A 60,025-nucleotide genomic window follows, 5' to 3' on the forward strand; every position below is an offset into this window, starting at 1 on the left:
CATTGAAAGATGTCCTCCTCTACTTTGACCCTATCCCCGGTTGCATCACGTCCTGTGTACGATCACATAGAAGTGAAGAGTTACAGCATTTGACCCGGCGATTTGAGCAGACACAACCTACTCTACATTTTTCACATCATTTTACACTAAAAAGAGGTCATTTTCATTCAGTCGCACTTTGTGGTTGGGACCATGTGTGTGTGTGTGTGTGTGTGTGTGTGTGTGTGTTTGTGTGTGTGTGTGTCGGAGAGAGACAGACAAAGACCACCACTATTGCCAACCCACACCATGAAGTTGCATCTTCTTGCATCTTTCACAATCATGCCGGTACTTTTGCAACCTGACCGCTCTCCTTTCCTCGACTCATTCGGAGAAGAGCTGTCTCTTACCGTAAGAGGCACATGCCTTATACTGGATATGCACAAAACATCATATATACAGTAAATAACATATATTATTCAAACTACAAACAGATGCGTTTACACACACATAGAAATGTTTGGTTGATACAAATGTACGTATTCAGGGACAATACAAGGAATCTATTTTGTGTAATATTTTAATGTGTTTAAATAAAATGTAAGTTAACAAAGTATAATACAATGTGCCTCTCTTTTTTCCTGTTTGATTAACAGAATGTATAGTACATGTGTACATTCAACATACTGTGAGTACAAAGAAAAAAACTCCAATAATTTCATCTTAGTAATGTGGATTTAATAAAATAATATTCTTATTTACATAATACTTATTAATACTAATATTATTTATCCAGGATAGTGCCATCCTGTATCTGTAATGATGCTGGTATAACCCCCAGAAACTTCTGTGACTGTATAACTCACCTTATTATCACATTATTTATCACCATTCATTTAATAAAAGTTGTACTGACTCAATCATTATCATATAAACATGATACAAAATCCCCCCCATTAAACAACATCGACTGTACCTCCCCAAAAAAAAAAGAAACAGGTACACGCGTTTCGGACGCGTGACGTCACATTGTGGGCGTTTCACGCGAATGGCGGAAGAGCAGGTGCAACATCCAAACCGAGCAGCAATTGTCACAAACAACCGTTATCAACGCGCAGAGAGAGGGGAACGCGAGCGAGGCTGCAGACGAGGCCCGGAGACACGTTTGCCCGGCAGAGGGACACGACCGTTCGTTTTTTTGCTGTCGGAGAGTCCGGAGGCCGGTCGACATGACTCTGAACCAGAACCAGTCGGAGTCCGGCGGAGTCATCATCAACAACAGTGAAAGGTAGCGGCGGCGGCGGGCTAGCTAGCGGTTACCGTTAACTAGACGGACAAGTTTCACGCTCTCTCCGGGGGGCACACACGTCCTACTCCTTTACAACGAACGCTGCTAACTTACATTGAACCGGGTGCTTTAACGTTATAACGTGACGTCAGCCAGCAGCTCGCGAGCTCGACATGTTAGTTAACACGCAGTGACGTCGAAACGACAGCTAATAGGCTCACTTCACTTCACCGACATGGCAACTTTTAGCTTCGGTTAGCTCGTGTTTCACACGCAACCTCGTAGGATTCAGTCATCACGTTGTGTTCCGACAGCGAAGTGCTTAGCAAAGTGCTTTACGGTGTACAGCACTTACACCGACACCGAACACACGCGTTGTATGCGACGTGAATGGTCAGAGCGCCTTGTTTTTGTTGATGTATTATTCGGGTTGCGGTTTACGGAACCGGGGTCTCGGACTCGGAGCCCGAACCGTGGCCTTCAACCTGTTCTGTCCTCAACGCGGTGAACCGTGGAGGGCTCCGCACCATCACGTGCATGTTTGCTTGTTTTAAACGTTAATTTAGACACACACGTCGAGGGCACGAGGGCATGTAATCGTTCTGTAACCGTGAGGCAGCGTTCATCGCGATGCACGCCCGTCACCTGTCATGCTCTACTATAAAACGTTTGTTTTTGTTTTGCACGAATTAACATCAGTGACAGGTTCTTCTCGAACATACTGGGGCGCACTGATGAGCCTATTACAGCTCTAGAACCAGTAGTAAGCCTAATCCTGTTACTGTAGTTCTGTTTACTGAAACCAACCGGTGGACCATGTTTAGGAACATGACAGTTGCACAATAACCACGTGATCTCATTTTTGTTTTTAAAAAAGCTATTTAGAGTGAAATATTATGGTAGTGGGGTTTGAGTCATACTGTTTATCAAGTAAAACCCCTTATAAATAATGTAGTTATATATCTTTTTTAATCAATATATCTATCAAATCGTTCTGTCATGTGATCGTCTGTTTGTGTCCATTTCTGTCACCAGTGTGTTGATGAACTATGATAACGTGGAGCTTGTCTTCTGCGATGCTGACAGTCTGCCTGAAGCCTTCAGAAAGAGCAAGAAGGGCAGCATCTACCTAACTCCGTACAGGGTGAGAGACATGACCCAGATGTCTTATTTGTTATTCAGCCTCGCCAGCGAGTGCACAACAATCTGTAGAACTCTGATGTCTCATACAGAAGTAGGGATCGTGATTTCATCCCAGTGCTCAGGAGATGTTAGCTGCTGTGGTTTTGTCCCAGGTGATCTTTCTGGCTAAAGGGCGGGACGCACTGCAGTCCTTCATGATGCCCTTCTACCTAATAAAGGGCTGTGAGATCAAGCAACCTGTATTGGGAGCCAATTACATCAAGGGTACCGTCAACTCAGAGCCCGGAGGTAGGTGTATGTATGTGTATGTATGTGTGTGTGTGGGTGTGTGCGTTTCACTTTGCTTACACATGGTTGCAGGGTATTCTGTGGCTGTTAGTTTGTTGGGCTCACAGTAACTTCGGGGATTCCTCCTTGTGTTGTTGCTTCCAGGTGGCTGGGAGGGCAGTGCTATGTTCAAGCTCATCTTTGCTGCTGGAGGAGCTATAGAGTTCGGCCAGTACATGCTGCAGGTCGCGGCTCAGGGTATGGTGACAAAGACACATGACCAGCATTGTAGAGTTCTTGCTATAGCGCCGGCGTTTTAACAGCTGATTGGCTCCCATTGTTTCTTCATCGCTTGCACTCTCTTTCTGCTTTGTGTCCTGCAGCCTCAAGAGGTCAACCAGTGACTGCTGGATTTGGTGGATGCCCTTACATGGCCAACGGGGCCTATGCTTACCCTCCTCCCCCTGCTAACGGGATGTACCCTGCTGGACCTCCACCCGGCTACTCCTACCCCAACCCTCCTCCATCAGGTAGGGGGGCGGGGCTATAATCACATCCCGATTATCACCTGGATTTAAAAATCTCCCTCAACTCTTGTGAGAGTTGTCCAGCGTACAACTGGTCTGACCTGCAGCTCTGTGCGTCTGCTATCCAGGTGTATTCTACCCCAACCCTCCAGCGTTTGATGCGTCTGCGACCTACATACCTCCGCCTCCTTATTCTGCTCCCCTAGGCCAGCAGCCCCCACATGACCCTGACCTCCCCTCCTCGGCAGCAGGTGAGGCTCTCTGGCAAACAATCTCTGACTGAGTTGTTGCTCGGTGGTGACAGCTCCAATTCACTCAAGGTGTTAATGCATTATTCAGCCAATGATCTATGAAAAGAAAGCGATGGCTCTGAGGCCGACGTTGGGAATGGATTACCTTTGACTTGTTAAGTGAGTTTTATGTTAAGTATATCAGTGGAACACAGTTAGTTGCATTGAACATATATGATATCTTGATAATATGTCAGTATTAATTCAGTGTGACACTTTATTCTTGAACCTGAAAACAGTCAAATAAAAAACAAAACTGTCAACACATCTCTTATGGTCTTCATCAGTGTATTGAGTATCAGTTGTGGAAACCCCCATAAACAGTGTAGACCTCCGTTTTGGCTTGTTTGCACATTTAAAGAACTTCAGAAGGAAATGCACCTCACATCGTAACAGGTTTATTAGCTCAATGTGTACATCCCCCACCCTTACATTATACCACCAGGCTTAGTCAGCTCATACATCCCAGGTATTAATGGCAAACCCCTCCTATCTCTCTCTCTCTCTCTCTTTCCCAGCGGAGGCCAAAGCAGCCGAGGCAGCAGCAAGCGCCAGCGGTGCCACACTGCCTCCTACACACGTGTACCTGCCACAGGTAGGTGCCCCTCCATCACTCTGCTACACGTCTGATGTTGCATTGTAGCATTTATCTACCAGAGGAGGAAAGAGTACAGATGCAGGAAGCAGGGGCAAGAACCCAGGACCCAGGACCAGCTTCAGACACAGTCCGGTCCAATGGACCCTATGAGACGTGAAGTCACAAAGACTCCGGGGAAGAAGCAGAGTTAATAAGGTGCAATGGAGAGATGTAAATTCATCCATAAGTAGAGAGAGAAGGGGAGATAGGTGCTCAGTGTACCCTAAAACGTCCACCAGCAGCCTGTAAGCTATTTGTTTAGTTATTTAGGTTTTCCTTGAATTTGTTAACTGGCTGCATGTAGCGATTGTTCAATATTAGAGAAGAGCAGGGATTTGTATTAACTTTTTGTTTCCAAGTCTTAAATGTTTTTTTGCATTTTATTTGAAAATATTTCTCTGAATTTGAGCTGAAACAGTTCGTCAAATCATTGAATAACTACTTAGATATACAATTAATCCTATATTGTTTCAAGCAAACAATGTTCTGTTTCCAGTGGGTTTATGCTTTTCTTTTCTTTTATATGAAACTGTAAACTGAATAACTTTGGGGTTTTGTACTTTTGTATGGGGTCAAATAAGTCTCAATAATTCCAAATGCACACAGAGAGACTTACAAATGCAAACACAAAGATTTACAAATGCGCACAGAACAATTTACAAATATGTTTGATTTACAAATGCACACAGAAGGATTTACAAATAAATTAGACTCACAAATGCACGCATTTGCAATTATTGAGACTGATCTGACCCCATACTTTTGGGCAGCTAAAACAATGCATTTGAGCCAGCTCCGCCTGCCAGACCGGACAATGCAGTGGTAACAACCTGTAGCCAGGTAGCCACACCCTGAAGCAGACGTTATGGTCTATTTTACTCTGAACGGGACCATAACTTGCAAAATGAACATCAGGCTGTATGTTGGACTCGACACTAGCGATTGAGACCATAAACTCATGTTTATTAAGGGAATAAATCAAGAGAGAAGTAGAGTAATTTTCTCCCAGAATTTTATACAGTTGAACTTCTTTTTGCAACCAAAGCAGTCGCCCTCTGCTGGCTTATTGGAAAGAATGCAAGTTTAAGGCACTTTAGCATTAGCTTTACTTTTAATGACCCAGTTTCCGCCTGATTAAGAAGAAAGCTACATACTAATATGGATGAGTTGATATCTATTGTAGTGGAGTGATGCAAGGATATTATGGAGCTTTTTTTCTTGTCTTTATTCAAGAGGGTGGTCTTTCAATTTGAGAGTAGGACTCATTAATTTCATGTCCTCACACACAAATAGCTCCCTGCTTCTGCTCAAACCGTATGCACTCAAAGATATCGTTTCTTGCATCGATCTCCTGCGCTCCAGCTTCCGCCCTTCTCCTCACACTATATTATATTAATTCAATTATATATTAAATTATGCAATGCCTGTTAAGAATTTGGTCTATATTTAAAGTCTCTTGTTCTCTTGCTTTCTCCATGCTTCACCGCATTGTTGTAGCATATTAATGAGAAGGAAAAACACATACGAGCGTATGTCTGACAATGTGCGTAATTAATAGGGCTGGATGTAGTTTTTTTTTTACATTCAAAGCTTTGGTTGATGTTTTGGAATGAAGTTATCACCCTAAAAATGGGGGAAATATGATTGTGTTTATTATTTTGGTTGTGTATGTATGTACTGTATATGTATTGAATTCAATTCAGGTTATTTTGTATAGCCCAATATTACAAATTTACCTCAAAGGGATTTACAATCTGTACACATACAACATCCCTGACCTTTGACCTCATATCTGATCAGAACCAGAGGAACCCTCCTCTGTTGTATGCATATATATGTGTGTATGTATGTATGTATGTATGTATGTATGTATGTATGTATGTATGTATGCATGAGGACAGAGTTTTTGAGGGAAACCAGTGCAACATTTGAATGTAAAATTAACGAGTCATGCTCTCAAATTGAAAAGTCAAATGAATGGATTCTCAAGTCGTGGAGCTTTGTATTGGCGTTCTCTGTTTACTGAAGGCTTGTTGAATGAAGGCTGGGGCACGTTCTCAAGCTAAAAGGATGGCGTCCGCTCGACCCAACAGACCTTTTTGGTATATTTGAGCGTCTAGCGGTCGATATACAATCGAAGTGTTTCAAATAGACAGCATTTGTAAAAGGTCTTCTATTAAAGAGCTTTCCAGTAATCGCAGTGTGCGCCAGCTAGTGAACCTTTTTACGAGCACGTGTTGTGCCCCGATGATACGATGCGTGACACGTCCTCTCTTGGCCTTCCTTGGTTTACCGACGCTGCCGTCTGCATGATGAGGTTGATACAATCTTGTAGTGAACTAACATGGGGGACCGGTCTTAAATTTGATTTGCAGTAGATGTAAATACTTTTGATGGATTACTGGACTGTACCTCTCCTCTCTCCACAGGACAAGCCTCCTCCCTACTCTCCTCCAGAAGACAAGAAGAACCAGTAGACCTGCTCCATCTCACCCTCATGGCTCTCTGTCTCTTGTTATCTCTATCCTACTGGATCACCTTGTTTTTCATTCCATTAGCGGACATCAGGAAGGCCAACATGTTCCTTTTCAACATAGATCTCATCTTCCTAATCCCTTCCCACTGATTCCTTGTGGTTTCACCTCGTCATTCCGTTGCCTTCCCACTTCGGCCTAAACCTTTCACATTCCTTTTAATTATTCCTATATTGTAATGGGTTTCATTCTCTTCAGAAGCCCCTTTACTTGATGGAAATAAGAAGTATTGGTCGCTATCTTTAAAGGAAAAACGAGAAGATTGTTCAAGCCAAAGTTATCTGGATTGGTCGACAACAACTTTGTAACCTGACTAGCTATTTTAGCTATTTTAGCGTACAATTGCCTTGCAGGTGTCCCAAGAATCATACCGCCTCCCCCCAAACTTCAGATTCAGCCGAGTTTTGACCCTCACTTATAATTTTTTTTAGGAATCTAATAATGTTAATCACTTTGCTAGTCTATTCAGATGCAAGCTGAATGCACTGTTTTATTTTTCTATTATTTGAGTGTGTACAGGCTTTTAATATGTAGACTTTTAAAAATGAGATATTTTCTCAAAAGCACTAACCTAGAGAAAACAAACTTTTTGTAAAGGCAGCGGACTGCAGTGTGGCCTGGTCTGCTTTGGCGTGTTTTAGTGGACGAGAGGACCACAGAGATTAGAGCAGCGCCGAGCCCCCGCAGTGAGACCCTGATCCTGGATTAGAGCAGAGAGTGAGGGCGAACCAGGGCCTGTAGGGACGGGCTGCCAGAAGGGATTATCTTTACAATGGGCGAGAGCAGAGCAGTTACCCAATGATGTCACTTCCTGTTTTGTCATGCCGCTGAACATTCGAGAAAACAAATGGTTGGACTCGCCGCCAGCCTGCTTCACCTTTCATTCTCCTTATGTGCTTCTCCCCCCCTGACATCGTAGAAACCAACAAGACCATTAGATGATTGTCCTCACCGTTTCTACTTTCTGTTGTGACCTTGACTCTCCAGTTTGAGGTCGGTCTTTGAATCTGATCTGAGCACCTCGGTATGTGAGTCTCTCCTCGTCCTTCCTCTCTAGTCACTTATCTATATACTGTATCTGTGGCACATCCGTGGCTGATATTTTGCACTCTCAGAAGGCCATGCATCGGGCTCCTGTTCGCTCTGTCATGGCTGTGTGTATTATAATAATTATAATAATAATAAAGCTCTGTATTTATTTCAAACTAATTTATTGAATAATTCATGTACAATGGCTCAAGTAAGGAAAACAAAGCATGATCTCAACTGATGCATGTATGCATTGGATTGGATTTTATTAAATGGATCTTGATTCATGAACAAAAACAACTTTCTTTGCCTTTTTATTTCCACACCGAGCATCGCTCGATCACAAATTGATGGGTATTCAATCACTTAAACACAGCATGGTGCATGAGCGTACGTAACGTACACCTATTCTAGAGGTTATGCTTCATGTCATGAGGCTCAAACAGCCCTGGAAATGTGCTTTTCCCTTTCTTAGAAGTTTGTGTTCTTGGACAACTTGTGCAAATCCACAGCAGCTTTCCCAAATACTGATGCATGATGTCCTGAGCCTGGAGTGTCTCAAGGTCACAGCTATTCTCTCAAGTGCTCATCATTTTTTTTCTTCTTTTTTTTTTAAAAAGGCCAAAAGCCCATTTAAAAAAAAATATTTGTACAGTACAGCAGATTCCATCACAACAGTCAGCATTAAAAGGTTGAAAACTGTACAGGCCAATTGCATGTGCATTCATGCTAAAATCCCAAGATGAGAAAAACAGTTATTCCATTTTTCAGTTCTGTAGTCTCAGTAGTAATGTCCAGCCCACGGTTTGGTGGCACCTACGGTGCTCACGGTACAAGGGAGGGGGGGGCAGTGCAGTGCCTAATAAAATGAATTATATTCACTACATCCAGCAGTGACTTATCGTCCCGTACGCACAACATGATCAACTGGCTCATATCCTTCCGTGGGTGAATTCTGCCCAGGAACAAAAGCTGTGGGAGAAAGAAAGAAGAAGAAAAAAAGGCTGTGAAAGGTTTGTGCACCCTTGATCATCTTTAACATTTTAAAAATTCAAGTATAACCAGAATTTCCAGACAGCAAGGGCGATGTATTAAGTTATTATTTGTTATCAACAAATGGCTTCTAACAGCAATGCAAAAAAGGTCTCTGGCTTTTTCTTAGACTGCTCTGACTGTGTGTCTGCCCAGTATAAATGTACAGCTAACCTTAGCTTCAAGACTGGAAACAGCCTTGCTTTGTCCAAACAGGTAACAAGTCACCAACCAGCACCGATTTGAATCCATGGGGTAAAAAAAAACTATGTTTTATGGAATGCTGGGGACTATTTATTTGACTTCCTTTGGTCCCCACTGGTTGCCAGGTAACACGTTAATTAGTGGGCTTTACAGGTGCTGGTATGCAGATTTCATTCCCTTGAGCAGAGCCAGCGTAGCCGTTTTCAGTCTTCATGCTAAGCTAGGCTAACCGGCTGTAGCTTCTTATCGACCTGGTCTTGATCTTCTCGTCCAACTCTCTTTCGAGGTGACCAGTCAGGCACAGTAAAACAGTCAAGTGCAACAAGTCACCCGGTCACCAAATATCCCTCAGGAGTCCAGCAGTCTAAAAGCAACACAAAGGAAGAACTGATTCCACTGTAGGAGACGCCTGTAATAAATGTGTACTGCCTTGCAATACAACCTCAGTTTAGTGTAGTGGAAGTAGTAACAGTCTGACACACTGAGTTGAGGAGTTTGGGCTTTTCCTCCGGGAAAAGCAGACGTCTATCCAAAGATGAGGGTTATTTCATCTTCACTATGAAGTATTGCCATCCTTAAAAAATAACTAATGGTGCGTTCACACCAAAAGCCAAGCGACTTTTCCACTATTTGTGGTTATTCGCGGCCTTCGCGCTAGACACGCCGGAGAGGAGGAGTAGCTTATCTCCATAGAAACAGTTAGCATTTCTGCCATCCACCATGGAAGAAATAACCACGAGTTCTGCTTTGTACACGCCGTGGAAGTCCCACAAAACGTCGGAACATCAAACGCCCTCGTGTTTGGGTTCATAATATTAATATTGCCTTTGTATGTAATCTACTCGCAGCATTAGGCTCTTTAGGACCAGTTCCTTTGCTGTAATTGTGTAACAGGTCGAAGCCAGGTGGACAGTTTGAGGACACGGCCGATTATAATCAGTTCTTCTGCTTCAAACATTATCGGAAGGCAGTCATTGTAAAGAGAAGAAAAAGGAAAAGAAAATAATATAAAACCTAAATGTTTCAGGGGGATCCTCTATGCCGAGTCAGCTAGTGCCTTTGTTTGATAGTGCGTATTATTACCGAGCTCCCTTCTTCCTCTTCTTCTTCACGTTCCCTTTTGTGAGTCCGCTCATGTGGAGCAGAGGGTGACGCTGACCCCCTCGCCGATCCAGCAGGCGGGGAACAGCTCCCGGCTGAAGGCACAGTGGAACGCGTGCAGCCTGGTCTGCCCGTCTCCGTAGTAGGTGAGGGTGCCCGCCTCGTAGTCCAGCAGCATGCCGATGCGGCCGTGCTGCGAGGCTCCGGCCAGAGTCTCCCGCCGGCCGTTGTGCCAGGCGCTGAGCTGATGCTCGTCCAGCTGCAGGCTCCAGGACAGCTCGTTCATACCCACCATGCACCTCTTGCCCTTCTCCTTCCTGGGGATGGTCTCGTAGGTCACCTGATGAGAAGCACAGGGGGAAAGGTGTAAAGGAAGCAGACCCCGGAGGAAAAGTCAGAGGATCACCAAAGTTATTTCTCTGTAATAATGTAATGTTTAATAATGTAATGTGACTTGCTGAAAGAAGAATGCAGCTGTTTCTCAGGCTGTTAGCATGTTGCTTTCTCCACTCCTTGGCACGTTTTAACCCTGTTATTTATTTATTTTCCTCTCCTTTCCCTCAAGAGGTGTTCGCCTCTTGTCAGGCCACAGTTGAAAATAAGAATTTGTTCTTAATCTGTTTCGCCTGGCTAAATAAAGGTTAAATAAAATAAAAAAATAAAATGACCATCAGCAAGTCAAATCTAAACTGTTGGCTCTAGAAAAAGGAGCGACGTCCGCAAACTCAAACATTTTCTATGTCAACTATATGCATGTAGGGATTTTTTTTCACGTTCATACTCGGTGCTCTTCATGTAAACATTCACGGCAGTCCACCTCGGCCGAGCTGTAACTTAAGGATGCACACTTCCTTCAGCACAGCGAAAGAAAATAGGTCCTGCGTGAAACAACGAGGTCTTTGGATTATCTTGATTAATAACCCTAACCCATGATTTCTGGAAAGAGACATTGCTTTTGAGTTTTTCAAATGTATTTTGTTTTCAGCGCCTTGAGCTCCACATGCCGAGTGCCATATAGTCCCATTATGTTATAGAGACGGTGGACATTTCTACAGACACACTTGGCAACTCACGCCGAGACAATCTAGATTGATCCGTGGCACTACAGGTAAGAGGGAAGACATTCGATTTTAGGGTGAAGTGTCCCTTTAAGATCACATCGTGATTCCTATTCGCCTTGGCTGGTTTTCCTGAATATTGGAACTTGAATGAACCCCTCTCAGAAGACCAGTGTACATCTGCGACGTGCAACGGTTCTTTACCCCCAGGTAGGCCCAGGGCTTGGACACCTCCAGCTCCCAGTAGTGCTGTCCACGAGTGAAGCCCTGTAAGCAGAGCACCTGCCACGTGTGATCGAAGCGCGCTTCATGGACCGGAACGGGGCGCGGCCCAGAGGTCAGGTGCTCCGCCCTGCGGTCCTCCTGGGAGAGAAACAGGTGCCCGTTGGCCGTGCAGGGGTCAAAGGTCAGAGAGCACCGGTCTATTATGCGGAAGAAAGGAATACAGACATCCACTGTGTTAGCATGCGCTTCTGTGACCTTTGCTCTTACAAATTCCATTTAGAAGAACCAGAGAATCATGTAAATTACTGTCAACAAAGGACTTACAAGCATTGAGGCCCTCCTTCCCACCCGGGTGGCACGGAGCAGCTGGACTGGGAACGACAGCTAGGACCGGCCTCTTATCCTGAGGAGAACCTGGAGACAAGAAAAGCTTGGAACAGAGCAAAGCTTCGGGGAAACTAACTGCTGGCAATTCAAGCTAAACTGCCACTGACGGAGACCCCGAAGGCATATTACCGTCTTCGTCCGGACCCACAGCGGCGCTCACAGCTTTCTCCAGGTCCTCAAACACCAGCTTAGAGACTCTGGACAGGACGTCGGTGACCCCGGTCAGTCGATCTTGAAGGTTCGGCGTGACGTCTGTGGGAATATCTTTGAAACGTGGAACTTCGAGGATCATTGATCTCTGTGAAGAGAGGATGTTCTTTCCTCCTTATTTCTGTATCTCACTGTGCAATATAGTTGTTACATCACAGTCTTTCCGTTTGAGCCAAACGATCGTGTAAAAGGTACAAACCTTGATGAGATCTGTATCAGAGAGGACAAGCACAGCTGCTATCTGTCCCTGGCTCTCTCGGAGTATCCGGGAGCGCTCCTCGAGTTCAGCCAGCCTCGCCTCCGCCTCGGCGACGGCAGCTTCTCTCTGCCCCTCAACAAAGAGCTCTGTAGCCTCCTGCTTCTCAGCCAGTATTTTAATCAGGGAGGAGAACTTGACACTGACCCAGGTAGAAGTCTGCTGAAGAGTCACCTGTTGATGGAAAGTGCAGAATCATTCCTCAAGCCTGCTTTGAGGTTAACATGTCCTAGTTATCCCCCACCCCCCTAGCCTTTTTTATTAATCTACAATATCAAGCTTCACCTGCAGCTGTGTCACTTAAGACCTGAACATTTCATATTTTACTTCCAAGCCTTGTGGGCGCGCAAGGAGGATAAGTGGTTTCCCTATTCCCGTTTAAATGTGTGTGAGAGACAGCGTGTGATTAGCTAACGAGAGTTGACACCGCTGGAAAAACATATGATTAAATGTGAAGGTGGGATCACTTTAAAACCCAGCAGGAGTCCGATTAAGTCACCTTCTTGACAGGTTGGGAGGGAGCGCGTTTGTCTGAAGCACAGTGAAGCCTTTTAACTAAGGGAAAAGTTTGTGGTTTTACCTTAGCTTGGACGATATTCTCAACCATGTCCGAAATACTTTTCTGCGTCTCCTCGGTGAGTTTCTCCACCTCCTCCCTCTTCCTTTTCAGCAGCAGCTGAAAAAAAGAACACATGTCAAAGTGAGACCGTACATTTCACACAGTCACAATCACAGTCCCACCACCACCCCTACCCCCCGGCCCCCCTTTGGCACTGGAGTAATGTGGATCGTGTGACAATCTATGTCACAGCACCAATGGTGTCATGGCGTCACTTTACCTCTTGGGCACCCCTTTCCTCCTCCAGCATGACCTTCTCATGGTTCACGCATTCAGAGATGCCGCACTCGCAACACACGGACATCTTGTCATGCCTGCAGTAATAAACCAGAGGTTTTTTATGGCGGTCGCACAGCAGCTTGGTCCCTTCGGCCCCCCTCATGAGCAACTCTGGACAGGAGGGGCCCGCGCTGTTCGCAGCCTCGGTCAGGACCGACATGGACACGTTGCGCTTGAGAACGGGCCGGGTGGCAAACTTCTCATTGCAGATCGGGCACTGGGGTCCGATTTGGGACTTGCTTTTGGTGTCCCAGTGGATGGTGATGCACTTATGACAAAAGGTGTGGCCGCAGGGGATTGTCACCGGGATCATGAAACGGTCCAGGCATATGACGCAGTTCAGAGACTCCATCTCTGAAGACAGAGCAGACATCTCTGTGGAAAAAGGGGGAGAGGAGAAGGAGGAGGTTGGTCAGGATGTGACAGAACTGTATCATATGCACCATGACGGTAATGTAAAGTCACTATTTATTACAGCTGTATTAAGAGGTTAGCATCACATTTTAAGTCTTTTATATAGAACTAGTTTCCCAAAACAAAGAAACAAACCACAAAAAATGAAATAGCACCAATCAGTGCTCGTGGCAGTTGTCAGCAACAGAGCCGCGGTCCAGCCGCGACACTGGGCTCAGTCCAAACAGTGACGTCAACTACGACACATGAACTTAGCCAAGTGGAAGGGAAACACAAGCTAACATCGGCTAACATTAGCCTGGATTCAAGTCAGTTGACGTTAGCTGCTGTAGGACGCCGGGACAAACAATAGCAGTCAACATAGCACAACAGGCTGGTGACTAGACTGTAACGAAGCGCTCACTTTTAAGCCCAACCCGATACGAAACATAAAACGACACAATGTAATGTCTTACCCCTTCAACGGATAAATACATTCGTCTGTGTGAGTGCTGGATATAGTCAGGCGAAGCTTCCTTGATGACGACCAACGCAAAAAACAAAGATGCCTTCAGGTACAGTTGGGAAAATGTATGAATTGCTTATAATTAGAGTCTAACGCCAACTAGATCGTTACTAAAATGTAGTAAACGGAGATACATGTTAGACTACTGTTATTACAGTGCTACCTTTTTTAACAATGACACTCGGCTGCCATTCATTTGTTGATGACATCGCAGATGAATCCTGTTTTGTAACAGTGACTGATGACTATTCCCAAAATGTAACGCTCAGTTTTTCATTCCGAACGATACATGTGTGCTAAAAAATAATAATAATAATAATATATATCATCATAAGTATATATATAATAATAATAATTGTATGTTTAATATGGTATCGTTAGTGTCTGCCAGTAGACGCTCAATCAATAATAGAGAAAACCACGAAAGCTACATTTGCACAAACTCGTTTTGCTCCTCTCGGCCACCGTATCTTCTGGAAAAAAAACATTCCAAGATGGCGCTGCGCGCAGTTTGCGGCGCTGCTCTGCGAACTGGGACAGATTTAGGGGTCAATAATGCCAGGACGTTTGTCTCGACAGGTATTGTAACAGCATTGCAAACTTCCATTGTGTTCACATCCAGGTATTCGTGCCCGGGCTTCATTCAGTGTGTATATGACAGGTTTACATCCGTCACCACACTCTCTTCTTCTTCTTCTTCTGTGTGTGTGTGTGCGTGTGCGTGTGTGTGTGTGTGTGTGTGTGTGCGCGCGCGCGCGTGTGCGTACCCGCCCGCCCCCCCACAGCGTTCCTCTGCAGACAGACCCCACCTTTGGGTCCGATGCCAAACGAAGAGATGATTGACGTCCAAAGCCTGGAGTCAAAGGAGAGGTATCGCAGCTACACTCGTTACTTGAAACAAGCAGAGGAGGCAAAGAACCAACCCGCCTGGTGGAAGACCTACAAGAGCTACGTGGACAGAAGTGACCCCGAGCACGGTGAGACGCGTGAAGGAGGATTCTCCAGTCGTGTGCACGTGTCCTGGCAAAAAACAAACAAACATTGGATTTAAGAATTGTGTTTTGTCCCAATATTAAGCCTTTTTTTGTTGCAGATGCAGAAAAGGTAGACATTGGACTTCCGTACTGTCGACCTGGCAGGACCAAAGAAGCGAGGGAGAGGAGGCAGGTGATGAAGGAGAACAAGAAGAACGTCGAGCTTGAGAGGGCTTGTCGCCTGCGCACTTGTGAGCGGACACACTTCCACCTTCAAGGGAATGCCAAAGTGTTTTTTTAACGGTCAAGTGAATATCCGTTAACTATTTACCCTCTTTACCCCACCAGATAAGATCCCCCTGGATCGAGTGCTGGAAACCTGGGAGAAGAGCAGCAGTGCGTTTCATATAAGGAGACTGGCCGACCACTACGGGGTCTTCAGGGATCTCTTCCCCATGGCATATTTCCTACCTCAGGTCCCACTCCGGATCTACTATAGCCAGGACAACAGTGGTCAAGTGCATTATGGGAATCGGCTAACGCCAACAGAAGTACGTAAAAGTACCGGACGTTTTCCAGTGCCCTAATTTAGCCTTTTGATTCATATTCAAAGGTCAAGGTCACTCGAACTTAAGCCTTCTTCTTTCCCCCATCCCTGTGTTTTGTATGTGTATTTCATTTTATTCACATTTTATGCTGTACCCACCTTTTTTCATATTGCCTTGTCCGTGCTGTACATTTTTCTGTCCAGGCAGCTTCTGTCCCTCAAATCGGCTTTGACGCGGAGGAGGGCTCCCTGTGGACCCTTCTGCTCACATGTCCAGGTCAGCATCAGCTCCCACAGGAGGCCTTTCTGGAACAAGTCAACACGGTGAACTCATGGATTCTCAGCATTTAACGACCAGCGACATTAAAAAAATCTCTATATATATATATCTTTTTCAGATGAGCATCTTCTGGACAATGAGGCAGAATACGTCCACTGGCTAGTGTGAGTACTTAATGTCAACTGTGCTTTAATTTGTGCGGCACAAGTTTCAGGCCGATTCAAAGTTGAGATTAGATCATTTATATCAATGTAACCTTTTTTCAATTTACACCTCATTGTGGCTTTCAGTTAAAATAAAAGTCCCCCTCCACTTAAACATATTGTATATTCTCACTTCACTCCGGTATTTGAGCTTCACTGTGCAGAGCGATCTAAGTGCAGAAGTTCTAAACTAGAAGGTCGTTTTACAGTCGTTCCCCGCGCTCACCTTCCACCTCCGTTTAACATGCGGACGGGAAAGTGGGATTCTGTGACATCACAGCTAGTTTGGAGCCATTTGTGGTCCAGTATGCAACTGGTGGTGTGATCAGAGTGACGTGGAGACTTGAAACCGCTGGTGCGCAGGCGCCAAGAGTGGACTTTTCAGGGAGTCAGGAGACATCTTGGGTCCAGCATTGAAATGTCAACAACAGTTGCATATTAATTGATTTAAAACAAATGAATAAATTCTTGGGAGTACATTCAATTTAAAGAATTTCCCACCGGTCCAACCTCACACGACCTGTGTTTCTGTAGAGGGAACATACCGGGCGGAGCAGTGCAGGCCGGGGAAGAGTTGTGTCACTACCTGCCCCCCTTCCCTGCCAGAGGAACGGGCTTCCACCGCTACATTTATGTCCTCTTCAAGCAAGAGGGGCCCATCAACTTCCAGGAGGATGTCAGGCCGTCGCCATGGTGAGCAACATGAACATGCTTGTGCACTCATTTACACTTTTCTAGTCATCCAAATATCTACCGTAACAAAAAAAAAACTTCATCCACAAAATGTGTGTCAATCACTTTTATCCCGCAAGCCTCCACGGAAGAACGAAGGATCAAAGATCAGCTGCGTTGAACAACAGCAAAACGTCCACACAATAATAATATATTAGAATCTCAAGTCTCATTTCTTCATGCTTGCATATAGTTGCATAAATATACGTAATGTTTTGCTGTTGTACTTCAAGTCATCAGGAATTGGAGGCATGGATGGAAAAAAAACAAGTTTTCCTCGGTTACGTATTTGATACACAAATGGTTATTTTGTGGGTTAAGTATTGCTTTAATACACTTTGCTGTAGCCATTCTCTGGTGGATCGCTCTTTCAAGACGACGGATTTCTACAGAAAGCACCAGGACAACATGACACCTGCAGGTTTGGCCTTCTTCCAGTGCCAGTGGGACGAGTCTGTCACCGAAACCTTTCACACCACACTAGGTAATGTGTGTGTGTGTGTGTGTGTGTCTGTCTGTGTCTGTCTGTGTGACCGACCATAAAGCCTGTGTTTCTTCTCCCCATAGACATGAGGGAGCCAGTGTTTGAGTTCATCCGGCCTCCAGTGTACCACCCTCCACAGGTCAAATACCCTCATCGACAGCCCCTTCGCTACATGGACAGATACCGGGATGGCAAGGAGCACAGCTATGGAATATATTGACAAGTTGATGAAACGCATTTCCTTGCAAATGTCACGTTTGGCATATTTATGTGAAAAATACATTTTTAAAAATGTTTCCCAACTGTGCTGAGTTTGAATTATTTTAAAAGCTGCCAAATATGTTTTTAGTCCTCTTGGTCTGTTTTTTAGTTGGAAACTGAAAATGGATGGATGGATGGATAGGAAAACTCCACATATTTATAGGTCTTTTTAAATTGAAGGATAAAAATCCGAAAAGGACAGAAAAACACAGACATAAATTGAACATCAATCATCATCTTCCATATTGAACCTGCTATAACAATTGTATTTATATCATCCCTTACCACTATTTTATTTTCAATTCATCCTGGCTAAAACAAATTGCAGAACAGAAAACCCCCTATTATGTCCTTCAAGACCATTAAATCATAATAAACAAAATATTGCTGACTCATTCCTTCACAGAGTCACTTGGGTCCCAAGGTTGCAAAGCCTCTTCGTATGGTTTCGGCATCGTCCTCGACAATAAAATTCATAAAAGGGTTCCAGACGGGAAAAAAACTGTTCATGTCTCCTTGGAGAACATGTGTACGTCTTTCCAATGGCAGGAGCTGTAGGACACTGAGGATTCTCCTATGTCTGTTTAATACAGGTGAGGCAGTGTGTAGGCCTAGGATACATGAGAGGATTGAGCTCAATAGGACATTTTATTATGGACGATATTTGCTTCCCAATTTCAACCCAAAATGTATTATTTTCCGGACAGAGCCAGATTAAGTGCACATAATTGCCAACATGCTGCTTACACCTTAAACATACACCAGAACAGTCTTTGTCATATTTGCTCCTACTATATGGGGTAGTTTGTAATTTATGTATAAACTTTGTAACTACTACATATTCTTTTGCTATTTAACATGATTGTTTGCCATTGGTGATCGGTAATTGTAGTTTTAAGATCCCGTTCCCATGATTGTCTGCTGCTGTGAGTGCTTAACTTACTTAAGGAGAGCAGTTTGTAATAAATATAGCTTGTTTTTTTTCTCTTCAGCTGGCAGACTTGGTGAATCAATGATTCAATCAGCTCTGGTCCATGACCTTCTTTGTATTGGGGTACAGAGTTTAAGAAACTACGAATTTGTAAAAATCGGGAAAAACTGTGTTTTGGGTAGCCCATACTCATCCTGAAGCTGATTAAAAGACTTTATGGTACCACTTTCATAGAGGTCGTTTATCACCTGGATCCCATGTGTGTTCCATTCTTTAAAACCAGGGTCAATACAGGAAGGAATACAATTGGGGTTATTAACGATCGGTGCATAAAACCAGGACTGGAGTCATGTGATGCCGTCTGTTAGAGGCCAGGGCTGGAGTCATGTGATGCCGTCTGTTAGAGGCCAGGACTGGAGTCATGTGATGCCGTCTGTTAGAGGCCAGGACTGGAGTCATGTGATGCCGTCTGTTAGAACCAGTCAGAAGCCGAGCTGCTGCATTCTGGACTAGTTGGAGGCGGGAGATGGATTTTTGATTTATGCCGGAAAGGAGGGAGTTACAGTAGTCGAGTCGAGAGAAAATGAGTGCATGAATGACTTTTTCCAGATCTGAGCGTGACAATATGGGTTTGATTTTTGAGATTATTCTTAATTGAAAGAAGCAGGACTGGACAGTGTTTTTGATCTGTGATTCAAAATGTAATTGAAAGTCAAACATTACACCCACATTTCTGGCAACAGGTTTTAAATAAGCAGCCAGAGGACCAAGTTGACTCTTGATGAGACCGGTGTTATTGTTTGGGGAACTGAATAATATGACTTCTGATTTGGAGTTATTGAGCTGAAGAAAATGTTGACCCATCCAGCAGTTAACGTCAGAGAGACAATCTAAGCAGCCAGGCTCTCTGGGTCACCAGGTCTCAGCGGAAGGTATATCTGTGTGTCGTCTGCATAGCAATGAAAAGATACGTTGTATCGCTGGAGGATTTGGCCGAGTGGAAGCATGTAGATAGAAAATAAAAGTGGACCTAAAATTGAACCTTGTGGTACACCACCGGTAATGTGAGTGGAAGACGAGTGATTACCTATGGTGACTGAGTACGATCTTTCTAAAAGGTAAGAATAAAACCAGCCAAGTGCAGTGTCCTTGATGCCAACCCAGGTTTTGAGGCCATCGATTAAAATGGCGTGATCTACAGTATCAAAAGCTGCACTAAGGTCTAAAAGAATTAAAACGGCGCTCTCCAGTTACCTTGAGAAGGACAGTTTCTGTGCTATGAAGTGCTCTAAAACCTGATTGAAATTTCTCAAATATATTATTATGATTCATAAAAGCTAGGAGTTGTGTTGAAACCACTTTTTCTAAAACTTTTGATAAAAATGGAAGTTTTGAAATTGGCCTAAAATCGGAAACAACAGAAGGATCAAGCTTAGGTTTCTTTAAAAGAGGTTGTACGATTGCATGTTTAAAAATCGATGGGAAAGTACCACTTGCTAAGGAGCTATTTATAATTAATAAAATACTGGGCCCTACAGTGCCAATAACCTCTTTGAGAAATTTAGTAGGAATAAAATCAAGGCTGCATGTTGCTGATTTCATGTGTGATATAAGTTGGGATAAAAAGGGCAATGATACAGGCTGAAAATGACTAAAATAGTTTTGAATGTCCCTACTGGTATGTAAAACTTGGGTTGGGGGGTAATTTGTTGTCTTATTTCATTTACCTTATTATTAAAATAATGTAGGTCATGGTAGGGCAGTTGATTTACCCACATTGATTTTATAGCCGGAGAATCTACCAAATTCACAGATTATTTCGAGCACAGAGGGAATTAATTGTTTAGGGTTATCGAGAAATAGCAATATATCATCTGCATACAATGAAATAATATGCTCCATGTTCCCACTGTTACCTTTAACATGTGGGTGTATTCTAATAGCCTCGGCCAGAGGTTCAATGACAGTTGTAAACAGAAGTGGGGACAACCTTGACGAGTGCCACGCCCAAGGATGAACGGGGGTGAAGTGAGACCGTTTGCCATAACCATTGCTTGTGGAGAGGTGTACAGTAGTTTTACCCAATTTATAAATGTATCGCCCGGGGAATAATTTTCCAAAACGTTGAACATGTATTTCCATTCGATTCGATCGAACGCTTTCTCAGCATCCAAGGAGACTACCATAGATTCTAGAGGATTATTTTTGGAATGTTGAATGACCCCCAATAAGCGCCTCACATTAGTATAAGAGTGACGATCTTGCACAAATCCTGTTTGATCATGCCCGATGACTGTGGGGAGGATAGGGTTGAGTCTTTTAGCTAAGAGCTTGGCTAATATTTTGTTTTCCACGCATTGCAAACTAATTGGTCTATATGAAGAAGGTTCCTGTATCTCTGCAAATGCAATTGGCTTATTTAAAGCCTGTTGTTGTTACTCATTAGCTTGTGGTAGATTTAAATATTTCAAGTAGCCGTTTATTTGAGAGTCACTTTTATGTATTTCTGGTATATAATAATTTATAGTAATTGGTAAATATGGCATTAATCTCCTCAGACTTAAAACAACGTATTCCCTTCGAGTCTTTAAGACATGAGACCGAATTATGGCTATTTTGATTACTTAAAAGTTTTGAAAGTAAGTTACCTGGTTTGTTACCATATTCATACAGCTTTTGCTTTTAGAAAATAATACTTTCTCGACTTGTTGGGATATTAAAGTATTAAGAGCAGCCCTTACAACAATAATTTTTTCATAGTTTTCTTTAGTTTGCGATTCTGTTCACAACTTTGTAATTCTGCTTGGTTTTTCTGTTCAAATATAAATGTATTTTTCTTTCGACTACAAAATGAAATAATTAACCCCCTAAAAAATGATTTCTAAACATTTCCTGTTATTGGAATACCAGATTTAGATGAGTGTGTACTTGGATAGTGATACTCAAAAGTGAGGCCAACATGCCTGCTCCTCTATACACATTTGAAAGCCCAAAACATACCACGTTTTCAATAGTATTGCATTGTTTTAAATTGATTTAAAAAAGACTACTATAACCTAAGATTGATTCTCTGGTGCTGTCTGCACTGACAATTATAGAGGTCAAAGATTAACCATCGTGTCAATATAAATCTAAAGAGCGAGCCAATTAGAGCTGATGAGCAACAGCTGGGACACCTGCTCATTGGGCTTATTAAGCTGCGATGTGGCACAGGCAACATTTTCTGTTGTTGACTGAAGCCATGGCAGCTTTTTGGGCCTTGTCTTTCTGTGCGCTGACTGTCTGGCTAACCAAAGGTATTTCTATTCATTCTTTCTGAAGCGTGTATCAAAATACTGGTTGTGTAGTACAGCAAATGTTGGGGAGGGTAATTAGTAATTACTCAATTCCTGAATTTAGGCTCTTGTTTGCCTGATGGTGGCACAAATGAAAGAAGCAATGCCCTGCTGAGGAGACAGAGAGGTAAGAATATTAGTGATGTTTCCTGAGCTTGTTCCGACACTAACCTTCTTTTCTACTATAGAGCTGTCTCCCAATGAGATCTCCATAAAGAAGGATCTTGCACGTCTCCAATCGGATGATTCCACGTTGCTGCAAGCTTATAAAGAAGGTAAGCACTTTCTGTTTAATCCTACTGGATTTCAAAAGACTGTTTAAGCGACCTAAAATAAAGTAGTTTTACTAAAACACAACAAATGATGAACTCTTACTGGGTCCGATACTGTACATTATGTCTTTGGGGCTAAATTAAGTCTGAAAGCAGTCACATGAGTTTTAGCTTGAAGCCTTTTAACAAAGCGTTCAAAGTCTAGAGTTGTACATCTTTCTCTTCAATTTTGATTGTTCATTAATCTAATGTCTTTATTTAGTGCAACTGGAAACCAATGAAGTGGAAGTTGAGGCATTAATTTTCTACCTGAAAGGAAGCAAAGTTGACAGCAGCATGGTCACGGCATCTGACAGCCTCCCCGGTGGCAGCATCGGTGCAGGTGGCAATGTGACGGCCTCTGACGGCCTGCCCGGTGGCAGCAAAGGTACCGGGAGCAACGTCACGGCCTCCGACAGCCTGCCCGGTGGCGGCAAAGGTACCGGGAGCAACGTCACGGCCTCCGACAGCCTGCCCGGTGGCAGCAAAGGTACTGGCAGCAACGTCACGGCCTCCGACAGCCTCCCCAGTGGCAGCAAAGGTGTCAACGTGACAGCGTCCGACAGCCTCCCCAGTAGCAGCAAAGGTGCTGGTAGCAATGTGACGGCCTCCGACAGCCTGCCCGGTGCCAGCAAAGGTACCGGGAGCAACGTCACGGCCTCCGACAGCCTGCCCGGTGGCGGCAAAGGTACCGGCAGCAACGTCACGGCCTCCGACAGCCTCCCCGGGGGCAGCAAAGGTGGCAACGTGACAGCGTCCGACAGCCTCCCCAGTAGCAGCAAAGGTGCTGGTAGCAATGTGACGGCCTCCGACAGCCTGCCCGCTGCCGGCAAAGGTACCGGCAGCAACGTCACGGCCTCCGACAGCCTCCCCGGTGGCAGCAAAGGTGCCGGCGGCAACGTCACTGCCTCCGACAGCCTCCCCGGTAGCAGCAAAGGCAGCAAAGGTGCCGGCAGCAACATGACGGTCTCCGACATCCTCCCCGGTGGCAGCAAAGGTGGCAACGTGACGGCGTCCGACAGCCTCCCCGGTGGCAGCAAAGGTACCGGCAGCAACGTCACTGTCTCCGACAGCCTGCCCAGTGGCGGCAAAGGTACCGGCAGCAACGCCACGGCCTCCGACAGCCTGCCCGGTGGCGGCAAAGGTACCGGCAGCAACATCACGGCCTCCGACAGCCTGCCCGGTGGCGGCAAAGGTACCGGCAGCAACGTCACGGCCTCCGACAAATGGTACTAATGGGTGTGATGGACCATACGTTTTTATGTTCCTACTTCTTGGCTTTAAATAAAACATTTTACCGATATTGTTGTTTCCTTATTTCACCTTTGGGAGAGGGAAATGACCACATTTATCCTGGGATTTGCCGCTTTAGAATTTTTATTTTGCACCAAAAGATCCTTTTTAGATGCGATCTGTAGGCTCCTTGTAGTTTACAGACCTCGTTCGGATTTATTCATGTATTTGTGAATATATATTTATGTAGAAATGTGCGTCTATCTGCATTGTGTTCATTTTACGTCTGCCCGTGAAACACTTTGCTGCTCATTTTGATATATTATATAAATATTTTTTTAGATTTATCACAAGATATGTCTTTAGATTAAACATTAGACTAATAGCCAACAATCCAGGGTTAACTAGACAACTACAACACAAATGTGGTGTTTGTTGTCAAATCTAAGAGCAATCAGCTCTCTGATGTGGTGACTGCCAGGCGTTTCCCATCATGCATTGGTTCATGCAGTTGGTGGAGAGCGACTGTTGCGCCTGATTCTAAAAACTGCGGCCGCATCATTCTTGTGAGGTTATTGTTGACCACGTGTGCATGACGTCGGGATATGGGTTGTGGTCGAATAGTCAATAAAGGACCTCCTAATGTCTGTTCCGAACCACATTTCCTTGACCTCTGTGGAAAACGTCATGGGGTCAAGCAAAGATGGGATGGAGAATTCATGAGGAGTTAGGCAAAGACAACCGCAGTGTTTAGAGAATCCAACTCCACTTTCATTAAACTACGTAGTTATGATGTGCCGGCGGGTGGATGTTAGTGACGTTGGTCTGCAGTGTTGAAACTACAATGTTCCAAAGATGGACTAGAAAATAGCGCATCTTTGATACGTTGTCCGTGTTCTTACAGGGTTGTGTCATGCAGACGACAAAATATAATATAGAATATAAAAGTGAAACCAAGGGATTGTCAGTGTACTAAGCTGATATAAGGGCTCTTTGCTCAGTTTCAAACATGCTGAATTAAATACTTTATCCCATTAACAATGTCTCATATCCCTTTGTGTTATGGTTCCTATGGAGATTTGTAGTTTGCCAGCAGGTTGAACAGATTATTGAAAATTCACAACATCAAAACAACGGTTATTTACATGATCTGCGTTTGTCGGTCATGATCGTTTGTTCTCGTGAATGGCTGAATGGTGCGACACTTTAAATGTTGCTGCCGCAAGGAATTGTTACTCACCTGGAAAACATTACAGCCAATTCTATTTGTTATACTGTACCGGCCACCAGGTCCGTATTCAGAATTTCTATCAGAATTTTCAGAGTTTCCATCAAGTTAACTGATAAGGTTATTATTGTAGCAGCGCTCTAGTGGGGCAATATGGTACTATTTGGAGGTCTTTCCACAAAACCCTCTTCTGATCATGACATCCTATTACAGAGACTAGATCAGTCGAATGGCATTTCAGATACCGCACTAAGTTTAAATCCTATTTATCAGATCAATCTAAATTTGTATTTGTAAACGATGAAGCCTCAATGACCACCAACGTTAATCACGGAGTTCCACAAGGTTCTGTGCTTGGACCAATTTTATTTACCTTATATATGCTTCCTTTGGGCAATATTATGAGGAAACCCTCCATAAACTTTCAATGTTTGCAGATGAAACTCAATTATATCTATAGATCAAATCAGAAGAGACCAACCAGCTCGCTAAAATTCAAGCATGTCTTAAAGACATAAAAACACGGATGACCTGCAAGTTATTTTCCTCGCTGAAACCCGAAGCATATCAAGTTTTCTTTCTTACATTTTTATTCACCTGCTTTTCATGAGGATAATTCTATAGTATTTATGCCAGTTTTTCATCATACTGTCCTTGAAAGTATAACATAAAACACAATAACACGGTATGGTAAGCTGTCAGGACAACAACATCTAAGATTGATTATCCGATGCAGTCTGCATTAGAATTACAGATGTCAAAAGTTAACCACCATGTCAACATTTAAGTGTTGAAGTTTGGCTCCAGTCTTGAATGGATGTTATATGTTTTTCAAATCACATCAGAATTAATTGTTTTGGCCAGACTTTGTCTTCTTGTACAAAGTCCTCAGTGTGTGTTGGGTTGGAAGTTGTTTATCTTTTGTAGTTATCCTCCCAAAATACAACCTCGATTGCTACTAGCTGTCTGAAGTGGAGGGATATTGTTGAAATCTTCTTCCATTTTCGCCATTTCATGGAGATTGATACAATTCAAAAACACAACATTCTCAGAGTTTTATGATTGAATAGATTGTGTAACATTTGTCACAGGAAGGAATGAAACTCAACAATCACTGACTCTTCAAAGAGAGAGACAATTAGAGCTGATGAGCAACAGCTGGGACACCTGCTCATTGGGCTTATTAAGCTGCGATGTGGCACAGGCAACATTTTCTGTTGTTGACTGAAGCCATGGCAGCTTTTTGGGCCTTGTCTTTCTGTGCGCTGACTGTCTGGCTAACCAAAGGTATTTCTATTCATTCTTTCTGAAGCGTGTATCAAAATACTGGTTGTGTAGTACAGCAAATGTTGGGGAGGGTAATTACTCAATTCCTGAATTTAGGCTCTTGTTTGCCTGATGGTGGCACAAATGAAAGAAGCAATGCCCTGCTGAGGAGACAGAGAGGTAAGAATATTAGTGATGTTTCCTGAGCTTGTTCCGACACTAACCTTCTTTTCTACTATAGAGCTGTCTCCCAATGAGATCTCCATAAAGAAGGATCTTGCACGTCTCCAATCGGATGATTCCACGTTGCTGCAAGCTTATAAAGAAGGTAAGCACTTTCTATTTAATCCTACTGGATTTCAAAAGACTGTTTAAGCGACCTAAAATAAAGTAGTTTTACTAAAACACAACATATGATGAACTCTTACTGGGTCCGATACTGTACATTATGTCTTTGGGGCTAAATTAAGTCTGAAAGCAGTCACATGAGTTTTAGCTTGACGCCTTTTAACAAAGCGTTCAAAGTCTAGAGTTGTACATCTTTCTCTTCAATTTTGATTGTTCATTAATCTAATGTCTTTTTATTTTAGTGCAAGTGGAAACCAATGAAGTGGACGTTGAGGCAATAGGTTTCAACCTGAAAGGCAGCAAAGTTGCCAGCAGTATGGTCACAGCATCTGACAGCCTCCCCGGTGGCGGCAACGGTGCAGGCGGCAACGTGACGGCCTCCGACAGCCTCCCCGTTGGCAGCAAAGGTGGCAACGTGACGGCCTCCGACAGCCTCCATGGTGGCAGCAAAGGAGCCGGCAGCAAAGGAGCCGGCAGCAACGTCACGGCCTCCGACAGCCTGCCCGGTGGAGGCAAAGGTACCGGCAGCAACGTCACGGTCTCCGACAGCCTGCCCGGTGGCGGCAAGGGTACCGGCAGCAACATCACGGCCTCCGACAGCCTCCCCGGTGGCAGCAAAGGTGCCGGCAACAATGTGACTGCCTCCGACAGCCTCCCCGGTGGCAGCAAAGATGCCGGCGGCAACGTCACTGCCTCCGACAGCCTCCCCGGTGGCACCAAAGGCAGCAAAGGTGCCGGCAGCAACATGACGGCCTCCGACAGCCTCCCCGGTGGCATCAAAGGTGCCGGCAGCAACATGACGGCCTCCGACAGCCTCCCTGGTGGCAGCAAAGGTGGCAACGTGACGGTGTCCGACAGCCTCCCCAGTAGCAGCAAAGGTGCTGGTAGCAATGTGACGGCCTCCGACAGCCTGCCCGGTGGCAGCAAAGGTGCCGGCAGCAACGTCACGGTCTCCGACAGCCTCCCCGGTGGCGGCAAAGGTACCGGCAGCAATGTAACGGCCTCCGACAGCCTCCCTGGTGGCAGCAAAGGTACCGGCAGCAACGTCACGGTCTCCGACAGCCTGCCCGGTGGAAGCAAAGGTGCCGGTAGCAACGTCACGGCCTCTGACAGCCTGCCCGGTGGAAACAAAGGTACCGGCAGCAACGTCACGGCCTCCGACAGCCTGCCCGGTGGCGGCAAAGGTACCGGCATCAACGTCACTGTCTCCGACAGCCTGCCCGGTGGCGGCAAAGGTACCGGCAGCAACGCCACGGCCTCCGACAGCCTGCCCGGTGGCGGCAAAGGTACCGGCAGCAACGCCACGGCCTCCGACAGCCTGCCCGGTGGCGGCAAAGGTACCGGCATCAACGTAACGGCCTCCGATGTCTGTCCGGTGGCGGCAAAGGTACCGGCAGCAACGCCACAGCCTCCGACAGCCTGCCCGGTGGCGGCAAAGGTACCGGCAGCAACGCCACGGCCTCCGACAGCCTGCCCGGTGGCGGTAAAGGTACCGGCATCAACGTAACGGCCTCCGACAGCCTGCCCGGTGGAGGCAAAGGTACCGGCAGCAACGTCACGGCCTCCGACAGCCTGCCCGGTGGCGGCAAAGGTACCGGCAGCAACGCCACGGCCTCCGACAGCCTGCCCGGTGGAAGCAAAGGTACCGGCAGCAACGTCACTGTCTCCGACAGCCTGCCCGGTGGCGGCAAAGGTACCGGCAGCAACGTCACTGTCTCCGACAGCCTGCCCGGTGGCGGCAAAGGTACCGGCAGCAACGTCACGGCCTCCGACAGCCTGCCCGGTGGAGGCAAAGGTACCGGCATCAACGTAACGGCCTCTGACCGCCTGCCCGGTGGAGGCAAAGGTACCGGCAGCAACGCCACGGCCTCCGACAGCCTGCCCGGTGGCGGCAAAGGTACCGGCAGCAACGCCACGGCCTCCGACAGCCTGCCCGGTGGAGGCAAAGGTACCGGCAGCAACGTCACGGCCTCCGACAGCCTGCCCGGTGGAGGCAAAGGTACCGGCAGCAACGTCACGGCCTCCGACAGCCTGCCCGGTGGCGGCAAAGGTACCGGCAGCAACGTCACGGCCTCCGACAAATGGTACTAATGGGTGTGATGGACCATACGTTTTTATGTTCCTACTTCTTGGCTTTAAATAAAACATTTTACCGATATTGTTGTTTCCTTATTTCACCTTTGGGAGAGGGAAATGACCACATTTATCCTGGGATTTGCCGCTTCAGAATTTTTATTTTGCACCAAAAGATCCTTTTTAGATGCGATCTGTAGGCTCCTTGTAGTTTACAGACCTCGTTCGGATTTATTCATGTATTTGTGAATATATATTTATGTAGAAATGTGCGTCTATCTGCATTGTGTTCATTTTACGTCTGCCCGTGAAACACTTTGCTGCTCATTTTGATATATTATATAAATATTTTTTTAGATTTATCACAAGATATGTCTTTAGATTAAACATTAGACTAATAGCCAACAATCCAGGGTTAACTAGACAACTACAACACAAATGTGGTGTTTGTTGTCAAATCTAAGAGCAATCAGCTCTCTGATTTGGCGACTGCCAGGCGTTTTCCATCATGCAGTTGGTGGAGAGCGACTGTTGCGCCTGGTTCTAAAAACTTGTGAGGTTATTGTTGACCACGTGTGCATGACGTCGGGATATGGGTTGTGGTCGAATAGTCAAAAAAGGACCTCCTAATGTCTGTTCCGAACCACTTTTCCTTGACCTCTGTGGAAAACGTCATGGGGTCAAGCAAAGATGGGACGGAGAATTCATGAGGAGTTAGGCAAAGACAACCGCAGTGTTTAGAGAATCCAACTCCACTTTCACTACACTACGTAGTTATGATGTGCCGGCGGGTGGATGTTAGTGACGTTGGTCTGCAGCGTTGAAACTACAATGTTCCAAAGATGGACTTGAAAATAGCGCATCTTTGATACGTTGTCCGTGTTCTTACAGGGTTGTGTCATGCAGACGACAAAATATAAAAGTGAAACCAAGGGATTGTCAGTGTACTAAGCTGATATATGGTCTCTTTGCTCAGTTTCAAACATGCTGAATTAAATACTTTATCCCATTAACAATGTCTCATATCCCTTTGTGTTATGGTTCATATGGAGATTTGTAGTTTGCCAGCAGGTTGAACAGATTATTGAAAATTCACAACATCAAAACAACGGTTATTTACATGATCTGCGTTTGTCGGTCATGATCGTTTGTTCTCGTGAATGGCTGAATGGTGCGACACTTTAAATGTTGCTGCCGCAAGGAATTGTTACTCACCTGGAAAACATTACAGCCAATTCTATTTGTTATACTGTACCGGCCACCAGGTCCGTATTCAGAATTTCTATCTGAATTTTCAGAGTTTCCATCAAGTTAACTGATAAGGTTATTATTGTAGCAGCGCTCTAGTGGGGCAATATGGTACTATTTGGAGGTCTTTCCACAAAACCCTCTTCTGATCATGACATCCTATTACAGAGACTAGATCAGTCGAATGGCATTTCAGGTACCGCACTAAGTTTAAATCCTATTTATCAGATCAATCTAAATTTGTATTTGTAAACGATGAAGCCTCAATGACCACCAACGTTAATCACGGAGTTCCACAAGGTTCTGTGCTTGGACCAATTTTATTTACCTTATATATGCTTCCTTTGGGCAATATTATGAGGAAACCCTCCATAAACTTTCAATGTTTGCAGATGAAACTCAATTATATCTATAGATCAAATCAGAAGAGACCAACCAGCTCGCTAAAATTCAAGCATGTCTTAAAGACATAAAAACACGGATGACCTGCAAGTTATTTTCCTCGCTGAAACCCGAAGCATATCAAGTTTTCTTTCTTACATTTTTATTCACCTGCTTTTCATGAGGATAATTCTATAGTATTTATGCCAGTTTTTCATCATACTGTCCTTGAAAGTATAACATAAAACACAATAACACGGTATGGTAAGCTGTCAGGACAACAACATCTAAGATTGATTATCCGATGCAGTCTGCATTAGAATTACAGATGTCAAAAGTTAACCACCATGTCAACATTTAAGTGTTGAAGTTTGGCTCCAGTCTTGAATGGATGCTATATGTTTTTCAAATCACATCAGAATTAATTGTTTTGGCCAGACTTTGTCTTCTTGTACAAAGTCCTCAGTGTGTGTTGGGTTGGAAGTTGTTTATCTTTTGTAGTTATCCTCCCAAAATACAACCTCGATTGCTACTAGCTGTCTGAAGTGGAGGGATATTGTTGAAATCTTCTTCCATTTTCGCCATTTCATGGAGATTGATACAATTCAAAAACACAACATTCTCAGAGTTTTATGATTGAATAGATTGTGTAACATTTGTCACAGGAAGGAATGAAACTCAACAATCACTGACTCTTCAAAGAGAGAGACAATTAGAGCTGATGAGCAACAGCTGGGACACCTGCTCATTGGGCTTATTAAGCTGCGATGTGGCACAGGCAACATTTTCTGTTGTTGACTGAAGCCATGGCAGCTTTTTGGGCCTTGTCTTTCTGTGCGCTGACTGTCTGGCTAACCAAAGGTATTTCTATTCATTCTTTCTGAAGCGTGTATCAAAATACTGGTTGTGTAGTACAGCAAATGTTGGGGAGGGTAATTACTCAATTCCTGAATTTAGGCTCTTGTTTGCCTGATGGTGGCACAAATGAAAGAAGCAATGCCCTGCTGAGGAGACAAAGAGGTAAGAATATTAGTGATGTTTCCTGAGCTTGTTCCGACACTAACCTTCTTTTCTACTATAGAGCTGTCTCCCAATGAGATCTCCATAAAGAAGGATCTTACACGTCTCCAATCGGATGATTCCACGTTGCTGCAAGCTTATAAAGAAGGTGAGCACTTTCTGTTTAATCCTACTGGATTTCAAAAGACTGTTTAAGCGACCTAAAATAAAGTAGTTTTACTAAAACACAACATATGATGAACTCTTACTGGGTCCGATACTGTACATTATGTCTTTGGGGCTAAATTAAGTCTGAAAGCAGTCACATGAGTTTTAGCTTGAAGCCTTTTAACAAAGCGTTCAAAGTCTAGAGTTGTACATCTTTCGCTTCAATTTTGATTGTTCATTAATCTAATGTCTTTATTTTAGTGCAACTGGAAACCAATGAAGTGGACGTTGAGGCATTAAGTTTCTACCTGAAAGGCAGCAAAGTTGCCAGCAGTATGGTCACGGCATCTGACAGCCTCCCCGGTGGGAGCAAAGGTGGCAACGTGACGGCCTCCGACAGCCTCCCTGGTGGCAGCAAAGGAGCCGGCAGCAACGTCACGGCCTCCGACAGCCTGCCCGGTGGAGGCAAAGGTACCGGCAGCAACGTCACGGTCTCCGACAGCCTGCCCGGTGGCGGCAAAGGTGCCGGCAGCAACGTGACTGCCTCCGACAGCCTCCCCAGTGGCAGCAAAGGTGCCGGCGGCAACGTCACTGCCTCCGACAGCCTGCCCGGTGGCAGCAAAGGTGCCGGCAGCAACATGACGGCCTCCGACAGCCTCCCCGGTGGCAGCAAAGGTGCCGGCAGCAACATGACGGCCTCCGACAGCCTCCCTGGTGGCAGCAAAGGTGGCAACGTGACGGTGTCCGACAGCCTCCCCAGTAGCAGCAAAGGTGCTGGTAGCAATGTGACGGCCTCCGACAGCCTGCCCGGTGGCAGCAAAGGTGCCGGCAGCAACGTCACGGTCTCCGACAGCCTCCCCGGTGGCGGCAAAGGTACCGGCAGCAATGTAACGGCCTCCGACAGCCTCCCTGGTGGCAGCAAAGGTACCGGCAGCAACGTCACGGTCTCCGACAGCCTGCCCGGTGGAAGCAAAGGTGCCGGTAGCAACGTCACGGCCTCTGACAGCCTGCCCGGTGGAAACAAAGGTACCGGCAGCAACGTCACGGCCTCCGACAGCCTGCCCGGTGGCGGCAAAGGTACCGGCATCAACGTCACTGTCTCCGACAGCCTGCCCGGTGGCGGCAAAGGTACCGGCAGCAACGCCACGGCCTCCGACAGCCTGCCCGGTGGCGGCAAAGGTACCGGCAGCAACGCCACGGCCTCCGACAGCCTGCCCGGTGGCGGCAAAGGTACCGGCATCAACGTAACGGCCTCCGACAGCCTGTCCGGTGGCGGCAAAGGTACCGGCAGCAACGCCACAGCCTCCGACAGCCTGCCCGGTGGCGGCAAAGGTACCGGCAGCAACGCCACGGCCTCCGACAGCCTGCCCGGTGGCGGTAAAGGTACCGGCATCAACGTAACGGCCTCCGACAGCCTGCCCGGTGGAGGCAAAGGTACCGGCAGCAACGTCACGGCCTCCGACAGCCTGCCCGGTGGCGGCAAAGGTACCGGCAGCAACGCCACGGCCTCCGACAGCCTGCCCGGTGGAAGCAAAGGTACCGGCAGCAACGTCACTGTCTCCGACAGCCTGCCCGGTGGCGGCAAAGGTACCGGCAGCAACGTCACTGTCTCCGACAGCCTGCCCGGTGGCGGCAAAGGTACCGGCAGCAACGTCACGGCCATCCGACAGCCTGCCCGGTGGAGGCAAAGGTAAGGTACCGGCATCAACGTAACGGCCTCTGACCGCCTGCCCGGTGGAGGCAAAGGTACCGGCAGCAACGCCACGGCCTCCGACAGCCTGCCCGGTGGCGGCAAAGGTACCGGCAGCAACGCCACGGCCTCCGACAGCCTGCCCGGTGGAGGCAAAGGTACCGGCAGCAACGTCACGGCCTCCGACAGCCTGCCCGGTGGAGGCAAAGGTACCGGCAGCAACGTCACGGCCTCCGACAGCCTGCCCGGTGGCGGCAAAGGTACCGGCAGCAACGTCACGGCCTCCGACAAATGGTACTAATGGGTGTGATGGACCATACGTTTTTATGTTCCTACTTCTTGGCTTTAAATAAAACATTTTACCGATATTGTTGTTTCCTTATTTCACCTTTGGGAGAGGGAAATGACCACATTTATCCTGGGATTTGCCGCTTCAGAATTTTTATTTTGCACCAAAAGATCCTTTTTAGATGCGATCTGTAGGCTCCTTGTAGTTTACAGACCTCGTTCGGATTTATTCATGTATTTGTGAATATATATTTATGTAGAAATGTGCGTCTATCTGCATTGTGTTCATTTTACGTCTGCCCGTGAAACACTTTGCTGCTCATTTTGATATATTATATAAATATTTTTTTAGATTTATCACAAGATATGTCTTTAGATTAAACATTAGACTAATAGCCAACAATCCAGGGTTAACTAGACAACTACAACACAAATGTGGTGTTTGTTGTCAAATCTAAGAGCAATCAGCTCTCTGATGTGGCGACTGCCAGGCGTTTTCCATCATGCAGTTGGTGGAGAGCGACTGTTGCGCCTGGTTCTAAAAACTTGTGAGGTTATTGTTGACCACGTGTGCATGACGTCGGGATATGGGTTGTGGTCGAATAGTCAAAAAAGGACCTCCTAATGTCTGTTCCGAACCACTTTTCCTTGACCTCTGTGGAAAACGTCATGGGGTCAAGCAAAGATGGGACGGAGAATTCATGAGGAGTTAGGCAAAGACAACCGCAGTGTTTAGAGAATCCAACTCCACTTTCACTACACTACGTAGTTATGATGTGCCGGCGGGTGGATGTTAGTGACGTTGGTCTGCAGCGTTGAAACTACAATGTTCCAAAGATGGACTTGAAAATAGCGCATCTTTGATACGTTGTCCGTGTTCTTACAGGGTTGTGTCATGCAGACGACAAAATATAAAAGTGAAACCAAGGGATTGTCAGTGTACTAAGCTGATATATGGTCTCTTTGCTCAGTTTCAAACATGCTGAATTAAATACTTTATCCCATTAACAATGTCTCATATCCCTTTGTGTTATGGTTCATATGGAGATTTGTAGTTTGCCAGCAGGTTGAACAGATTATTGAAAATTCACAACATCAAAACAACGGTTATTTACATGATCTGCGTTTGTCGGTCATGATCGTTTGTTCTCGTGAATGGCTGAATGGTGCGACACTTTAAATGTTGCTGCCGCAAGGAATTGTTACTCACCTGGAAAACATTACAGCCAATTCTATTTGTTATACTGTACCGGCCACCAGGTCCGTATTCAGAATTTCTATCTGAATTTTCAGAGTTTCCATCAAGTTAACTGATAAGGTTATTATTGTAGCAGCGCTCTAGTGGGGCAATATGGTACTATTTGGAGGTCTTTCCACAAAACCCTCTTCTGATCATGACATCCTATTACAGAGACTAGATCAGTCGAATGGCATTTCAGGTACCGCACTAAGTTTAAATCCTATTTATCAGATCAATCTAAATTTGTATTTGTAAACGATGAAGCCTCAATGACCACCAACGTTAATCACGGAGTTCCACAAGGTTCTGTGCTTGGACCAATTTTATTTACCTTATATATGCTTCCTTTGGGCAATATTATGAGGAAACCCTCCATAAACTTTCAATGTTTGCAGATGAAACTCAATTATATCTATAGATCAAATCAGAAGAGACCAACCAGCTCGCTAAAATTCAAGCATGTCTTAAAGACATAAAAACACGGATGACCTGCAAGTTATTTTCCTCGCTGAAACCCGAAGCATATCAAGTTTTCTTTCTTACATTTTTATTCACCTGCTTTTCATGAGGATAATTCTATAGTATTTATGCCAGTTTTTCATCATACTGTCCTTGAAAGTATAACATAAAACACAATAACACGGTATGGTAAGCTGTCAGGACAACAACATCTAAGATTGATTATCCGATGCAGTCTGCATTAGAATTACAGATGTCAAAAGTTAACCACCATGTCAACATTTAAGTGTTGAAGTTTGGCTCCAGTCTTGAATGGATGCTATATGTTTTTCAAATCACATCAGAATTAATTGTTTTGGCCAGACTTTGTCTTCTTGTACAAAGTCCTCAGTGTGTGTTGGGTTGGAAGTTGTTTATCTTTTGTAGTTATCCTCCCAAAATACAACCTCGATTGCTACTAGCTGTCTGAAGTGGAGGGATATTGTTGAAATCTTCTTCCATTTTCGCCATTTCATGGAGATTGATACAATTCAAAAACACAACATTCTCAGAGTTTTATGATTGAATAGATTGTGTAACATTTGTCACAGGAAGGAATGAAACTCAACAATCACTGACTCTTCAAAGAGAGAGACAATTAGAGCTGATGAGCAACAGCTGGGACACCTGCTCATTGGGCTTATTAAGCTGCGATGTGGCACAGGCAACATTTTCTGTTGTTGACTGAAGCCATGGCAGCTTTTTGGGCCTTGTCTTTCTGTGCGCTGACTGTCTGGCTAACCAAAGGTATTTCTATTCATTCTTTCTGAAGCGTGTATCAAAATACTGGTTGTGTAGTACAGCAAATGTTGGGGAGGGTAATTACTCAATTCCTGAATTTAGGCTCTTGTTTGCCTGATGGTGGCACAAATGAAAGAAGCAATGCCCTGCTGAGGAGACAAAGAGGTAAGAATATTAGTGATGTTTCCTGAGCTTGTTCCGACACTAACCTTCTTTTCTACTATAGAGCTGTCTCCCAATGAGATCTCCATAAAGAAGGATCTTACACGTCTCCAATCGGATGATTCCACGTTGCTGCAAGCTTATAAAGAAGGTGAGCACTTTCTGTTTAATCCTACTGGATTTCAAAAGACTGTTTAAGCGACCTAAAATAAAGTAGTTTTACTAAAACACAACATATGATGAACTCTTACTGGGTCCGATACTGTACATTATGTCTTTGGGGCTAAATTAAGTCTGAAAGCAGTCACATGAGTTTTAGCTTGAAGCCTTTTAACAAAGCGTTCAAAGTCTAGAGTTGTACATCTTTCGCTTCAATTTTGATTGTTCATTAATCTAATGTCTTTATTTTAGTGCAACTGGAAACCAATGAAGTGGACGTTGAGGCATTAAGTTTCTACCTGAAAGGCAGCAAAGTTGCCAGCAGTATGGTCACGGCATCTGACAGCCTCCCCGGTGGGAGCAAAGGTGGCAACGTGACGGCCTCCGACAGCCTCCCTGGTGGCAGCAAAGGAGCCGGCAGCAACGTCACGGCCTCCGACAGCCTGCCCGGTGGAGGCAAAGGTACCGGCAGCAACGTCACGGTCTCCGACAGCCTGCCCGGTGGCGGCAAAGGTGCCGGCAGCAACGTGACTGCCTCCGACAGCCTCCCCAGTGGCAGCAAAGGTGCCGGCGGCAACGTCACTGCCTCCGACAGCCTGCCCGGTGGCAGCAAAGGTGCCGGCAGCAACATGACGGCCTCCGACAGCCTCCCCGGTGGCAGCAAAGGTGCCGGCAGCAACATGACGGCCTCCGACAGCCTCCCTGGTGGCAGCAAAGGTGGCAACGTGACGGTGTCCGACAGCCTCCCCAGTAGCAGCAAAGGTGCTGGTAGCAATGTGACGGCCTCCGACAGCCTGCCCGGTGGCAGCAAAGGTGCCGGCAGCAACGTCACGGTCTCCGACAGCCTCCCCGGTGGCGGCAAAGGTACCGGCAGCAATGTAACGGCCTCCGACAGCCTCCCTGGTGGCAGCAAAGGTACCGGCAGCAACGTCACGGTCTCCGACAGCCTGCCCGGTGGAAGCAAAGGTGCCGGTAGCAACGTCACGGCCTCTGACAGCCTGCCCGGTGGAAACAAAGGTACCGGCAGCAACGTCACGGCCTCCGACAGCCTGCCCGGTGGCGGCAAAGGTACCGGCATCAACGTCACTGTCTCCGACAGCCTGCCCGGTGGCGGCAAAGGTACCGGCAGCAACGCCACGGCCTCCGACAGCCTGCCCGGTGGCGGCAAAGGTACCGGCAGCAACGGCACGGCCTCCGACAGCCTGCCCGGTGGCGGCAAAGGTACCGGCAGCAACGCCACGGCCTCCGACAGCCTGCCCGGTGGCGGCAAAGGAACCGGCAGCAACGCCACGGCCTCCGACAGCCTGCCCGGTGGCGGCAAAGGTACCGGCAGCAACTCCACGGCCTCCGACAGCCTGCCCGGTGGCGGCAAAGGTACCGGCAGCAACGTCACGTCTTCCGACAGCCTGCCCGGTGGCGGCAAAGGTACCGGCAGCAACGTCACGTCTTCCGACAGCCTGCCCGGTGGCGGCAAAGGTACCGGCAGCAACGTCACGTCTTCCGACAGCCTGCCCGGTGGCGGCAAAGGTACCGGCAGCAACGCCACGGCCTCCGACAGCCTGCCCGGTGGCGGCAAAGGTACCGGCAGCAACGTCACGTCTTCCGACAGCCTGCCCGGTGGCGGCAAAGGTACCGGCAGCAACGTCACGTCTTCCGACAGCCTGCCCGGTGGCGGCAAAGGTACCGGCAGCAACGTCACGTCTTCCGACAGCCTGCCCGGTGGAGGCAAAGGTACCGGCAGCAACGTCACGGCCTCCGACAGCCTGCCCGGTGGCGGCAAAGGTACCGGCAGCAACGCCACGGCCTCCGACAGCCTGCCCGGTGGCGGCAAAGGTACCGGCAGCAACGTCACGTCTTCCGACAGCCTGCCCGGTGGCGGCAAAGGTACCGGCAGCAACGTCACGTCTTCCGACAGCCTGCCCGGTGGCGGCAAAGGTACCGGCAGCAACGTCACGTCTTCCGACAGCCTGCCCGGTGGCGGCAAAGGTACCGGCATCAACGTAACGGCCTCTGACAGCCTGCCCGGTGGAGGCAAAGGTACCGGCAGCAACGTCACGGCCTCCGACAGCCTGCCCGGTGGCGGCAAAGGTACCGGCAGCAACGCCACGGCCTCCGACAGCCTGCCCGGTGGCGGCAAAGGTACCGGCATCAACGTAACGGCCTCCGACAGCCTGCCCGGTGGCGGCAAAGGTACCGGCATCAACGTCACTGTCTCCGACAGCCTGCCCGGTGGCGGCAAAGGTACCGGCAGCAACGTCACGGCCTCCGACAGCCTGCCCGGTGGCGGCAAAGGTACCGGCAGCAACGCCACGGCCTCCGACAGCCTGCCCGGTGGCGGCAAAGGTACCGGCATCAACGTAACGGCCTCTGACAGCCTGCCCGGTGGAGGCAAAGGTACCGGCAGCAACGTCACGGCCTCCGACAGCCTGCCCGGTGGCGGCAAAGGTACCGGCAGCAACGTTACGGCCTCCGACAAATGGTACTAATGGATGTAATGGACCATACGTTTTTATGTTCCTACTTCTTGGCTTTAAATAAAACATTTTACCGATATTGTTGTTTCCTTATTTCACCTTTGGGAGAGGGAAATGACCACATTTATCCTGGGATTTGCCGCTTCAGAATTTTTATTTTGCACCAAAAGATCGTTTTTAGATGCGATCTGTAGGCTCCTTGTAGTTTACAGACCTCGTTCGGATTTATTCATGTATTTGTGAATATATATTTATGTAGAAATGTGCGTCTATCTGCATTGTGTTCATTTTACGTCTGCCCGTGAAACACTTTGCTGCTCATTTTGATATATTATATAAATATTTTTTTAGATTTATCACAAGATATGTCTTTAGATTAAACATTAGACTAATAGCCAACAATCCAGGGTTAACTAGACAACTACAACACAAATGTGGTGTTTGTTGTCAAATCTAAGAGCAATCAGCTCTCTGATGTGGCGACTGCCAGGCGTTTTCCATCATGCAGTTGGTGGAGAGCGACTGTTGCGCCTGGTTCTAAAAACTTGTGAGGTTATTGTTGACCACGTGTGCATGACGTCGGGATATGGGTTGTGGTCGAATAGTCAAAAAAGGACCTCCTAATGTCTGTTCCGAACCACTTTTCCTTGACCTCTGTGGAAAACGTCATGGGGTCAAGCAAAGATGGGACGGAGAATTCATGAGGAGTTAGGCAAAGACAACCGCAGTGTTTAGAGAATCCAACTCCACTTTCACTACACTACGTAGTTATGATGTGCCGGCGGGTGGATGTTAGTGACGTTGGTCTGCAGCGTTGAAACTACAATGTTCCAAAGATGGACTTGAAAATAGCGCATCTTTGATACGTTGTCCGTGTTCTTACAGGGTTGTGTCATGCAGACGACAAAATATAAAAGTGAAACCAAGGGATTGTCAGTGTACTAAGCTGATATATGGTCTCTTTGCTCAGTTTCAAACATGCTGAATTAAATACTTTATCCCATTAACAATGTCTCATATCCCTTTGTGTTATGGTTCATATGGAGATTTGTAGTTTGCCAGCAGGTTGAACAGATTATTGAAAATTCACAACATCAAAACAACGGTTATTTACATGATCTGCGTTTGTCGGTCATGATCGTTTGTTCTCGTGAATGGCTGAATGGTGCGACACTTTAAATGTTGCTGCCGCAAGGAATTGTTACTCACCTGGAAAACATTACAGCCAATTCTATTTGTTATACTGTACCGGCCACCAGGTCCGTATTCAGAATTTCTATCTGAATTTTCAGAGTTTCCATCAAGTTAACTGATAAGGTTATTATTGTAGCAGCGCTCTAGTGGGGCAATATGGTACTATTTGGAGGTCTTTCCACAAAACCCTCTTCTGATCATGACATCCTATTACAGAGACTAGATCAGTCGAATGGCATTTCAGGTACCGCACTAAGTTTAAATCCTATTTATCAGATCAATCTAAATTTGTATTTGTAAACGATGAAGCCTCAATGACCACCAACGTTAATCACGGAGTTCCACAAGGTTCTGTGCTTGGACCAATTTTATTTACCTTATATATGCCTCCTTTGGGCAATATTATGAGTAAACCCTCCATAAACTTTCAATGTTTGCAGATGAAACTCAATTATATCTATAGATCAAATCAGAAGAGACCAACCAGCTCGCTAAAATTCAAGCATGTCTTAAAGACATAAAAACACGGATGACCTGCAAGTTATTTTCCTCGCTGAAACCCGAAGCATATCAAGTTTTCTTTCTTACATTTTTATTCACCTGCTTTTCATGAGGATAATTCTATAGTATTTATGCCAGTTTTTCATCATACTGTCCTTGAAAGTATAACATAAAACACAATAACACGGTATGGTAAGCTGTCAGGACAACAACATCTAAGATTGATTATCCGATGCAGTCTGCATTAGAATTACAGATGTCAAAAGTTAACCACCATGTCAACATTTAAGTGTTGAAGTTTGGCTCCAGTCTTGAATGGATGCTATATGTTTTTCAAATCACATCAGAATTAATTGTTTTGGCCAGACTTTGTCTTCTTGTACAAAGTCCTCAGTGTGTGTTGGGTTGGAAGTTGTTTATCTTTTGTAGTTATCCTCCCAAAATACAACCTCGATTGCTACTAGCTGTCTGAAGTGGAGGGATATTGTTGAAATCTTCTTCCATTTTCGCCATTTCATGGAGATTGATACAATTCAAAAACACAACATTCTCAGAGTTTTATGATTGAATAGATTGTGTAACATTTGTCACAGGAAGGAATGAAACTCAACAATCACTGACTCTTCAAAGAGAGAGACAATTAGAGCTGATGAGCAACAGCTGGGACACCTGCTCATTGGGCTTATTAAGCTGCGATGTGGCACAGGCAACATTTTCTGTTGTTGACTGAAGCCATGGCAGCTTTTTGGGCCTTGTCTTTCTGTGCGCTGACTGTCTGGCTAACCAAAGGTATTTCTATTCATTCTTTCTGAAGCGTGTATCAAAATACTGGTTGTGTAGTACAGCAAATGTTGGGGAGGGTAATTACTCAATTCCTGAATTTAGGCTCTTGTTTGCCTGATGGTGGCACAAATGAAAGAAGCAATGCCCTGCTGAGGAGACAAAGAGGTAAGAATATTAGTGATGTTTCCTGAGCTTGTTCCGACACTAACCTTCTTTTCTACTATAGAGCTGTCTCCCAATGAGATCTCCATAAAGAAGGATCTTACACGTCTCCAATCGGATGATTCCACGTTGCTGCAAGCTTATAAAGAAGGTGAGCACTTTCTGTTTAATCCTACTGGATTTCAAAAGACTGTTTAAGCGACCTAAAATAAAGTAGTTTTACTAAAACACAACATATGATGAACTCTTACTGGGTCCGATACTGTACATTATGTCTTTGGGGCTAAATTAAGTCTGAAAGCAGTCACATGAGTTTTAGCTTGAAGCCTTTTAACAAAGCGTTCAAAGTCTAGAGTTGTACATCTTTCGCTTCAATTTTGATTGTTCATTAATCTAATGTCTTTATTTTAGTGCAACTGGAAACCAATGAAGTGGACGTTGAGGCATTAAGTTTCTACCTGAAAGGCAGCAAAGTTGCCAGCAGTATGGTCACGGCATCTGACAGCCTCCCCGGTGGGAGCAAAGGTGGCAACGTGACGGCCTCCGACAGCCTCCCTGGTGGCAGCAAAGGAGCCGGCAGCAACGTCACGGCCTCCGACAGCCTGCCCGGTGGAGGCAAAGGTACCGGCAGCAACGTCACGGTCTCCGACAGCCTGCCCGGTGGCGGCAAAGGTGCCGGCAGCAACGTGACTGCCTCCGACAGCCTCCCCAGTGGCAGCAAAGGTGCCGGCGGCAACGTCACTGCCTCCGACAGCCTGCCCGGTGGCAGCAAAGGTGCCGGCAGCAACATGACGGCCTCCGACAGCCTCCCCGGTGGCAGCAAAGGTGCCGGCAGCAACATGACGGCCTCCGACAGCCTCCCTGGTGGCAGCAAAGGTGGCAACGTGACGGTGTCCGACAGCCTCCCCAGTAGCAGCAAAGGTGCTGGTAGCAATGTGACGGCCTCCGACAGCCTGCCCGGTGGCAGCAAAGGTGCCGGCAGCAACGTCACGGTCTCCGACAGCCTCCCCGGTGGCGGCAAAGGTACCGGCAGCAATGTAACGGCCTCCGACAGCCTCCCTGGTGGCAGCAAAGGTACCGGCAGCAACGTCACGGTCTCCGACAGCCTGCCCGGTGGAAGCAAAGGTGCCGGTAGCAACGTCACGGCCTCTGACAGCCTGCCCGGTGGAAACAAAGGTACCGGCAGCAACGTCACGGCCTCCGACAGCCTGCCCGGTGGCGGCAAAGGTACCGGCATCAACGTCACTGTCTCCGACAGCCTGCCCGGTGGCGGCAAAGGTACCGGCAGCAACGCCACGGCCTCCGACAGCCTGCCCGGTGGCGGCAAAGGTACCGGCAGCAACGACACGGCCTCCGACAGCCTGCCCGGTGGCGGCAAAGGTACCGGCAGCAACGCCACGGCCTCCGACAGCCTGCCCGGTGGCGGCAAAGGAACCGGCAGCAACGCCACGGCCTCCGACAGCCAACCAGGAGCAGTCAACTCCACGGCCTCCGACAGCCTGCCCTGGTGGCGGCAAAGGTACCGCAGCAACGTCACGTCTTCCGACAGCCTGCCCGGTGGCGGCAAAGGTACCGGCAGCAACGTCACGTCTTCCGACAGCCTGCCCCCTGGTGGCGGCAAAGGTACCTGGCAGCAACGTCACGTCTTCCGACAGCCTGCCCCGGGTGGCGGCAAAGGTACCGGCAGCCACGCCACAGCCTCCGACAGCCTGCCCGGTGGCGGCAAAGGTACCGGCAGCAACTCCACGGCCTCCGACAGCCTGCCCGGTGGCGGCAAAGGTACCGGCAGCAACGTCACGTCTTCCGACAGCCTGCCCGGTGGCGGCAAAGGTACCGGCAGCAACGTCACGTCTTCCGACAGCCTGCCCGGTGGCGGCAAAGGTACCGGCAGCAACGCCACGGCCTCCGACAGCCTGCCCGGTGGCGGCAAAGGTACCGGCAGCAACGCCACAGCCTCCGACAGCCTGCCCGGTGGCGGCAAAGGTACCGGCAGCAACGTCACGGCCTCCGACAGCCTGCCCGGTGGCGGCAAAGGTACCGGCAGCAACGTCACGGCCTCCGACAGCCTGCCCGGTGGAGGCAAAGGTACCGGCAGCAACGTCACGGCCTCCGACAGCCTGCCCGGTGGCGGCAAAGGTACCGGCAGCAACGCCACGGCCTCCGACAGCCTGCCCGGTGGCAGGCAAAGGTACCGGCAGCAACGTCACTGTCTCCGACAGCCTGCCCGGTGGCGGCAAAGGTACCGGCAGCAACGTCACTGTCTCCGACAGCCTGCCCGGTGGCGGCAAAGGTACCGGCAGCAACGTCACGGCCTCCGACAGCCTGCCCGGTGGAGGCAAAGGTACCGGCATCAACGTAACTGCCTCTGACCGCCTGCCCGGTGGAGGCAAAGGTACCGGCAGCAACGCCACGGCCTCCGACAGCCTGCCCGGTGGCGGCAAAGGTACCGGCAGCAACGCCACGGCCTCCGACAGCCTGCCCGGTGGAGGCAAAGGTACCGGCAGCAACGTCACGGCCTCCGACAGCCTGCCCGGTGGAGGCAAAGGTACCGGCAGCAACGTCACGGCCTCCGACAGCCTGCCCGGTGGCGGCAAAGGTACCGGCAGCAACGTCACGGCCTCCGACAAATGGTACTAATGGGTGTGATGGACCATACGTTTTTATGTTCCTACTTCTTGGCTTTAAATAAAACATTTTACCGATATTGTTGTTTCCTTATTTCACCTTTGGGAGAGGGAAATGACCACATTTATCCTGGGATTTGCCGCTTCAGAATTTTTATTTTGCACCAAAAGATCCTTTTTAGATGCGATCTGTAGGCTCCTTGTAGTTTACAGACCTCGTTCGGATTTATTCATGTATTTGTGAATATATATTTATGTAGAAATGTGCGTCTATCTGCATTGTGTTCATTTTACGTCTGCCCGTGAAACACTTTGCTGCTCATTTTGATATATTATATAAATATTTTTTTAGATTTATCACAAGATATGTCTTTAGATTAAACATTAGACTAATAGCCAACAATCCAGGGTTAACTAGACAACTACAACACAAATGTGGTGTTTGTTGTCAAATCTAAGAGCAATCAGCTCTCTGATGTGGCGACTGCCAGGCGTTTTCCATCATGCAGTTGGTGGAGAGCGACTGTTGCGCCTGGTTCTAAAAACTTGTGAGGTTATTGTTGACCACGTGTGCATGACGTCGGGATATGGGTTGTGGTCGAATAGTCAAAAAAGGACCTCCTAATGTCTGTTCCGAACCACTTTTCCTTGACCTCTGTGGAAAACGTCATGGGGTCAAGCAAAGATGGGACGGAGAATTCATGAGTAGTTAGGCAAAGACAACCGCAGTGTTTAGAGAATCCAACTCCACTTTCACTACACTACGTAGTTATGATGTGCCGGCGGGTGGATGTTAGTGACGTTGGTCTGCAGCGTTGAAACTACAATGTTCCAAAGATGGACTTGAAAATAGCGCATCTTTGATACGTTGTCCGTGTTCTTACAGGGTTGTGTCATGCAGACGACAAAATATAAAAGTGAAACCAAGGGATTGTCAGTGTACTAAGCTGATATATGGTCTCTTTGCTCAGTTTCAAACATGCTGAATTAAATACTTTATCCCATTAACAATGTCTCATATCCCTTTGTGTTATGGTTCATATGGAGATTTGTAGTTTGCCAGCAGGTTGAACAGATTATTGAAAATTCACAACATCAAAACAACGGTTATTTACATGATCTGCGTTTGTCGGTCATGATCGTTTGTTCTCGTGAATGGCTGAATGGTGCGACACTTTAAATGTTGCTGCCGCAAGGAATTGTTACTCACCTGGAAAACATTACAGCCAATTCTATTTGTTATACTGTACCGGCCACCAGGTCCGTATTCAGAATTTCTATCTGAATTTTCAGAGTTTCCATCAAGTTAACTGATAAGGTTATTATTGTAGCAGCGCTCTAGTGGGGCAATATGGTACTATTTGGAGGTCTTTCCACAAAACCCTCTTCTGATCATGACATCCTATTACAGAGACTAGATCAGTCGAATGGCATTTCAGGTACCGCACTAAGTTTAAATCCTATTTATCAGATCAATCTAAATTTGTATTTGTAAACGATGAAGCCTCAATGACCACCAACGTTAATCACGGAGTTCCACAAGGTTCTGTGCTTGGACCAATTTTATTTACCTTATATATGCCTCCTTTGGGCAATATTATGAGTAAACCCTCCATAAACTTTCAATGTTTGCAGATGAAACTCAATTATATCTATAGATCAAATCAGAAGAGACCAACCAGCTCGCTAAAATTCAAGCATGTCTTAAAGACATAAAAACACGGATGACCTGCAAGTTATTTTCCTCGCTGAAACCCGAAGCATATCAAGTTTTCTTTCTTACATTTTTATTCACCTGCTTTTCATGAGGATAATTCTATAGTATTTATGCCAGTTTTTCATCATACTGTCCTTGAAAGTATAACATAAAACACAATAACACGGTATGGTAAGCTGTCAGGACAACAACATCTAAGATTGATTATCCGATGCAGTCTGCATTAGAATTACAGATGTCAAAAGTTAACCACCATGTCAACATTTAAGTGTTGAAGTTTGGCTCCAGTCTTGAATGGATGCTATATGTTTTTCAAATCACATCAGAATTAATTGTTTTGGCCAGACTTTGTCTTCTTGTACAAAGTCCTCAGTGTGTGTTGGGTTGGAAGTTGTTTATCTTTTGTAGTTATCCTCCCAAAATACAACCTCGATTGCTACTAGCTGTCTGAAGTGGAGGGATATTGTTGAAATCTTCTTCCATTTTCGCCATTTCATGGAGATTGATACAATTCAAAAACACAACATTCTCAGAGTTTTATGATTGAATAGATTGTGTAACATTTGTCACAGGAAGGAATGAAACTCAACAATCACTGACTCTTCAAAGAGAGAGACAATTAGAGCTGATGAGCAACAGCTGGGACACCTGCTCATTGGGCTTATTAAGCTGCGATGTGGCACAGGCAACATGTTCTGTTGTTGACTGAAGCCATGGCAGCTTTTTGGGCCTTGTCTTTCTGTGCGCTGACTGTCTGGCTAACCAAAGGTATTTCTATTCATTCTTTCTGAAGCGTGTATCAAAATACTGGTTGTGTAGTACAGCAAATGTTGGGGAGGGTAATTACTCAATTCCTGAATTTAGGCTCTTGTTTGCCTGATGGTGGCACAAATGAAAGAAGCAATGCCCTGCTGAGGAGACAAAGAGGTAAGAATATTAGTGATGTTTCCTGAGCTTGTTCCGACACTAACCTTCTTTTCTACTATAGAGCTGTCTCCCAATGAGATCTCCATAAAGAAGGATCTTACACGTCTCCAATCGGATGATTCCACGTTGCTGCAAGCTTATAAAGAAGGTGAGCACTTTCTGTTTAATCCTACTGGATTTCAAAAGACTGTTTAAGCGACCTAAAATAAAGTAGTTTTACTAAAACACAACATATGATGAACTCTTACTGGGTCCGATACTGTACATTATGTCTTTGGGGCTAAATTAAGTCTGAAAGCAGTCACATGAGTTTTAGCTTGAAGCCTTTTAACAAAGCGTTCAAAGTCTAGAGTTGTACATCTTTCGCTTCAATTTTGATTGTTCATTAATCTAATGTCTTTATTTTAGTGCAACTGGAAACCAATGAAGTGGACGTTGAGGCATTAAGTTTCTACCTGAAAGGCAGCAAAGTTGCCAGCAGTATGGTCACGGCATCTGACAGCCTCCCCGGTGGGAGCAAAGGTGGCAACGTGACGGCCTCCGACAGCCTCCCTGGTGGCAGCAAAGGAGCCGGCAGCAACGTCACGGCCTCCGACAGCCTGCCCGGTGGAGGCAAAGGTACCGGCAGCAACGTCACGGTCTCCGACAGCCTGCCCGGTGGCGGCAAAGGTGCCGGCAGCAACGTGACTGCCTCCGACAGCCTCCCCAGTGGCAGCAAAGGTGCCGGCGGCAACGTCACTGCCTCCGACAGCCTGCCCGGTGGCAGCAAAGGTGCCGGCAGCAACATGACGGCCTCCGACAGCCTCCCCGGTGGCAGCAAAGGTGCCGGCAGCAACATGACGGCCTCCGACAGCCTCCCTGGTGGCAGCAAAGGTGGCAACGTGACGGTGTCCGACAGCCTCCCCAGTAGCAGCAAAGGTGCTGGTAGCAATGTGACGGCCTCCGACAGCCTGCCCGGTGGCAGCAAAGGTGCCGGCAGCAACGTCACGGTCTCCGACAGCCTCCCCGGTGGCGGCAAAGGTACCGGCAGCAATGTAACGGCCTCCGACAGCCTCCCTGGTGGCAGCAAAGGTACCGGCAGCAACGTCACGGTCTCCGACAGCCTGCCCGGTGGAAGCAAAGGTGCCGGTAGCAACGTCACGGCCTCTGACAGCCTGCCCGGTGGAAACAAAGGTACCGGCAGCAACGTCACGGCCTCCGACAGCCTGCCCGGTGGCGGCAAAGGTACCGGCATCAACGTCACTGTCTCCGACAGCCTGCCCGGTGGCGGCAAAGGTACCGGCAGCAACGCCACGGCCTCCGACAGCCTGCCCGGTGGCGGGAAAGGTACCGGCAGCAACGCCACGGCCTCCGACAGCCTGCCCGGTGGCGGCAAAGGTACCGGCAGCAACGCCACGGCCTCCGACAGCCTGCCCGGTGGCGGCAAAGGAACCGGCAGCAACGCCACGGCCTCCGACAGCCTGCCCGGTGGCGGCAAAGGTACCGGCAGCAACTCCACGGCCTCCGACAGCCTGCCCGGTGGCGGCAAAGGTACCGGCAGCAACGTCACGTCTTCCGACAGCCTGCCCGGTGGCGGCAAAGGTACCGGCAGCAACGTCACGTCTTCCGACAGCCTGCCCGGTGGCGGCAAAGGTACCGGCAGCAACGTCACGTCTTCCGACAGCCTGCCCGGTGGCGGCAAAGGTACCGGCAGCAACGCCACGGCCTCCGACAGCCTGCCCGGTGGCGGCAAAGGTACCGGCAGCAACGTCACGTCTTCCGACAGCCTGCCCAGTGGCGGCAAAGGTACCGGCAGCAACGTCACGTCTTCCGACAGCCTGCCCGGTGGCGGCAAAGGTACCGGCAGCAACGTCACGTCTTCCGACAGCCTGCCCGGTGGCGGCAAAGGTACCGGCAGCAACGTCACGTCTTCCGACAGCCTGCCCGGTGGAGGCAAAGGTACCGGCAGCAACGTCACGGCCTCCGACAGCCTGCCCGGTGGCGGCAAAGGTACCGGCAGCAACGCCACGGCCTCCGACAGCCTGCCCGGTGGCGGCAAAGGTACCGGCAGCAACGTCACGTCTTCCGACAGCCTGCCCGGTGGCGGCAAAGGTACCGGCAGCAACGTCACGTCTTCCGACAGCCTGCCCGGTGGCGGCAAAGGTACCGGCAGCAACGTCACGTCTTCCGACAGCCTGCCCGGTGGCGGCAAAGGTACCGGCATCAACGTAACGGCCTCTGACAGCCTGCCCGGTGGAGGCAAAGGTACCGGCAGCAACGTCACGGCCTCCGACAGCCTGCCCGGTGGCGGCAAAGGTACCGGCAGCAACGCCACGGCCTCCGACAGCCTGCCCGGTGGCGGCAAAGGTACCGGCATCAACGTAACGGCCTCCGACAGCCTGCCCGGTGGCGGCAAAGGTACCGGCATCAACGTCACTGTCTCCGACAGCCTGCCCGGTGGCGGCAAAGGTACCGGCAGCAACGTCACGGCCTCCGACAGCCTGCCCGGTGGCGGCAAAGGTACCGGCAGCAACGCCACGGCCTCCGACAGCCTGCCCGGTGGCGGCAAAGGTACCGGCATCAACGTAACGGCCTCTGACAGCCTGCCCGGTGGAGGCAAAGGTACCGGCAGCAACGTCACGGCCTCCGACAGCCTGCCCGGTGGCGGCAAAGGTACCGGCAGCAACGTTACGGCCTCCGACAAATGGTACTAATGGATGTAATGGACCATACGTTTTTATGTTCCTACTTCTTGGCTTTAAATAAAACATTTTACCGATATTGTTGTTTCCTTATTTCACCTTTGGGAGAGGGAAATGACCACATTTATCCTGGGATTTGCCGCTTCAGAATTTTTATTTTGCACCAAAAGATCGTTTTTAGATGCGATCCGTAGGCTCCTTGTAGTTTACAGACCTCGTTCGGATTTATTCATGTATTTGTGAATATATATTTATGTAGAAATGTGCGTCTATCTGCATTGTGTTCATTTTACGTCTGCCCGTGAAACACTTTGCTGCTCATTTTGATATATTATATAAATATTTTTTTAGATTTATCACAAGATATGTCTTTAGATTAAACATTAGACTAATAGCCAACAATCCAGGGTTAACTAGACAACTACAACACAAATGTGGTGTTTGTTGTCAAATCTAAGAGCAATCAGCTCTCTGATGTGGCGACTGCCAGGCGTTTTCCATCATGCAGTTGGTGGAGAGCGACTGTTGCGCCTGGTTCTAAAAACTTGTGAGGTTATTGTTGACCACGTGTGCATGACGTCGGGATATGGGTTGTGGTCGAATAGTCAAAAAAGGACCTCCTAATGTCTGTTCCGAACCACTTTTCCTTGACCTCTGTGGAAAACGTCATGGGGTCAAGCAAAGATGGGACGGAGAATTCATGAGGAGTTAGGCAAAGACAACCGCAGTGTTTAGAGAATCCAACTCCACTTTCACTACACTACGTAGTTATGATGTGCCGGCGGGTGGATGTTAGTGACGTTGGTCTGCAGCGTTGAAACTACAATGTTCCAAAGATGGACTTGAAAATAGCGCATCTTTGATACGTTGTCCGTGTTCTTACAGGGTTGTGTCATGCAGACGACAAAATATAAAAGTGAAACCAAGGGATTGTCAGTGTACTAAGCTGATATATGGTCTCTTTGCTCAGTTTCAAACATGCTGAATTAAATACTTTATCCCATTAACAATGTCTCATATCCCTTTGTGTTATGGTTCATATGGAGATTTGTAGTTTGCCAGCAGGTTGAACAGATTATTGAAAATTCACAACATCAAAACAACGGTTATTTACATGATCTGCGTTTGTCGGTCATGATCGTTTGTTCTCGTGAATGGCTGAATGGTGCGACACTTTAAATGTTGCTGCCGCAAGGAATTGTTACTCACCTGGAAAACATTACAGCCAATTCTATTTGTTATACTGTACCGGCCACCAGGTCCGTATTCAGAATTTCTATCTGAATTTTCAGAGTTTCCATCAAGTTAACTGATAAGGTTATTATTGTAGCAGCGCTCTAGTGGGGCAATATGGTACTATTTGGAGGTCTTTCCACAAAACCCTCTTCTGATCATGACATCCTATTACAGAGACTAGATCAGTCGAATGGCATTTCAGGTACCGCACTAAGTTTAAATCCTATTTATCAGATCAATCTAAATTTGTATTTGTAAACGATGAAGCCTCAATGACCACCAACGTTAATCACGGAGTTCCACAAGGTTCTGTGCTTGGACCAATTTTATTTACCTTATATATGCCTCCTTTGGGCAATATTATGAGTAAACCCTCCATAAACTTTCAATGTTTGCAGATGAAACTCAATTATATCTATAGATCAAATCAGAAGAGACCAACCAGCTCGCTAAAATTCAAGCATGTCTTAAAGACATAAAAACACGGATGACCTGCAAGTTATTTTCCTCGCTGAAACCCGAAGCATATCAAGTTTTCTTTCTTACATTTTTATTCACCTGCTTTTCATGAGGATAATTCTATAGTATTTATGCCAGTTTTTCATCATACTGTCCTTGAAAGTATAACATAAAACACAATAACACGGTATGGTAAGCTGTCAGGACAACAACATCTAAGATTGATTATCCGATGCAGTCTGCATTAGAATTACAGATGTCAAAAGTTAACCACCATGTCAACATTTAAGTGTTGAAGTTTGGCTCCAGTCTTGAATGGATGCTATATGTTTTTCAAATCACATCAGAATTAATTGTTTTGGCCAGACTTTGTCTTCTTGTACAAAGTCCTCAGTGTGTGTTGGGTTGGAAGTTGTTTATCTTTTGTAGTTATCCTCCCAAAATACAACCTCGATTGCTACTAGCTGTCTGAAGTGGAGGGATATTGTTGAAATCTTCTTCCATTTTCGCCATTTCATGGAGATTGATACAATTCAAAAACACAACATTCTCAGAGTTTTATGATTGAATAGATTGTGTAACATTTGTCACAGGAAGGAATGAAACTCAACAATCACTGACTCTTCAAAGAGAGAGACAATTAGAGCTGATGAGCAACAGCTGGGACACCTGCTCATTGGGCTTATTAAGCTGCGATGTGGCACAGGCAACATGTTCTGTTGTTGACTGAAGCCATGGCAGCTTTTTGGGCCTTGTCTTTCTGTGCGCTGACTGTCTGGCTAACCAAAGGTATTTCTATTCATTCTTTCTGAAGCGTGTATCAAAATACTGGTTGTGTAGTACAGCAAATGTTGGGGAGGGTAATTACTCAATTCCTGAATTTAGGCTCTTGTTTGCCTGATGGTGGCACAAATGAAAGAAGCAATGCCCTGCTGAGGAGACAAAGAGGTAAGAATATTAGTGATGTTTCCTGAGCTTGTTCCGACACTAACCTTCTTTTCTACTATAGAGCTGTCTCCCAATGAGATCTCCATAAAGAAGGATCTTACACGTCTCCAATCGGATGATTCCACGTTGCTGCAAGCTTATAAAGAAGGTGAGCACTTTCTGTTTAATCCTACTGGATTTCAAAAGACTGTTTAAGCGACCTAAAATAAAGTAGTTTTACTAAAACACAACATATGATGAACTCTTACTGGGTCCGATACTGTACATTATGTCTTTGGGGCTAAATTAAGTCTGAAAGCAGTCACATGAGTTTTAGCTTGAAGCCTTTTAACAAAGCGTTCAAAGTCTAGAGTTGTACATCTTTCGCTTCAATTTTGATTGGTCATTAATCTAATGTCTTTATTTTAGTGCAACTGGAAACCAATGAAGTGGACGTTGAGGCATTAAGTTTCTACCTGAAAGGCAGCAAAGTTGCCAGCAGTATGGTCACGGCATCTGACAGCCTCCCCGGTGGGAGCAAAGGTGGCAACGTGACGGCCTCCGACAGCCTCCCTGGTGGCAGCAAAGGAGCCGGCAGCAACGTCACGGCCTCCGACAGCCTGCCCGGTGGAGGCAAAGGTACCGGCAGCAACGTCACGGTCTCCGACAGCCTGCCCGGTGGCGGCAAAGGTGCCGGCAGCAACGTGACTGCCTCCGACAGCCTCCCCAGTGGCAGCAAAGGTGCCGGCGGCAACGTCACTGCCTCCGACAGCCTGCCCGGTGGCAGCAAAGGTGCCGGCAGCAACATGACGGCCTCCGACAGCCTCCCCGGTGGCAGCAAAGGTGCCGGCAGCAACATGACGGCCTCCGACAGCCTCCCTGGTGGCAGCAAAGGTGGCAACGTGACGGTGTCCGACAGCCTCCCCAGTAGCAGCAAAGGTGCTGGTAGCAATGTGACGGCCTCCGACAGCCTGCCCGGTGGCAACAAAGGTGCCGGCAGCAACGTCACGGTCTCCGACAGCCTCCCCGGTGGCGGCAAAGGTACCGGCAGCAATGTAACGGCCTCCGACAGCCTCCCTGGTGGCAGCAAAGGTACCGGCAGCAACGTCACGGTCTCCGACAGCCTGCCCGGTGGAAGCAAAGGTGCCGGAAGCAACGACACGGCCTCTGACAGCCTGCCCGGTGGAAACAAAGGTACCGGCAGCAACGTCACGGCCTCCGACAGCCTGCCCGGTGGCGGCAAAGGTACCGGCATCAACGTCACTGTCTCCGACAGCCTGCCCGGTGGCGGCAAAGGTACCGGCAGCAACGCCACGGCCTCCGACAGCCTGCCCGGTGGCGGCAAAGGTACCGGCAGCAACGCCACGGCCTCCGACAGCCTGCCCGGTGGCGGCAAAGGTACCGGCATCAACGTAACGGCCTCCGACAGCCTGCCCGGTGGAGGCAAAGGTACCGGCAGCAACGTCACAGCCTCCGACAGCCTGCCCGTTGGCGGCAAAGGTACCGGCAGCAACGCCACGGCCTCCGACAGCCTGCCCGGTGGCGGCAAAGGTACCGGCAGCAACGCCACGGCCTCCGACAGCCTGCCCGGTGGCGGTAAAGGTACCGGCATCAACGCAACGGCCTCCGACAGCCTGCCCGGTGGAGGCAAAGGTACCGGCAGCAACGTCACGGCCTCCGACAGCCTGCCCGGTGGCGGCAAAGGTACCGGCAGCAACGCCACGGCCTCCGACAGCCTGCCCGGTGGAAGCAAAGGTACCGGCAGCAACGTCACTGTCTCCGACAGCCTGCCCGGTGGCGGCAAAGGTACCGGCAGCAACGTCACAGCCTCCGACAGCCTGCCCGTTGGCGGCAAAGGTACCGGCAGCAACGCCACGGCCTCCGACAGCCTGCCCGGTGGCGGCAAAGGTACCGGCAGCAACTCCACGGCCTCCGACAGCCTCCCCGGTGGCAGCAAAGGTGCCGGCAGCAACATGACGGCCTCCGACAGCCTCCCTGGTGGCAGCAAAGGTGGCAACGTGACGGTGTCCGACAGCCTCCCCAGTAGCAGCAAAGGTGCTGGTAGCAATGTGACTGCCTCCGACAGCCTGCCCGGTGGCAGCAAAGGTGCCGGCAGCAACGTCACGGTCTCCGACAGCCTCCCCGGTGGCGGCAAAGGTACCGGCAGCAACGTCACGGTCTCCGACAGCCTGCCCGGTGGAAGCAAAGGTGCCGGTAGCAACGTCACGGCCTCTGACAGCCTGCCCGGTGGAAACAAAGGTACCGGCAGCAACGTCACGGCCTCCGACAGCCTGCCCGGTGGCGGCAAAGGTACCGGCATCAACGTCACTGTCTCCGACAGCCTGCCCGGTGGCGGCAAAGGTACCGGCAGCAACGCCACGGCCTCCGACAGCCTGCCCGGTGGCGGCAAAGGTACCGGCAGCAACGCCACGGCCTCCGACAGCCTGCCCGGTGGCGGCAAAGGTACCGGCATCAACGTAACGGCCTCCGACAGCCTGCCCGGTGGAGGCAAAGGTACCGGCAGCAACGTCACAGCCTCCGACAGCCTGCCCGTTGGCGGCAAAGGTACCGGCAGCAACGCCACGGCCTCCGACAGCCTGCCCGGTGGCGGCAAAGGTACCGGCAGCAACGCCACGGCCTCCGACAGCCTGCCCGGTGGCGGGAAAGGTACCGGCATCAACGCAACGGCCTCCGACAGCCTGCCCGGTGGCGGCAAAGGTACCGGCAGCAACGTCACGGCCTCCGACAGCCTGCCCGGTGGCGGCAAAGGTACCGGAAGCAACGCCACGGCCTCCGACAGCCTGCACGGTGGAAGCAAAGGTACCGGCAGCAACGTCACTGTCTCCGACAGCCTGCCCGGTGGCGGCAAAGGTACCGGCAGCAACGCCACGGCCTCCGACAGCCTGCCCGGTGGCGGCAAAGGTACCGGCAGCAACGTCACGTCTTCCGACAGCCTGCCCGGTGGCGGCAAAGGTATCGGCAGCAACGTCACGTCTTCCGACAGCCTGCCCGGTGGCGGCAAAGGTACCGGCAGCAACGTCACGTCTTCCGACAGCCTGCCCGGTGGCGGCAAAGGTACCGGCAGCAACGTCACGTCTTCCGACAGCCTGCCCGGTGGAGGCAAAGGTACCGGCAGCAACGTCACGGCCTCCGACAGCCTGCCCGGTGGCGGCAAAGGTACCGGCAGCAACGACACGGCCTCCGACAGCCTGCCCGGTGGCGGCAAAGGTACCGGCAGCAACGTCACGTCGTCCGACAGCCTGCCCGGTGGCGGCAAAGGTACCGGCAGCAACGTCACGTCTTCCGACAGCCTGCCCGGTGGCGGCAAAGGTACCGGCAGCAACGTCACGTCTTCCGACAGCCTGCCCGGTGGCGGCAAAGGTACCGGCATCAACGTAACGGCCTCTGACAGCCTGCCCGGTGGAGGCAAAGGTACCGGCAGCAACGTCACGGCCTCCGACAGCCTGCCCGGTGGCGGTAAAGGTACCGGCATCAACGCAACGGCCTCCGACAGCCTGCCCGGTGGCGGCAAAGGTACCGGCAGCAACGTCACGGCCTCCGACAGCCTGCCCGGTGGCGGCAAAGGTACCGGAAGCAACGCCACGGCCTCCGACAGCCTGCACGGTGGAAGCAAAGGTACCGGCAGCAACGTCACTGTCTCCGACAGCCTGCCCGGTGGCGGCAAAGGTACCGGCAGCAACGCCACGGCCTCCGACAGCCTGCCCGGTGGCGGCAAAGGTACCGGCAGCAACGTCACGTCTTCCGACAGCCTGCCCGGTGGCGGCAAAGGTATCGGCAGCAACGTCACGTCTTCCGACAGCCTGCCCGGTGGCGGCAAAGGTACCGGCAGCAACGTCACGTCTTCCGACAGCCTGCCCGGTGGCGGCAAAGGTACCGGCAGCAACGTCACGTCTTCCGACAGCCTGCCCGGTGGAGGCAAAGGTACCGGCAGCAACGTCACGGCCTCCGACAGCCTGCCCGGGGGCGGCAAAGGTACCGGCAGCAACGCCACGGCCTCCGACAGCCTGCCCGGTGGCGGCAAAGGTACCGGCAGCAACGTCACGTCTTCCGACAGCCTGCCCGGTGGCGGCAAAGGTACCGGCAGCAACGTCACGTCTTCCGACAGCCTGCCCGGTGGCGGCAAAGGTACCGGCAGCAACGTCACGTCTTCCGACAGCCTGCCCGGTGGCGGCAAAGGTACCGGCATCAACGTAACGGCCTCTGACAGCCTGCCCGGTGGAGGCAAAGGTACCGGCAGCAACGTCACGGCCTCCGACAGCCTGCCCGGTGGCGGCAAAGGTACCGGCAGCAACGCCACGGCCTCCGACAGCCTGCCCGGTGGCGGCAAAGGTACCGGCATCAACGTAACGGCCTCCGACAGCCTGCCCGGTGGCGGCAAAGGTACCGGCATCAACGTCACTGTCTCCGACAGCCTGCCCGGTGGCGGCAAAGGTACCGGCAGCAACGTCACGGCCTCCGACAGCCTGCCCGGTGGCGGCAAAGGTACCGGCAGCAACGCCACGGCCTCCGACAGCCTGCCCGGTGGCGGCAAAGGTACCGGCATCAACGTAACGGCCTCTGACAGCCTGCCCGGTGGAGGCAAAGGTACCGGCAGCAACGTCACGGCCTCCGACAGCCTGCCCGGTGGCGGCAAAGGTACCGGCAGCAACGTTACGGCCTCCGACAAATGGTACTAATGGATGTAATGGACCATACGTTTTTATGTTCCTACTTCTTGGCTTTAAATAAAACATTTTACTGATATTGTTGTTTCCTTATTTCACCTTTGGGAGAGGGAAATGACCACATTTATCCTGGGATTTGCCGCTTTAGAATTTTTATTTTGCACCAAAAGATCGTTTTTAGATGCGATCTGTAGGCTCCTTGTAGTTTACAGACCTCGTTCGGATTTATTCATGTATTTGTAAATATATATTTATGTAGAAATGTGCGTCTATCTGCATTGTGTTCATTTTACGTCTGCCCGTGAAACACTTTGCTGCTCATTTTGATATATTATATAAATATTTTTTTAGATTTGTCACAAGATATGTCTTTAGATTAAACATTAGACTAATAGCCAACAATCCAGGGTTAACTAGACAACTACAACACAAATGTGGTGTTTGTTGTCAAATCTAAGAGCAATCAGCTCTCTGATGTGGCGACTGCCAGGCGTTTTCCATCATGCATTGGTTCATGCAGTTGGTGGAGAGCGCCTGTTGCGCCTGGTTCTAAAAACTTGTGAGGTTATTGTTGACCACGTGTGCATGACGTCGGGATATGGGTTGTGGTCGAATAGTCAAAAAAGGACCTCCTAATGTCTGTTTTGAACCACTTTTCCTTGACCTCTGTGGAAAACGTCATGGGGTCAAGCAAAGATGGGATGGAGAATTCATGAGGAGTTAGGCAAAGACAACCGCAGTGTTTAGAGAATCCAACTCCACTTTCACTACACTACGTAGTTATGATGTGCCGGCGGGTGGATGTTAGTGACGTTGGTCTGCAGCGTTGAAACTACAATGTTCCAAAGATGGACTTGAAAATAGCGCATCTTTGATACGTTGTCCGTGTTCTTACAGGGTTGTGTCATGCAGACGACAAAATATATAAAAGTGAAACCAAGGGATTGTCAGTGTACTAAGCTGATATAATGGTCTCTTTGCTCAGTTTCAAACATGCTGAATTAAATACTTTATCCCATTAACAATGTCTCATATCCCTTTGTGTTATGGTTCATATGGAGATTTGTAGTTTGCCAGCAGGTTGAACAGATTATTGAAAATTCACAACATCAAAACAACGGTTATTTACATGATCTGCGTTTGTCGGTCATGATCGTTTGTTCTCGTGAATGGCTGAATGGTGCGACACTTTAAATGTTGCTGCCGCAAGGAATTGTTACTCACCTGGAAAACATTACAGCCAATTCTATTTGTTATACTGTACCGGCCACCAGGTCCGTATTCAGAATTTCTATCATGAATTTTCAGAGTTTCCATCAAGTTAACTGATAAGGTTATTATTGTAGCAGCGCTCTAGTGGGGCAATATGGTACTATTTGGAGGTCTTTCCACAAAACCCTCTTCTGATCATGACATCCTATTACAGAGACTAGATCAGTCGAATGGCATTTCAGATACCGCACTAAGTTTAAATCCTATTTATCAGATCAATCTAAATTTGTATTTGTAAACGATGAAGCCTCAATGACCACCAACGTTAATCACGGAGTTCCACAAGGTTCTGTGCTTGGACCAATTTTATTTACCTTATATATGCTTCCTTTGGGCAATATTATGAGGAAACCCTCCATAAACTTTCAATGTTTGCAGATGAAACTCAATTATATCTATAGATCAAATCAGAAGAGACCAACCAGCTCGCTAAAATTCAAGCATGTCTTAAAGACATAAAAACACGGATGACCTGCAAGTTATTTTCCTCGCTGAAACCCGAAGCATATCAAGTTTTCTTTCTTACATTTTTATTCACCTGCTTTTCATGAGGATAATTCTATAGTATTTATGCCAGTTTTTCATCATACTGTCCTTGAAAGTATAACATAAAACACAATAACACGGTATGGTAAGCTGTCAGGACAACAACATCTAAGATTGATTATCCGATGCAGTCTGCATTAGAATTACAGATGTCAAAAGTTAACCACCATGTCAACATTTAAGTGTTGAAGTTTGGCTCCAGTCTTGAATGGATGCTATATGTTTTTCAAATCACATCAGAATTAATTGTTTTGGCCAGACTTTGTCTTCTTGTACAAAGTCCTCAGTGTGTGTTGGGTTGGAAGTTGTTTATCTTTTGTAGTTATCCTCCCAAAATACAACCTCGATTGCTACTAGCTGTCTGAAGTGGAGGGATATTGTTGAAATCTTCTTCCATTTTCGCCATTTCATGGAGATTGATACAATTCAAAAACACAACATTCTCAGAGTTTTATGATTGAATAGATTGTGTAACATTTGTCACAGGAAGGAATGAAACTCAACAATCACTGACTCTTCAAAGAGAGAGACAATTAGAGCTGATGAGCAACAGCTGGGACACCTGCTCATTGGGCTTATTAAGCTGCGATGTGGCACAGGCAACATTTTCTGTTGTTGACTGAAGCCATGGCAGCTTTTTGGGCCTTGTCTTTCTGTGCGCTGACTGTCTGGCTAACCAAAGGTATTTCTATTCATTCTTTCTGAAGCGTGTATCAAAATACTGGTTGTGTAGTACAGCAAATGTTGGGGAGGGTAATTACTCAATTCCTGAATTTAGGCTCTTGTTTGCCTGATGGTGGCACAAATGAAAGAAGCAATGCCCTGCTGAGGAGACAAAGAGGTAAGAATATTAGTGATGTTTCCTGAGCTTGTTCCGACACTAACCTTCTTTTCTACTATAGAGCTGTCTCCCAATGAGATCTCCATAAAGAAGGATCTTACACGTCTCCAATCGGATGATTCCACGTTGCTGCAAGCTTATAAAGAAGGTGAGCACTTTCTGTTTAATCCTACTGGATTTCAAAAGACTGTTTAAGCGACCTAAAATAAAGTAGTTTTACTAAAACACAACATATGATGAACTCTTACTGGGTCCGATACTGTACATTATGTCTTTGGGGCTAAATTAAGTCTGAAAGCAGTCACATGAGTTTTAGCTTGAAGCCTTTTAACAAAGCGTTCAAAGTCTAGAGTTGTACATCTTTCGCTTCAATTTTGATTGTTCATTAATCTAATGTCTTTATTTTAGTGCAACTGGAAACCAATGAAGTGGACGTTGAGGCATTAAGTTTCTACCTGAAAGGCAGCAAAGTTGCCAGCAGTATGGTCACGGCATCTGACAGCCTCCCCGGTGGGGGCAAAGGTGGCAACGTGACGGCCTCCGACAGCCTCCCTGGTGGCAGCAAAGGAGCCGGCAGCAACGTCACGGCATCTGACAGCCTCCCCGGTGGGGGCAAAGGTGGCAACGTGACGGCCTCCGACAGCCTCCCTGGTGGCAGCAAAGGAGCCGGCAGCAACGTCACGGCCTCTGACAGCCTGCCCGGTGTAGGCAAAGGTACCGGCAGCAACGTCACGGTCTCCGACAGCCTGCCCGGTGGCGGCAAGGGTACCGGCAGCAATATCACGGCCTCTGACAGCCTCCCCGGTGGCAGCAAAGGTGCCGGCAGCAACGTGACTGCCTCCGACAGCCTCCCCAGTGGCAGCAAAGGTGCCGGCGGCAACGTCACTGCCTCCGACAGCCTCCCCGGTGGCAGCAAAGGCAGCAAAGGTGCCGGCAGCAACGTGACGGCCTCCGACAGCCTCGCCGGTGGCAGCAAAGGTGCCGGCAGCAACATGACGGCCTCCGACAGCCTCCCTGGTGGCAGCAAAGGTGGCAACGTGACGGTGTCCGACAGCATCCCCAGTAGCAGCAAAGGTGCTGGTAGCAATGTAACGGCCTCCGACAGCCTCCCTGGTGGCAGCAAAGGTACCGGCAGCAACGTCACGGTCTCCGACAGCCTGCCCGGTGGAAGCAAAGGTGCCGGTAGCAACGTCACGGCCTCTGACAGCCTGCCCGGTGGAAACAAAGGTACC

General features: G+C 48.1%; 4 protein-coding genes across 6 annotated transcripts; 3 read left to right on the top strand and 1 right to left on the bottom strand.

Moving 5' to 3' along the window:
• Positions 1-1,018: 1,018 nt before the first annotated feature.
• Positions 1,019-7,983, top strand: wbp2 (WW domain binding protein 2). Of its 2 annotated transcripts, none has more exons than XM_034558226.1 (8): positions 1,019-1,267; positions 2,303-2,411; positions 2,563-2,698; positions 2,843-2,935; positions 3,061-3,207; positions 3,333-3,455; positions 4,013-4,089; positions 6,561-7,983. In XM_034558226.1, the coding sequence occupies exons 1-8, from the start codon at positions 1,209-1,211 to the stop codon at positions 6,606-6,608; spliced, it is 792 nt and encodes a 263-aa protein (XP_034414117.1). In that variant the 5' UTR covers positions 1,019-1,208; the 3' UTR covers positions 6,609-7,983. The 2 variants fall into 2 exon arrangements, with proteins under 2 accessions (XP_034414117.1, XP_034414118.1); XM_034558227.1 differs by lacking the exon at positions 1,019-1,267 and adding an exon at positions 1,326-1,660.
• trim65 (tripartite motif containing 65) lies at positions 7,928-14,383 on the bottom strand. Its single transcript, XM_034558223.1, has 9 exons — positions 13,935-14,383; positions 13,007-13,440; positions 12,748-12,843; positions 12,111-12,341; positions 11,831-11,999; positions 11,639-11,728; positions 11,294-11,511; positions 10,014-10,371; positions 7,928-8,666 (listed from the first exon to the last, which is right to left on the bottom strand). The coding sequence occupies exons 2-8, from the start codon at positions 13,436-13,438 to the stop codon at positions 10,063-10,065; spliced, it is 1,545 nt and encodes a 514-aa protein (XP_034414114.1). The 5' UTR covers positions 13,439-13,440; positions 13,935-14,383; the 3' UTR covers positions 7,928-8,666; positions 10,014-10,062.
• On the top strand, positions 13,712-17,860 carry LOC117748452 (39S ribosomal protein L38, mitochondrial-like). 2 transcript variants are annotated; one of them, XM_034558225.1, is made up of 9 exons: positions 13,712-14,033; positions 14,770-14,961; positions 15,078-15,209; positions 15,307-15,509; positions 15,710-15,782; positions 15,904-15,949; positions 16,523-16,681; positions 17,068-17,204; positions 17,288-17,860. In XM_034558225.1, exons 1-9 carry the CDS (start codon positions 14,024-14,026, stop codon positions 17,422-17,424), a joined length of 1,089 nt encoding a protein of 362 aa, XP_034414116.1. In that variant the 5' UTR covers positions 13,712-14,023; the 3' UTR covers positions 17,425-17,860. The 2 variants fall into 2 exon arrangements, with proteins under 2 accessions (XP_034414116.1, XP_034414115.1); XM_034558224.1 differs by lacking the exon at positions 13,712-14,033 and adding an exon at positions 14,307-14,563.
• Positions 17,861-21,571: 3,711 nt separating this feature from the next.
• On the top strand, positions 21,572-27,013 carry LOC117749071 (putative lysozyme-like protein). Its single transcript, XM_034559284.1, has 8 exons — positions 21,572-21,692; positions 21,796-21,858; positions 21,920-22,006; positions 22,266-23,072; positions 26,011-26,097; positions 26,360-26,473; positions 26,738-26,848; positions 26,976-27,013. Exons 1-8 carry the CDS (start codon positions 21,599-21,601, stop codon positions 27,011-27,013), a joined length of 1,401 nt encoding a protein of 466 aa, XP_034415175.1. The 5' UTR covers positions 21,572-21,598.
• The last annotated feature ends 33,012 nt before the right edge of the window (positions 27,014-60,025 follow it).

Source organism: Cyclopterus lumpus, chromosome 19, assembly GCF_009769545.1.
Source record: "Cyclopterus lumpus isolate fCycLum1 chromosome 19, fCycLum1.pri, whole genome shotgun sequence".
NCBI lineage: Eukaryota > Metazoa > Chordata > Actinopteri > Perciformes > Cyclopteridae > Cyclopterus > Cyclopterus lumpus.

Excerpts from the sequence above, each read along its gene's own strand:
- wbp2 (XM_034558226.1), top strand. The coding sequence starts at position 1,209 with ATGACTCTGAACCAGAACCAGTCGGAGTCCGGCGGAGTCATCATCAAC. Across the intron at positions 2,699-2,842 it reads CGTCAACTCAGAGCCCGGAG|GTGGCTGGGAGGGCAGTGCT; the intron begins GTAGGTGTATGT and ends TGTTGCTTCCAG. Across the intron at positions 4,090-6,560 it reads CACACGTGTACCTGCCACAG|GACAAGCCTCCTCCCTACTC; the intron begins GTAGGTGCCCCT and ends CTCTCTCCACAG.
- trim65 (XM_034558223.1), bottom strand. The coding sequence starts at position 13,438 with ATGTCTGCTCTGTCTTCAGAGATGGAGTCTCTGAACTGCGTCATATGC. Across the intron at positions 11,729-11,830 it reads TGTGGGTCCGGACGAAGACG|GTTCTCCTCAGGATAAGAGG; the intron begins GTAATATGCCTT and ends TCTTGTCTCCAG. Across the intron at positions 10,372-11,293 it reads AGCCCTGGGCCTACCTGGGG|GTGACCTACGAGACCATCCC; the intron begins GTAAAGAACCGT and ends GCTTCTCATCAG.
- LOC117748452 (XM_034558224.1), top strand. The coding sequence starts at position 14,344 with ATGTTTAATATGGTATCGTTAGTGTCTGCCAGTAGACGCTCAATCAAT. Across the intron at positions 14,564-14,769 it reads CAGGACGTTTGTCTCGACAG|CGTTCCTCTGCAGACAGACC; the intron begins GTATTGTAACAG and ends GCCCCCCCACAG. Across the intron at positions 15,783-15,903 it reads CCTTCTGCTCACATGTCCAG|ATGAGCATCTTCTGGACAAT; the intron begins GTCAGCATCAGC and ends TATCTTTTTCAG.
- LOC117749071 (XM_034559284.1), top strand. The coding sequence starts at position 21,599 with ATGTGGCACAGGCAACATTTTCTGTTGTTGACTGAAGCCATGGCAGCT. Across the intron at positions 21,859-21,919 it reads CCTGCTGAGGAGACAGAGAG|AGCTGTCTCCCAATGAGATC; the intron begins GTAAGAATATTA and ends TTTCTACTATAG. Across the intron at positions 22,007-22,265 it reads GCTGCAAGCTTATAAAGAAG|TGCAACTGGAAACCAATGAA; the intron begins GTAAGCACTTTC and ends GTCTTTATTTAG.